General features: G+C 39.8%; 1 protein-coding gene and 1 long non-coding RNA gene across 2 annotated transcripts; one reads left to right on the plus strand and one right to left on the minus strand.

Annotated features, from left to right (window-relative positions):
- Positions 1–28052: 28052 nt before the first annotated feature.
- Positions 28053–28953, plus strand: LOC118436085. The gene is made up of 3 exons (XM_035853238.1): positions 28053–28243; positions 28357–28518; positions 28623–28953. The coding sequence occupies exons 1-3, from the start codon at positions 28076–28078 to the stop codon at positions 28788–28790; spliced, it is 498 nt and encodes a 165-aa protein (XP_035709131.1). The 5' UTR covers positions 28053–28075; the 3' UTR covers positions 28791–28953.
- Positions 28954–33816: 4863 nt separating this feature from the next.
- On the minus strand, positions 33817–34578 carry LOC118436065. Its single transcript, XR_004835171.1, has 2 exons — positions 34167–34578; positions 33817–34086 (listed from the first exon to the last, which is right to left on the minus strand). It is a non-coding gene; the product is annotated as an uncharacterized LOC118436065 (long non-coding RNA).
- Positions 34579–72089: the final 37511 nt, after the last annotated feature.

The raw sequence follows: 72089 nt of genomic DNA on the forward strand, positions 1-72089 counted from the left end.
GAAAGCTTCGAAACTGAATTGGCCAAAATGAACCCTGATCAAAAGGAGATCTACGATCTCATTCAGCAGTGTTTGGATGATCAAGGACGAGTCCAACTTAAGTTGTTCATTACTGGTGCTGGGGGAACTGGAAAGTCGTTTTTGATCTCTTTACTGACTAACCTCATTCCGATAAAGGAAGGCGGTCCTGGACTGGACGGCGTAGTGCTTGCTGCTCCAACAGGAGTTGCAGCTCTGAATATAAACGGTCAGACCCTCCATCGTACATTTCATCTGGCCGTAGAGGCAGGGTCTGTCCCACACTACGCCAAACTAGGAGCTCAAATGCTACAGCGTATGCGCGAAAAATTTAGGAACGTTGAGTGGATCATCCTTGATGAAGTTTCGATGATTTCCTACGAGGTGAGGCAAATGTATCATTAATTATATTTCGTATTAATGATGGTCCAGCGGTACCATGAATAGTAAGAATTACTATTTTTAATTAGGTATTCCGGCAGATTGATCATCGCCTGTGCGATTGTTTTGATTCTGAGATGCCGTTTGGAGGAAAGAACGTTATCTGCGTTGGGGATCTCTTCCAGTTGGAACCAGTGAATGGACACTGCATCTACGAAACGCCGCGTCTCTATCTAGGAGAAGCCAACATTTGGCATGCTTTTGAGTTTCGGGAATTAACGGTAAACATGCGTCAAGTGAATGATCCCCTCCTTCGAATATGTAACCATCTACGTGAAGCAAATCTCACAAGCGAAGACCTTGAGATCTTAAGAACCAGGGAGTTAAAGGATGCCAACCCTCTGGAGCCAAAGATGAAAGACATGCAAGAGAAGTTTAAGAATTCCATCCGTATCTATGCAACCCGTGCCCAAGTAGCAAGCTACAATCGCCTGCGGACTAGACAACTTCGCGATGACAAAAGTATAAATGTCTACACCATTCGGGCAAGGGACACCTTCAACTCTGGACCAAATGTTGGATGCCAAGCACCTCTATCCCGTAGTTCTAGAGACAGCAATAAATGCGGAGGATTTCCTGCTTCCATCCAACTAGCTGCTGGATCTAGAATTATGGTGATCCGAAATTCCACGACAACGCGATACCTGGTCAATGGGTCAATGGGGACCGTTGTTGGGTTCACCTGGAATATGCTTGCAAGAGAACAACACCGTTCTGGTGACCTACCCGCCACCGTACAAGTAAAGTTTGACGACCCAAGGATCTGCGGAAATTCAGATGGTATCTTCGATCTCCAACCTGAAGACGTCGTGTACAACAACGGACGCGGGGGTGAAGAAATACGGCGTCGAATGCTACCGATAGTGCTTTGCTGGGCAGTCACGGTTCATAAGGTACAGGGGATAACAGTGGACACTGCCGTAATATATCTTGGACCGGAGCTCTTTGCTCACGGACAAGCTTATGTTGCCCTTAGTCGTGTCCGAACACTCGATGGTGTAGCTATTTTACAGCAAGACGATACCAAGTTGTGCCAAGAACTAAATCAAAAGCTGGTAGCGGAAATGAGAAGGCTTAGGGATAAACTTCTTTAATATTGTTTACTTTAAATATATAATCAAAACAACAATTGCCAAAATGTATTTAGCTAATCTGAAATAAATAGCTTGAGCGAAGTGAACAATGAGGTAGATAAAAATTGGTAAATAATTTAGCGGTAAAACCGCAGGAAAACCTATTTTTTCATTTCCTGTTCCATGTCTAATTTCATTTCATTCAGTTTCACAGTATCAAAATTGAGAGGAAATGCGAGAAACAAGATTTTTTTTCAAATATCGGTACTACCCAAATTGGGTACTACCGATATTTGATGGTGGGGAAAAATAGGCGCAAATATTGACTCCGGAAACTACATTCTTAATTTTGTATTTTAACTAATTGCAATTGTGATGCTTCATGCAAAACTTTTCACTGGTTAAACATTTTTATTATGGCCTAACCTATTCTAATCTAACTTGACCTATATTCCTCAATCTCGACAAGTATGAATTATATGGTGCGATCCCGCCTCTAGTTGAATTTAAAGATTGTAGGACATTTGACATATCACTTAGACATTGAAAATTAAGGCCTGCACATTGAGTAACCGATCGACCATGACAATGGATATTGGGATGTTGATGAATTTCAGAGGTTAGGGGGGTTGATGAGATGGACCAAATGAGCCAATACATTTGCCAAAATTTGCGCCTATTTTTCCCCACCATCAAATATCGGTAGTACCCAATTTGGGTAGTACCGATATTTGAAAAAAAATCTTGTTTCTCGCATTTCCTCTCAATTTTGATACTGTGAAACTGAATGAAATGAAATTAGACATGGAACAGGAAATGAAAAAATAGGTTTTCCTGCGGTTTTACCGCTAAATTATATTGGCCTGGTGGGAGTCAGGCAACATTTATTTTTATATTACAATTAGCAGTGAACTACGCACTTCTGATAATCTAATAGCTTTTTTGCTGTGATTATCATTATCCAGGTGCACGAAGTGAGGTTTGCTTGAAATAGAAGACAAACGTATGTACGTATCTACGTACTGTCGCCAATGTTCTTGGAATCCTCATGTCCAATATCCCTGCTCGTGTATGCAAGTGCACGTGGCAGAAATTGATCAGGAAAGTTTTCCATTTGCCAGCACGATATTCCAGGTTTTTCTCACTCCCTGAATTTTTTTCTTATGTATGCATGCATATGGAAATAGCAAGAAATACTTGGCAAGAGTCCTCAATTAATAGTTAATTATTTCGATACTGGGGTTGAATAATGCATTTCATGTACTTACGATGATTAATTTCCTTATTTATTTCCGCGTTGATCTTTTCTAGAAAGCATGTGCCTGTCCTTGCATGTCCTTTCGGGTAAAATCAGTCGTGATTTCTATGCCCTTCTTGAAGGAAAAAAAACCGCTCGAGGTAAATAGTCCTTGTGATATCAAGGAGTTTGCAACCGCCCATTAAATCTTGGCTGAAAAGAGTAAAGTCATGTTTTGATCTGTGGGTGCTTTGAGGAAAACGACCACAAACAGAGAGGCTGACATTGATTTTTGGTGTAATTATCATTCAATCGGTACTCAGAGTGAAAGGGATGGCTGCTACATAGCTCTATATGTATGGACGTATGTAAGCAGTGGAAATTCTCCCTGTTCGAATAAGTACTCACATCGCATGATTACGTATATCTTTGGCTACTTGCTGGGTCCCCTAATTATACATTCCAACCATTATTCATCATGCACTACCAACTTTCAATCAGTGACTTGCCCATCCGCAAGCAGCAGCCGTCACACACACAAAATGGAATGACGACGACAAGAAAACCGCAACAAGCAACGTCGTAATGGGAAGGGAAAATTCACAACAAATCTGTTTTTGTGAATGTCACCCAGCGAGCCACACAACCCTCTGGCTTCACCTAAGTCAACCCTGTTTTTTAATGTTACCGCACTAGAAAACAAGTACACAAAGTCGTAAGGACACGAAATTGATGTAACAATTTGGAGTCATTGGGTTAAAAACCAGTGTTGACTAGGGTCTCATCCCATACATCCATAGGTTGCCACAGTCGTTGCTTAGATTCACATCCCCACCACGACCATGAGCATAATAGGAGAGTGCTTATGTTTGTTGGGTCTAAAACTTCCATGGTCAATGGCCAAGCCAGTGGAGCAGGAGTAACGAGCGAAAGTCATGACGGCAACATCCATAAAATGGCATGACATGATAATAACCCACCTTTTATCTGCCTTCGCAGTGCCTTCAGACTTCCCATTACTTACCAATAATCCCATTATCAAAGAGACAATTCGGAGCTAATCCGGTAATTTCATGACCACATTACTTTTCTCTTTTTTGTGTCGTGATAGAAATGAGTCCTCCTCCTCCTCCCCCACCTTCGGACCCTGCTTTCACGAGCTGGACCACCACCAGAAGTAGCACAAGAGTAGATGAACTCTTGTAGTGGATGACATGACGAGCGACCCCACGAGTCTCTGCCCTACCACTCACGTTCCCTATCTCGCTTCCTTGTCCCCATTGTGCTGTCAGAAGAACGGAGGAGGAAAGAATAAGTACGCACCGACAAGAAGACTACCGCTATTCGACGCATTGTATTGCGCCAACATCATCACACTCTCCAACGCTAACAAGTTTTATGATGACAAGCGGATTACCTTTTCTCCATGATGATTATTAATTCTTCGTAGTCTGTCAATTGTGGAGTTACGACAAGAAGATTGCTTAAACAAGTGGAGATATAAATAATATTTTTCTGGAGGAGCTCATAATAAGGATAAACTTGAGACCGAGATACTCAGAATTTTGGTAGCAATTTAATTGTTTCAGATAGAATTATTACTACTTCAAAAAAGCTTATGTATTATATGATACGTACATAAAATACTATATTGCAATAAAATTGTGAAATCGTATTTCAATTCGTTTGTAGATTTTATTTTTATTATGATGTTACTGCATTTGATTATTTTTACTTATGGTTGGCAGGGAGGTTATCAAAGAGGGTGTAAAAATACATGTAGGAAGGAGCCTTGTTTTATGGCATTTATGAATTCTCCATGTAGTGTGAAGTATCAGTGCTAGACTCACTTTCTTTAACCACTTCCTTGTTTGTGAAATCGATGCCATTCTTGGGCATCGATATAAAGGGCAAAATGTTTGGACAACTACTTAGGGAAGTTCATCCACCATCTCAGAGCAGTAGATTTAGAATTGCGATGCTAGTCATCCTTGTTGTTGATCAGTTTCTGCAGCAGTTGGAAACTCTGCTTTGACATTGGACATTGAACTGCTCAACTTGTTCACACACGTTCACTCCAGTTTGTGTCACTTCGTTAAACAACAAGGAAGCAGAAGAGCGAGGCCCTGGCAATGGGCAGAAGCAGCACACGAGCCAAATAAATGGGAGGAGAAAGCAACACCAATTTGTTGGACGGGAAGTTAAAGGAGCGGAGGAGGAGGCAGAGATGCGTGGATTGATGTTGAAATATACCTGTCCATCGAATCTGACTCGGTATAACTGGCCGTTTTCGTGGTTCTGAAGGGAGGAAGGCACTGCCCGATCATTAAAAAGTATCAGCTTCTTGTCTTGTGAATTCATGTGAAAACGCTTTTCAATTCCGCTCAGTTTATCAATATCCGGACTTCTACTTTTATGTCCATAGTTCATGCAGAGAAATAATGACCATTGGCTTATACTGCATACTTCAAAAGCATCGTATGTATCGAGCTATATAAATATTTTGCGGAAACGTTGTTCTCTACGCACGTTATCCACGTTTGATATCCGTCTCCTCATTTCGACTGAAACCGATATCCACTAACTGGCTGCTGGCACACGGGTATCATACACCAAGGAAATTACATTGATGCAAATGAAGGAGAATAAAAGGTCCAAGGGTCGCAATTCGTATTCTTTCTTGTTCGTCATGATCCATATTCCATTTCCACTTCTAAACCTCATCATCATCCTCTCTCCCTTCCCTCTTCCCCTGAATGAGGAGAGATGGAAAAAAGCGAAAGTGCTGCTAATTGTGAGCTGGGACAAAGTAAAGTGCGTGAGAATTGAACATAGCAGACATCAAATCCTATTCTGCAGTCGTAGCGGTAGGAAAGTACATACTCAGAGTAGCAGCAGCCAATTACCTTGGCTTTGTCTTGGCGTTCTTTTCTTCGCTCCGCTACTGTCTTGGGAATTGGACCAAATTACTGAGTGATTTCCTAACGAGCCAGTGTTCTCATGGATCTGGTGGGAAATGATGTGGGACTTTGTGAGACGTATATACCTCCGTACGTACAAGTCAGTCAGTCATATTATCAATTGTTCTTCTAAGTCGAACAAAGTGTAGACAAGTTGAATCCGTGTTTTTGACCGTCCTGAGAGGGAGAGGAGGAGAAGGAAAAATGACGATGTGGAAGGGAAACCCTGTCATTCGAGGACTAAATTAGTAGATCAAATTCAGTCAGATGCAGTGTCACCAGCGCCGTCGAGACCGCGATAGTTTCGTTGAATTTGGTCTGGTCAGGGCTCCAACTTTGCTGGTCATTCTCTCATCTCATCTCCTTTAGACTGGCTTGCAGCCTGGGATTTGCTGAAGAAGATGTGAACAAATGAGACGAAATCGGCTCTGTCCAGGCTACTCTGCTTCTCCTCCCAACTCTTGGGGCAGCTTGATTTTAGACAGAAAATGAAACTAATTACAAGTCTCATCACATCCATCGTTCCGTCCTCGTCCACTCCCACTAACAGGGGTTCATGCACGAACGGTATTAAGTGGCTCCTGCAATTCCCTTTTCATCTTTTAATCGTGTTCTTTAGAAAATGTCCAAATTTAAACAGGGTGGAATGAGAAATTGTCAAATATGTACGTTTCTGAATTTATTTAGGAAACTTGGGTCCAATTAATAAATAAAATAACCATTAAAATAGTTTTCTTATTTAAAATAATAATCATGAATTTTTTGGAATTTATACATACATATTCCCGAAAATTTGACATATATTTATCTCGTCTGGCCAAAAATGGAGTATCACTTCTGGTGGATGACTTATTCCCTCGTCATATATTTATATTCTTGTATGTATCATTAAATTTGGTCCTAATCCCATTGTCTCCTTTTCATTCCGACGTCAACCCTCCATTAACTTGCGGGTTTTCAGCTTGAGTTGTGTGGTCAACGTGGGAAATGCTACAACACGATGAGGGACAAGACAACAGCACAATTGCATTAATACTCTTCGTATACTTGTGGGAGGAATGGAATCAAGAAGACGGTTAAACCGACCTGGAAACTTTTCCTTTATTCCATCTTCTCCTTCTGTGCTTTTACTTGATCCGACAACTCAATTCTCTCCAAAGATAGCACATCATGCCCTAATTTATGGCGTGTCGCATGTTGATCAAATCAACGAAGAGAGAGCAATTCCCTCCCTCCCGAAAAAAAGAGGGCAAAATACAGTAGGCGGAAGCGGAGGAGGAGGATCGCATGGTTACAATGAGGATGACGAGGAAGGAAGAAACAGTATGATTTAATTATTCAAATTAATGTATTTTTGATACAAGACAAGACGTCCTTCCCTTGTCTATAGGCAAACACGTCAATAGACAACCCGATTGCGTCAATGGGTTTCGTAGACACATAATGAAGGAATTTCACCACTGGATTCCTTACTCTTGCTGTAATTCTTTCTCCACGGTGGTCCATGAATGGGCTGACCCACAGCTATTCCATCCATACCGCCACCGTCAGCAGACTACTTGACTGTCAATCGCCATTGTCAATTGACTTGGTCTTGGTCGTCCTCCTTGAACATACGACGACGACGACGACGGCGACAAGACGAGGACGAGAGATGCGTCGTCTCATGAATAGCTAATGCCTCCACTTTAACTTCATTCATTCATTCACTATTCCGGCAGCAGCGGAGTCTTTCGCAAAATATAGATTAGCATTGTCAGTGTCCACATTACAGGAGAAATCCAGCGTTTTCTTTTTTAGCTGATCCGCTTATACGTATCTACATACGTACGTACGTACGATCTATAACAGAAGACGGGAGCTTGTCCTTCTAGAAATTTAGGTCAATCCTACATTTTGTAGGGCTAGGGTGGAATGTTATTTTAAGCGTAATGTCACCACGCTTTTCCTCCATCGGAGAAATAGGCTGCCAAATTTAGGATAATTCTATTTCAGAAGCTACTCCTTACTCTGGCCGTAGCTTTGCTTAGCCCGAACCAGAATTCCTTACTTATTGCAAATATTATACAAATATTTAGCATGTAGTTTATGTAGTTTTCTCCAAATTCTCGCACTAATATTAGTGCAACTTGCCCCTCTTATTTGCCACTAATTCTTTCTATCAAATTTCTTCCAAATTTATCAGTCCGTTAGTCAAGATGGACCAAAATACAAACCGAACGAGGACATAAGCCCTGATTCGGGGTAAAATGTATTGCATTTTTTCAGATGTCGACGACAAGACATAGCTTAACTTTGAACGAGGAAAATTTGTCCAGGGCAGAGGTAGGCAATCTCCTTTCAAGGTTGATGGACTTTCACTAATCCTGCTAGAGAACAAGATCAATCTTTTTTTCGAGGTTATTGTCCAAAATCTCAGCAGTTCCCGAGAATATTATAATGTCTCCGAATATGGCGATTTCATTGGGAAATGTACTGTAATGAAAATGCGGGTAAATCGGAGAAAATGATTTAGTTCAGTTTCCTCCACAAATGGCACGTGGAGTGGAAGAGGAGGAGGAGGAGAAAACAGTCGCCGTCGTAGGATGATAAATTCAATTCGATAAATTCTATTGACGGAAGACACTGCTCTTCCTGATCAATTTTAATCACGGACTGATGAAAATCAAAACAAAACGCGAGCCCTGCTCGTGCCTCTCGCTCTGTCCGAAATGACAAATGCTCCTCCAAGTGCCAAAATAAAAGCTTCCTTCCTGTCCCAACCCAACTCGGCCCCTTTTCATCTCTCACTCTCTAAAGTGGGATAACTTAAGGGGTAAAATTATTGTTAATTTTATTCAGAATTGAATAAGCTCTCGTTGGTCGAACCCATGGTTGGTAGGTACGAAATGGATGGAATAATGAGAATTAAAAGAGAATAAATAGAATCTGCATGAAATCAAGTAGTCAAATCAAAAACACTTTCTCAACTGTCCCCGCCCAGCCGAATGTGCATATTTAGTTGCATCTACTAAACTAAATATGTACCACTTGAAAGCTATGTGTATTTCATAACATAGTTAAATAAGCATTATTAAACGGCCCCCGCATTTTCGAACCATTTATGAGAAGCTGGCCAGAAGAGGATCACGTAAAAAAAGTGACGCTCCCTCTCATTGCACGTGGCTGAACGGACCGATTAATTAAACGAAATTGATGAACAACATCTGCTCACTCCTTGTTAAGTGAGGTGATTATTTCAGATCTGGTGGCAGCCGTGGTAGTGGCATTATTGGTGAAATGTATTAAACTAAAGAGTACATATCGATTGTTTCTACTACTACTGGTTCAAAACTTGATCAAAATCCATGAAGATCCCGACATTGTGAAACTGGGTATTTTTATCCTGAATAATATTCTTCCCCCTCACAAACACCCGAACCATTTGGTATGCATTTAACTCGACAGCTTTCTTTCTTACCCTTTCACAATCTTGCCACTTAAGAGAATTCGAAATGAGAAGTCGAATTAGACATAAACTCACTCGCTCACTCAGCAGTTTGCTCCCGAGTGGTGGCAAATATTCCATCCATTCTCATCTCATGAACAATTAAGACCTTCGTTTGTTCGACATAAACCAATGAGCAGGGTTTGTAACGGCAAAAGTCGATCCACTTATTTTGGAGTAAAGGTGGCGTGGCCTGACACTAACGAGGAGTAAAGTAGTTTAGTCGAAACATGTGTGGATTTCAACGCTTCTTCTCGTGGACATTGACAGCAGAGAAGCATTTTTAGTCGTGTAGTTGTACATATTCTCTGGATTCCAGATTCAAAGCAGAAGAGACGACTGATGCTGATTGTTAGGGATGATGTGACGAAGGGAGTGTGTAATATGCGAGATGTACCCGTCTCATCTTCTTTTTTGGGAAGATAGACTTGAGAAATTATTAGATTGCCCTCCGCCTTATAGAGAGCTATGTAACTATGTATAGTAGGCAATGTCCATGTCGGGCTATTTTTTCAGGCAGGCAGACAGTGTATTATATTCACCCCGTATCCATACATATATTCCTTTATCAGGAATTCCCTCATGTGTAAATTCCTACTTTCATCCTTTACACTCCACTACTCAGACTGCTGCTGTTATTATTAACCTGGACGTGGTACGGGGAAAACAATAAAGATCCGGGCATGACATAAATGGCACGAGGAAATGTGTTTCGTCATGTAATAAAAGTTCCTCTTCCCTTAATAAAATAAAAACACCTGAATATTTGACTTGTGACGAAGAGGAGTATCAGTTAAAATAATGGAAGTTTGGTCTGCCGACCTCACTTGCATGTGCTCATACGTATTCTATTTATTCCATTCTACGTGAACACACATACATCCAGAGCCAAGCAGTCGGTTGGAAGTCAGGGGCAAGCCAACTAAGAAAGAAAGAATCAGTCCATTGTAGGCATGATTATTTAATGAGACCCTGTTCTAAATTATTTATTTGCATCCTTACCCCTCAAGAACGAGGGGCAAACCTCTTGGATAAGAGGCGTGCGAGTTACTGCTGCTGCTGCTGGGAACTAAATATGTGTACTGCTCGAATTCATCGACCCTCGCTCTCCTCTCGCCGTTTAGCTTTCTACTACCTTTTGATTGTTTGGTTGATATTCGCAATTTTGCAACCCCCCCTCAAACTAATCAAGTTCGTTGAACTCTATCCATCCATCCATCCACCCTTCTGCTGTCGGATAAAGTTTGGAAGGAAGCGTCATGCCACTCACGGAAAGTAAGGGTGGACAATTCCGGCGGTTTCACTTATTCGCAGAAGAAGAAGGGTGAGTGAGTGAGTGGGTACGTATGCACTACAAATTCTGCAAAAATTAAAAGTGCAGATTTTTGTTGGTTGCTCACAGGAAGGCGAAAAAATGGCACGAGATAAAATGCACTGCGCAGTTTTATGTATGTATCATTCATCATCATAAGGACAGCCTAGCCTTACATCAAAACCGCTTACAGTAAATGACACGCTACTAAAAACTTGTGTACACTTTATTCGCAAATATAAAACCCGCTTATATTTTAGCATTTTAGATGTTGTGGGAAATTTGGTAAATATTACTGGAACGCAAGTATTTGAGGACATGTTGTTAAAAACAATCAAAATTATGCCCTCCTAAAATTGTGCAAATTATACGTACGCTACTCAAAGCCCCTTTATTCATAAAAACTTTACCATGCATATGTATCTAGGTATTTAGATATTTATGCACATATGTACATAAAACCATGTATGGAGTTAAAATGTTAGCAATGCAAATTTTCCAGAGTTTTGTACATACAATGATTTTAATTTACCAGGCAAAGATCCGCCTCATAAAGTTTTACTGGAACTCGATTTCAACATTTAATTCACTTTTAACTTACGCTCTGATGAGGTAGGTGAACTAATTTAGGCAAACATTACATATATCGAGCTCCAGCAAGTAAGCAGCTGCAGCGTTCCCACCATAATTAATTCCAAACCCTGATAACCGTAATTTCGTCTGGTTGTACATGCATCGTTGATGTAATTTTATTAATAAAGGTCTGTATGATAAACGGTTGTGTGCGATTACAAAATTCAAATTATGACAAATAAGTTTGATGGACAGTGCAGGAAGCATATTTGCAATCGAATTTATTTTACCAGGTGCTTTCCTCCAAAATCACGCGAGGTTACCTGCAATGTTTGCAAACAAGGAAACTTACTCGGTTACATATACGGCACGAGTAATCGAGCGTGCTTGGGGTTGCTCTACTTTCTCCGCTGCCGACTTTCACCTTTCTCGTCGTGAGAATGAATGCAAAATACAATATTGTCACCTTGCCTCCATTCCGCTCTGTGGTTGGGTGGGTGCAAGTTTAAGGAAAACTTATGTGCACAACTTGAGACGAAAATAACTGTACTGATTGTACTACTGGATTCGTTTAGTTTTTGGGCATGATGCGTGTTCATGTCCAATGTTTGAGAATGTATGGTGTACGTACGCCACACACAAACTGGGTTCAGTTTGCCCTAGGTTGATTAATGCTTTGTTTTCATTAAGATAACATCTCCACGGTCAATATCTAACTTTAGCTCGTGTCGTGTCCAGGAAATCCGAATTAAAAATCTTACTCCCACTTTCATTACAATGCCGTTAAGTAGGTCAAATGCATTCTGAACTGAAGGGTGGAAAACCTTGAATGTTAGTCTTGCAAATACAAATGATTATGGGAGGTAAAACTTTCATGGGTTTCTTTTGTGTGCTGAAAGTTATGAGCAAATGTTTGACATTTGCAATTTCCGTACAAATTTCATTTCTTTATGTTAACTTGAAGGGAATAAGGTGAACGTCATTTAATAATTTTATGTACACACTCATCCTCCTCCGACAGCTACGACGGTATGAGTACATAAATATATACAATGAGAAAATTAATAGGCAGCAGATGTGGGGAAAGTAATAAGAACTTTTGTTACACATAAATCTATAAAATATCTGGGAGCGATACATATATCGACCAGAAATTGTGGTACTTTTGTACGTATGCTTGTCCTCTCTCACTTTCTGGCTCTGAACATTCCATACGTATGATTTTGAGAGAAGGCTTTAAACAAACTGTTAATCATTACCCAAGAAAAAGCAGTTGGACACTTCCGGTCTCAGAATTTCCGAGAGGATTAAGAAAATTTGTCCCTTCTCCCACACCGTGGACGTCGAAAAAGGAGGAGGGTATCCAATACCAGTCAAAAGTTCAGAATTTGAATCATCAGCGAAATGCAGTTTTTTAACCATAATTATTCCCAGCTCCCTTCAAATGAGACGACGCATACATATTCGAAGTGAGATTCCATCCTGGAAATTCTGTCGGAAAAATATATTTTCCCACTTTCCCTCTGGATGCGGAGATAATAGGGCTAAAAATATTTTAGTTAAAACATTCAAGTAGTGTTTCTGTCAGAGAAGAATGACAACGGGAGTGGTCCTCTGACAACTGTGACATCCATCCTATTATCCCAGCCTCACCAGAAATCATGTTCTTGATGTGCTATTTATGTACTTATATCTCAACCAGTAGGATTTAGGTAGGAAAATAAAAGTACAAAATTAACCCCGCATCAACTTGTAATTATTATGTAACTGTAATTGCTTCGTAGTGTTGTGTTTGCGTAGATATACTGGATCCGAATGGACAGACGGATGATTACCGGTGGTGGTGACGTAGCCATCAACATTGCTTTTAGATACATAACATTACACGTGTGCATCCTTCCTTGTCACTCTTCACCTGTCCCTACCGCTATATTATGACAGGTTAAATTCACCATTTCGACCAATTAGATATTGAAATATTATGGGAAATGTTTTCGAGCAAAATATAGTCTATTATACATCACAAAACATGCGTTCGAGTTAATTGGAAAAAATCAGTCTGCTTCAAAGCCATCAACGAGAGAAAAAGAGGGGTAAAACAGGAAATTGAAGTTTCTTTGATCCGGTATCGTGTTTGTGTGTGGTGTGTGGGTTTGGGGGTTGGGGGTCATTTATCGTGTGATATTTATTCTTTGTAAAACACAACTCTCTCTTCTTTTACCCCAAAATTTGTAACCTTTTGATCCAGCTCGTTAAAATTATCTTCCTTCTCCTGAAAGCGAAAGCATGACTATCCCAACACATTTTTTCCTATCTCTTCGTCTTCACGTTGCGTGTCTCAAATTCACGTCTTCCTCTCAATTTTCCCCATTTTTAGGCTGCTGGAGTCATAAATTTCTAATCTAATTTGGAGAGCCGTTAGCAATGTAGAAAATTTGAGCGAGGAGAGAATACGGATTGCATGATTCTAAGATCAATCGAAAGTGTGGGAAAGAAAATTATTGGTTGCTTACTGCGTACATTACATACATGATCCTGTAGTTTTTTTTATGAAACTCTAGAAAATTTGTAACCGACTTACATCCTCATTTTTTTGCTTTCTTCTTTTCGTGGAGCTTAGTGGGCCGGAAATTGAGGCCAAGTCCACCTCCAAGGAGTCAAGGCCAGACGAACGTAGCTCCTCGTGTTGGCGTGGCAAGAGTGGGTGATCAAGGTTTGTTTAGATCATATTAGAGATAATGCGGCTGCAAATAACAATACTTTTTTCAGCAGGTTTGCACACACATTGTTCCAACTGTTACTTCCTGCTTTCTTAAAAGTCGTCGTACAAGCCGGTGGCAATGTGCAAGGAAGAAAGCGAAAGCCGCTCCGCCCTACTTCTACTACATGGATAATTGCATGCTGATAATGAGAAACGGCACCCAACAGCAGTTATTCCAGCGGAATGAGAAGATGACGACTTTGGAACATTGAAGCATGACAACTTGGCCTTGTGAGGAGCAGACATTGACTTGTCTGAGTTTTTCCTCAGCTTCATTAGCATACGCCATATGCACGAGAAGCGAAAGTGTCGAGCACATAATAATAATAATATTCTTTTAACGGGTCCAGTTGATTGTTATGTATGCAGGCAAGCAAAAAATAAAGTTAAACATGTGGAAAGCTTCAAATTTAGATCAACCAAGATTGGACTTGAACGGACTTGAACTGTAATTTTTTATACGCTTTTGCTCAAGATTTTTTTCACTCTTCTTGTCTCATTGACACCGAATGAGAGAGAAAGAGCGTCATGTATCCTTTCTTTCGGCACTACTTCCAAGTGACAGCGTGCCCCACAATGGATGTAATAATAGACATTTATAGCGTTCCCTCGCAACCTGATTAGAGACTGGGGGTGGTTGTGAAGAAGAAGTCGTCGACTCGTGCCAGGACTCTTCTGGAGCAAAGTGCTTATTAATAAGCAAGCAGAGGAGAATGCGTAAAAGTAAAAGTTCTCGTCGAGAAGACTTTCGGTTTTTGCCATTGGAAATGAAAAATGAAGAGCGAGGAGAGTGAGGCTGCTTGGTTGCAATGCGACTACTGGGGTAACGGGTAATTAAGCTCTCTGCTTGGTCCTTTGCCCTGCTCTGCATCTTTTGGCGTTCCTTATTTCACTTGTTGTTCGACCTCTGAGCTGGTAATGAAGCTGCAGTAGGAAGGACAAAGAAGTTGCTAAGATTGGCCTGCCCTGTTATTATAAAGAACATTACCATTTATCACGGGAAGTGTTATTGAAGGAAGACAAACTCCAAACTTGTCTAAAAGAGCGCTTTAATTACAGCTAAATTTCCCCCATAATTTTATTACGTAATTTTAGATGCAAAACTCCAACTTGCCTCGTATTCCATTGCCATTCCGAGATTAGTTGAATATACAAAAACGAGAAAACGGTTCCAGCAGCTGTTGCATTTTCCATTTGTTGCTTTATGAACTCTTTGTTTCTCTCTCTCTCCTTATTCTGAATCACGAAGCAAAGAAAGTACAAGGGGAGAGAGAGAGCTGAAAACAATGCGGCGTGTTGGTTCAAGTGTTTGTTCACCTATTTCTCGTATACCCTGATCTTCTCCCGTTATAATTTATTGAAAATTTATTTATAATTTTTAGCTTAATTCACTCAAAGGGGCTGCTGAGTTGGAATACATGGATACAGATACGTACACTACAAGTTCCGCATAATACCAATTACTTTACGAGCTTTGTGGAACCAAGGAAAGAAGCGACCGAGCATTACGAAGCAGCTGCGGTTTAGTTGAATTGAGATTTTTTTTGCCCTTTGGGAGATTCGAGCCTAATTTTTTCCAAATGTACTGCACACGCTTCTTATACCGCTCGAGGATGTTACGTACGTAGCTGTACTCGTACAGACTTTTACTAAAGACATACTCCTGAACTTTCTCAGAATCCTTGGGCAAATAACCTGGACGCGTTTTATTTAATGCCAAGGTAAAATTCAGAACCTTTCCCAGTCTGAGAAACAGGGTGACGATTTTTATTCGGTGTTTTTCTATTTTTTCCACCATAAGCTCGAATGTCGGGGCAACTTGAGACATTTGGCGCTATATGTGGAACATATAGTATGTTGTCACTCACTCTTATGGGAAATGTCGGAGGCTCGTACAAAAAAACGATTAGGTCTAGAGAGATGCCGTAAAGTGCATTTGATACAGCTCGTAGAGTTTTAAAATGACTTTTCTCTATTTTGTGTTATCTTGAACCGTTTTCAAGAAATTCAATAAAAACCGATTTTTCGGTTTCGAAATCGTAAATGCTTCACTGAATGAATTGGGTACATAGCACATGGTTGCATGCAACAGCAAATATGTTCACAATCGCTTTATCTACAATATTTACTCGAAAATTTTTTCGAAATAACGCTATGCCGAAGCGGTAAGTTCAAATTTTCGAAAAATTTTGCAATTTTGGCTACCAATTTCTCCACTGAGCTACAGCCAAGACGATACATTTTGGTGACCTAAACTAAATGGAATCGTATTGGGGAAGGGCCAGGCTAGTGCCCTCGACTGATTGACTTTTTCGAAATGAGCCATAGTTTTTGAGTTATGGCGCGATTTCTAAATTCAAAACTGAGCACTAATAATTAGCTTTAATGACCGAGAATACTAAGGGTATAATGTCTGGAAGAGATTTTTGGGTTAACAAATACATGCCGAATTTACAATCGCTGAATTAAGATTTTTAAATTGTCAAACTAAAATATTTCTGAAGCTGTACTGCAAACTTTTTACTAAATTTATAGTTATGGCAATGGCTATTCTCAATTGATGCATGTGCATAGCCAGATGGCTTCCTGAACTGTTAAAATCATATTTGGATGATCTTGACATCCAGGATTATTTATTGATTTATAATGCTAGAAAAGCTCTTTGCATACTGACACTGAAACTCGTCTCAGTGTGCCCCTATATTAGTATGGGAACTCGAACAGCAGATGACTGAGCTCCATTATTGTTTCACAAAAATAATTTTAACACCACCAAAAAAATAGATTTTTTAAACACTAATTTTACGAGAAATGCCGTATAAGGCGAGGAAACGACGAAAGTGGGAACAAATGAGGTGGGCAAAACGTTCCTGTACGACAACAACGACACCTGATGTGCCTGCGGGGAGCGAAATATCAAATATTGATAATACCCATGACGAGGTAAGTCAGATTGTCGAACGGACGGGGGGAGGAACAATTGATCAGCAGCCAATACGCGCGCACAACATCCCGCATTCCTGGGAAGAAACCCCGCAGCAAATACTCTTCAGGGTCAATATTAATCAAGCTGCCGATTGGCAATGCCGGATTTGTGATCGTATCTGGTATAAGAAGGGTATCCGGTGAGTATTTTCAATATGGTGATAAGTATAGTAGATATTTTAATTATAAAAATAATAAAATTATTTTAACAGATCACTAATTGTGACACAAACCATTCACGACCTCCTAGCTGCTGTCGAGAACAAATACGATGAGACCGTGAAATCGCAACTACTTCCTGAGGTCTTGGATGTCATTGACTGCTGCCTTCGTTGTCATGACAACTTAAAAAAAGGGAGGGTTCCTGCGGTGGCGCTGGTAAACAATATGTTCGTCCCACCTTCGCCCAATATCATTAAGAAGCTTTCAGAAGTAGAGTCGAGAGTGTTGAGTCGAGCGAAGGCGTTTTTGAAAATTTTCAAATTGGGACGAGGACGTGGTCAATCTGCATTACGCGGCCAAGTTATCCATTTCGCACAAAGTGTAGAGGAAGTCCAGGATCAGCTGCGACTTGGACCGGACAATAATTACAGTACAGTTATTGTTAGTGAGTCTGTGGAAAACTTTCCCCACTCGTCGATATACACGATTCGTCCAACAGGTTCGCGTAGCAACATAGATATTTTAATATGTACATGGCTAATTCATCTCAGAATATTAATTTCGTTATTGTTTCCTCCAGTACTCCGAGAGGCTTTAGAATGGTTGCTGATCCACAACGTCGGATACTCGAATATCACCATTGAGCAGTTCAATTTGAATGGAATCCGTATTCAGGATTTAATAATTCAAGAAAATACTACTCCAAGTCCAGTAATAAATGACAGGCAGCGTGGACATCGGGTGCATTATGGATACATTGCAGTAAAGGGGAAAATATGGATGTCCTCTATGCAGCTGAGCTTTTGCCAAACTGCTGCCATATTTGGAATATCAGCCGGGAAGCAATGCACTGCAATTTCTGCAGTCGCTATGGCCTATGCGGCAGTCAAGCCACCGAGCGAGTGGACTGTCCAAGACGGAGACAGAATTTTGATGGAAGGAGATTTTTATTACAATCAATGTCGCCAGAATTTGGTTGCAGGTAGGATAAATAGTAAATATTATGAAAGTATATTTTGAATTTTAATAATATAATGCATAATATAATTTTCCCAGGGTCCCGTGTAATCATGGAAATGGAGCAACGTCCAATAATTCCAGAACATCTGGCGGTGGACGAGATTCTGGGTGAGGTCAGAAATTGCTACGGAAGAACGGTCCGTATTGAACTCATTCACGGCGGGACTGTCATTTACGGAGGACTCGACAAGTTTCCAAATGAAGCCCAACTGGTCACAATAAATTCCGTGGCTGATGCTGTATCCCAATTCCTTTATGGTCCGTCCGATTACGGACTTATCACGGCAGGCAAGTTTACATAGACATCGACTAATTAAATATGACTAATTAAGAAATTTGTGCAGGTTCTTATACGATGGGACTCATCAGGACTGAAGAACACATTTTCTACTTCGACAGTCACTCTAGGAGCCAGCAAGGCCATATATCTTTAGCTAAGTCTGCCAAGGCAGTTATCCTTAGGCTTGATCGTCATCACCCAGGAAGTCTCAACCATGTCAGATCCATTGTAAATAAAAATTGTGTTGGAGGTCCAGATTCAGCCATAATAACAATAACACCCCTCAACCTCACCATCCTCGACCAAGAAGAAGAAAATATTGCACCGCTCCATCATCAAGAAAATTTGCTTCCAGAAACTGTAGCTTTTGGTGAAGAAGCCGTTGAAGACTGTCTCCTACATCCAGTGGACTACATAGAGCCACAGCTAGAAAAATTCAATCTCAATCGAACTGCAGCTCCACCAGTCAGATTAACTTCGGAGAATCATTTAGAAGAGAAATGCTTCATCACATGTTTCCCACATGGACAATTCGGGTTGGATGAAAATAGAGACGCCCGCCTTCGTCCAACCACACATGCATACTTTCAGACTAGGGTAATGTCGGGAGATGCTCGGTTTCACCGCAACGATTACCTATTTTACGCACTTTCAAGATCTGAAGAGTCAATTATCCGATCCAAAATCAATATTTGCGGAAACATGATGTACCAGGATCCGGCGAATGAGAATGCCCCTGCGGCGGAAAATTTGCATCTCTACATGAGCGCAATTCGTGGCTCTAGATCGTATTGGAAAAAGTATACAGGTGATATAATGGCAATGATAACGAGACTAGGTCCGCCTACATTTTTTCTCACGGTATCCTACGATGACATGGGCTCAGAAGATGTTCTGAATGCAATGTGGAAGGCGTCTCATCCCAAAAATGATCCTCCTCCGGATAACATTCAAGACTTACCATTTGAAATCCGTCGTGAGTTATTAAATTCAAATCCAGTCGCCGCAGCTCGTCACTTCAATCTCAGGACGGGTGAATTACTAAAACTATTGAACCATGACCAAACAATATTTGGGAAACCAGTCGTCGACTATACATTCCGTGTAGAGTTCCAAGACCGTGGAAGTCCACACCTTCATTCACTTATCTGGATTCAGGACGCCCCGGAACTTTCCACTCCTGAAGGAATACAATTTATCGACCGAAATGTGTCATGTCGGATTCAGGGCAGTGGAATGGAGGACATTGTTCGACGATACCAGTCGCACAGAGACACGACGACGTGCTGTAAGAAAAGTTCAACGTGTGGATTTGGGTTTCCACGACCTCTTGCATCCCAAACCACCCTAGAGGAAACAAGTAAAGGTCCGGCCGTAATCCTACGGCGTTGTGAAGGGGAGGAGAGGGTAAATAATTACCACCCAACACTGCTAAGGATTCTTCGATGTAATATGGATATACAGGCAGTAATTGGTGTCGCTGGTGTCGCACTTTACATTGCCAAATACATCGGAAAGAATGAACCTGAAACTCTCCGTGATGACATACGACATACCCTTCAGACTCTCCGTGATAGCCGGCAACCAATTCGGGTTCAAATGGAAAAGGTGCGTAGTTATAATAATAATAAAAATTCCTGTAATAATCTTCCTCATTTAACTTTTCCTGCAGGTTTCTCGCCTTTTATTAAGTCGAAGGACAGTAGGATCTCAAGAAGCTGCCTATCGTATGGCAAATCTTCCTATGAGACATTCATCACGGTCGTTTGTGTACATTCCAACCTATCTTCCTGGAGACCGTATCAGACTATTAAAGAAAAACGCATACCTAGAAAGGGATGAAGTACAATTTGCAAGGTATGTACGGACAAGCGGATAAAAGTATATTAAGTATAATTTAAAGCTTTAGGTTTTAATTTATTGCCTATATCTAATTTCTAGTAATATAATCGACAAATATTGCAATCGCCCAGATGATCTACGAAATATATGCTTATTTGAGTTCGCCTCAAAGTACCAACCAGTACGAAATTATCAACAGGTAGATGACGATCTTGATGAAGGAGAGGAAGACGAACGAAATACCGTTGGAGTGACGCCACGATCTTTCTACCTTAAGGATAGGACTATGGGCCTCTGGAGGGAAAGAGAGAAATACGCCGTAATAAAGAGCCCACCCTTTCACAGTGATTCTGATGCGGATAATTTTATCTACAGTCACCTACTATTATACGTCCCATTTATAGAGGAGAATTTCATGGCTGGTGGGGAATCAGTTGCGGAAGCATACGAAAAGAATAAAGCAAATATGCGGTCAACTCTCGACTTCCCTCTCATTCGCCCTGATATGGAAAAAGATCTGGAAACTGCAGCTCTTCATGCAGCTGACCATGATTCAGACTCTCAAAGTGCACATATAATCAATGGTGGTGAAGAATACCAGTATCTACCTGACGTCTATGATGGAAGTAATGTACTTCCAGCCCAAGAAGAATACAGAATTGCCCTCATGGATGATGACTGCTTCATGGCTGAGAAGCTAAAAATGAACCAAGACCAAAAACTTATTTACGACATGATTGCAGGACATTTATGCGATCCAAGCAAAGGCCAGTTGCAGCTTTTCATTTCTGGAGCAGGTGGAACTGGAAAATCTTTCCTAATTTCCTTGATGACGAACCTGATTTGCAAGACAGAAGATGGACCTGGCCCTTTAGGAGTACTCCTGGCAGCCCCCACTGGAGTCGCTGCTCTAAATATAAACGGGCAAACCCTTCATCGTACTTTCCAACTTGCCGTGGAAACTGGTGCTGTTCCACGATACGCTCCTCTAGGTGCTATGATGTTACAGAGAATGCGGGATAAATTTCGAGATGTTGAATGGATCATCATGGATGAAGTTTCCATGATATCTTATGAGGTAAGTATTTATATCATAAATTACTTTATTAATTTCAAGAATTATAGCTATAGTTTATTAATAATAATTTTGTTCAGCTATTTCGTCAAGTAAGTCAACGTCTGGGAGAATGTTTCGACAACATGCTGCCGTTTGGTGGGAAGAACGTCATTGTTGTCGGAGATTTGTTCCAGCTCGAACCTGTTAATGGACACTGCATTTATGATCAACCACTACATTTTGCAGCCGAAGAACATCTTTGGAAAAATTTTGCCTTTAGAGAACTTACAGTTAACATGCGGCAAGGTCAAGACCCTCTCTTACATATCTGCAATAATTTGCGTGAAGGAAACATCACCACCACTAATCTCCACGAATTACGAATGAGGGAGTTCAATGAGGATAAATCGACTACAGCTATGAAGGAGAAATTCAAAGACGCGATAAGAATTTATCCCACCAGAAGTCAAACAGCTGCATATAATCGTCTGAAGACCAAACTATTCCGAAGTGACCCGAATACAAGAGTGTATACCATCAAGGCCAGAGATAGTTTCTCTTCTGGAAACAAAGCTGGATCTCGTGCTCCGATAGAATATAGCCACAGAGACAGTAATAAGTGTGGTGGCTTCGTGAGTAAGATTGACCTAGCCGTCGGGTCAAGAATAATGGTAGTCCGGAATTCGCCGACAAATCGCTATTTAGTGAACGGGTCGATGGGAACGATCGTTGGCTTCAAATGGGAGGAGCTCGCAAGAGATCAGCATCATCATGGCGATCTTCCTTCAAGCGTACTTGTGAAATTTGATGACTGGCGCATTGTAGGGTCCCAGGAAGGTATATATGAATTAAAGCCCACAGATGTTGTATACTCAGGAAGAGCAAAGGAAGAAATTCAAAGGAGGATGCTTCCTATTGTCCTTTGCTGGGCAGTAACAGTGCACAAGGTACAAGGAATCACCGTAGACAAGGCAGTGATCTATTTAGGAGCGGAGATCTTTGCCCACGGGCAAGCATACGTTGCCCTAAGTCGCGTAAGGACACTAGATGGAGTTGCTATATTGGAGCAGGATGACAATAAGTTAACTGCGAAGCCACCCGACAAACTTATTGAGGAGATGACTCGACTGCGCGCTTTATAGAAATATATGTTTCAAAATATTGTCATGTCTTGCAGTATTAATGATATGAATTTCTTGCATTAAATTTCGACGTCAAACCAAAACATTCTATTTTTATTTATCATATATCTAATGTTAAGATAAAAAGTATCAAATAAGTCTTGCGGTAAAACCGCTGAAAATCTATTTTTTCTTAGTTATAAATACTTCGAAATATTGTTCATAAAGGAGAGAAAAAGTATCAAACAAGACGTAAAAGACATTTAATTGAATATAGTACATTAGGGAAAAAATAGGGGTAACATAAATAATGAAAATAAAGCTGATATACATAAATATTGGAGTCACGAGTTTAGAACTACAATAAGTACACATTATTGCATAATTGGATTCAGCTTTGACGAGTTAGTGGATTTATAACCAGAAATTAAATTAAACATGTCATGAAATTTCGTAGATAACGTAATTTATAATATTTTTAGTAGTGTAGTATAAAGCAAATGGCCCCTATTTTTTCCCTAATGTACTATATTCAATTAAATGTCTTTTACGTCTTGTTTGATACTTTTTCTCTCCTTTATGAACAATATTTCGAAGTATTTATAACTAAGAAAAAATAGATTTTCAGCGGTTTTACCGCAAGACTTATGCTCCATGGAACCTCAAACTCTGAACAAGTACGAAAAATAAAATTAGAAATAGCCAAACATATTTAGCTCCTCGTTTATTTATCAGTGGCACCCAACTTGCCATTATCTTCTGTTAATTATAACGGTAAGGAATTACCGACATGCGTAAGTAAGACTGGGCAACCTCGTCACTTGGCAAGGGGAGTGGTGCGTACGGTTCTAGACAACATATGGCACACGCCTTTAGGTCGCTTGGTCCACTAGGGTAAGTAATATGATCACGTCAAATTTGAACATCGCATCTTCAACAGGCACATCATCATCGTGGGTTGCACAGGGCCTACGCACACTTGAGAAAGCCTTGCATCTGCACATTAATGTGTATCATCGCTCCCAGTAGTGGCTGGCTGATGGTATACTAATGCACCCTCATAAAAATGAGCATTAGACGACAGCAGCAAGTAAATTCACCCATCCACCCAGTACAACACAACCCATTAAGATGACTGCAAAGATTTCTTTTAATTAGTGTCTCTTAATACTCCACATAATCCTGTCCCATTTGGCACCATGCATTGGACCACCATAACCACGCTCGAATTTATGGAGTGAGTGGGAAAGTGATATAATCCAGGAGCTGCCTTATCGGGTATCAGATCAAACGTAATGACTTGTTTTGTCGAGCTTGTCGTCCACGTCGTCCTAATGGATTATATGTGCGTGGTGGTGGTGGGGCTCCATTGTCCACTTGGCAATTCATACATACAGTGAAAGAGCGTGTCTCATCTTCTCCTGAAACGGACTCCTTCTTCATGCCACCCACATTTTGGGGTGGTTGACATGACGAGGTGATGCATGATGATGTGCAAGGAGGAGGATTATGCCACCAATGATTGAGAGTAATATAGACCTCATCCCGTAATAAGCACTAAGCATCCCTTGGCACAATTGAGATAAGATGGGCAAACAATTTTAATGTCTCTTTTAGATTAAGCATATCAGCCGAGGAAATTGGGACGACCTACTTTCACCAGCAGTGCCGGAAAATGGTGGGAGGATGCAATTCCTCGAGAAGACACAGAGCTTAAATTTTGCATCAACTCATTACGATAAGTGTGCCTCAGAATGCAGTAAGTTTTGAGTGCAGAGGTGAGAGCAGGTAGTTTGTACATGGCTGTGACCAAGATCAAGATTTAAATATTTAGCGGTGACGAGAGTAAAATGTCCCGTTATCCAGGAGTTCTATGCTGTGTTTCGTTGTCTCGCCTCATACATAAGTTGTCACGCTTTGAATTTTTAACGGCCATATCGCCCTGGATGTATAGAAAAGAGACGAGAATAGAACTTAGAGGACCATGTTGCACGCCTACGCCTTCTCCTCGGGAAAGATTACATGGTCAAAATACTCCCACTAAAATGTTCCCACTTTGCATACTAGCATGCATAAAATGGTGGTGAAAGTTTGGTTTACGTATGCCAAGTGCGATTTGCAGGTAGGGGAAAGGAGTTGCAGATTGTGATTTTACTACAGCACACGTCTCTTCCTACGACGTGTGAGAATATTGATAAAAACGGAAAAAAAACTTTTCCCACCGACAGTTTTCACGAAAAAGAGTGTGTGTTGATCCAGTCAGCTCTGGAGAATTTTTTTATAAGACGACGACCGCATGACACGACGGCATAAACTGAAGGGCCTCCAGTGGCAGTAGTATTTCTCTCATGCCCGTCGCACACATAGTCCCTCTTTGACTCTCGAGCCTTGGTTTATTGCTGTTTTTTCAACCTCTGTCATCTCCAATTCCCTAAGATGTTCTCAGACTGTCTTTCTTCGTTAAGGTATGGACAAATGGGCAAAGGAGAAAAGTCTTCACTTCATTTCATTGAGGTTTTGTTGCGTCGGGCTTCTCCTTCGCGGAAAGAGAAAGATTTTCTAAATCTAGAAACCAGACTAAAGCAGGCTAAAGGTCTCTCATCTTCTCATCCCTCTCAATCATCGTCATCCTCCTCACCAACCCTGCTACCACCATCACCACCACCACCTACACCTTGGCTCAACATCCGCCCGAGTGAGAAGACTTGTACAACGCCAAGTCAACCGGAACAACATCACATTTTTCATGAAAACGGAAAATACACTGAGATTAGCATACCCACACCCAACCCAATCTCTCAAAGTGTCTTTCATGCTCTGGTCATTCAATTTTGGTATATTCACCGAAATGATGATGAAACACCAGGCAACGTCAACACTAATGTGTGCAACCCAGAAGTACATACCACACACACATGGTAAATATATGAGCACACTACTGTGGATGAAGTTCTAACCCTGCAGACTTATTACACCGCTTTGTAGCATTAATTTCACGACGTCACCGGTCAAAAAAATTTTTTCCTCCAAACTGGTCCAAAATAAAAGTCTAGCATGGGAATAGTATAGAAAAATTATTTTTAGCGTTCTATGACCCCTGGGTCATGAATTAAGGGCCCCTGAAGGGTCAAATAGCGTTCCCTGATAACCCCATGCAAATGGGGTATCAAATTAATCCCCTGGACCAGGGGAACCAGAAAAATATTTTTATAAATTTTTATGACCCTTGAGTCGTGAACTAGGAGCCCTTGAAGGGTTAAATATCATTCCCTCACAACTAAAGGCAAGTGGGGTATCAAATTAATCCCCTGGACAAGGGGAACCCAAAAAATATTTTTCTGGATTTTTTTGACCCTCAGGTCAAGAGTTAAGGGCCCCCGAAGGGTCAAAATAGTAACCATGGTAACCCCATGCAAGTGGGGTATCAAATTAATCCCCTGGCAAAGGGCAAGCATAAAAATATTTTCCTGAATTTTTTTGACCTATAGGTCAAGAGTTAAGGGTCCCTGAAGGGTCAACATAGTAACCATGGTAACTAAGGTGAATGGGGTATCAAATTAATCCCCTGGACCAGGGGAATCAGGAAAATATTTTTATGCTTGCCCTTTGCCAGGGGATTAATTTGATACCCCACTTGCATGGGGTTACCATGGTTACTATTTTGACCCTTCGGGGGCCCTTAACTCTTGACCTGAGGGTCAAAAAAATCCAGAAAAATATTTTTTGGGTTCCCCTTGTCCAGGGGATTAATTTGATACCCCACTTGCCTTTAGTTGTGAGGGAATGATATTTAACCCTTCAAGGGCTCCTAGTTCACGACTCAAGGGTCATAAAAATTTATAAAAATATTTTTCTGGTTCCCCTGGTCCAGGGGATTAATTTGATACCCCATTTGCATGGGGTTATCAGGGAACGCTATTTGACCCTTCAGGGGCCCTTAATTCATGACCCAGGGGTCATAGAACGCTAAAAATAATTTTTCTATACTATTCCCATGCTAGACTTTTATTTTGGACCAGTTTGGAGGAAAAAATTTTTTTGACCGGTGACGTCGTGAAATTAATGCTACAAAGCGGTGTAATAAGTCTGCAGGGTTAGAACTTCATCCACAGTACATGCACGCTTTTTGTGCTAATCTTTAGTTAATTGGCTGGGAGATGGGTTCTGTGTGTGTTTTTGTGTGTGGGTGTGGCATGGCAAGAAAAATGAGGCAGCGACGACGGGTCACGTCGACGTCTGAACGAGTAGTGAAAGGTCCCTACTCAAGTGTCTGACAGCAGCCGCAGCATATGACTTTCGACCCAAGAAATTTGTCTTTCATGTCCAAATTTAATGGTTTTTCCATCCTCCAATGGAAAAAAGCCTGTCAAAGAATCTCCGAGATGGATTATTGTCTCATAAAAGTCAGTGCATATTCTGAGTTGTGTGTTTGTATGTGGTACGCACTGTGCATGATGTGTGTCTTCATCTCTTTTTCTATTTGAATATCTAAATTATTTTTCCATTCGAGGAAACTTTCCCCTACAATATGTTTCCATTACTAGAGAAAATAAACCGTCACAACGAATGTAACCAAGGGGTGAAAGAAGTGTGTTATCCGTATTTCAATTCAAATTGATGCATGTATGCAATTTGACCTTTAAATGACATTTCATGACCTTTTGACCTTGATGGGTGTGACCTACAGTGCCCATCTTCGAACTCGTCCTCTCTATTGACGTTAGGAGTTTACGTTCAAAATTTCAAGTGTCTATGTCTTTTCGTTCAAAAGTTATCGGAGCTACGGACAGACAGACGGACGGACGGACGGACGGACGGACGGACGGACGGACGGACGGACGGACGGACGGACGGACAGACAGACGGACATAACGATCTTATAAAGGGCTTTCACCCCTTAATAAACCGATGACTGGAGGAGTATTTCCCAATTCCTTGGTCAATTTTTGCATTGGTAGAGGGAATTGATGCAATTTCGGATATTCTCATATTCTGATTGGCTTCCATCTCCTTAGGATTTCCCAAGATGTTGTCGATACTGCCCAATCAATGCAGCATTAATCTCTGCATGACATATTCCGACAGGAGTGCAACATTACTTTGCCATTTGCATAAACCTTCCTGCGCACAGAACAATAGCATTCTTTCGACGCGCGACAATAAGTTAAATATCAGAATTTATTAACTGGCAACTTCAGAACTTTCTCCAATATCACATTTGCATATTAATTCAGATTATTTTTATGATGAATTAAGAAGCTCTTGATTTTCAAAATATTTACCCGTCAAGTCGTCTACAGTTTTGAATTTTCAAAATGTTTAAGGTTTTACCCTTTTTTCAAAAACATTTTCGGAAATGTGGCATCCCAGCGTACATTAACCAACAATCCTTCTTCCCCACTGGACTGTTGGGACCCAGTTATGGCGACTCGCCTTCTCCCACCACCAGTGAACAAACTGAGACCGAAGTTTCGAAAAATTCTCCATGTTCGACATCATCTCGACAATTCAACTCGTCTTGTGCCACGTCCTCGGGAGAACAGGGGCAGCCGTCTCATCTTCAAACGATTGATAGTCTCATCGATAGTTTAAGACCGTTGGAGAAAATCACATTAGTGAGGACTCGGGTCGTGAGAAAAAGTGAGTACGCACTGACTTTACATATTGCACAACTAGATAATTTCAAGCTGTTTCAATGCCATTTTTGTAATATTCAGCCCTTGGATTTCTTCACGATTCGGGAATTATGGTGACAGAATTTGAATTGCTGAATGAGCAAGAAGAAAAAGTTTTCGATGTGGAAATCCAGCAAGGCGATCTCATGGAAGAATTTGGCATTAAAATATTTGGAAGTAATTCGGACATTGCGCTATGCAGTATGTATTTAGAGTCGGATATGGAAATTAAGGGTTTGGTAAGTATATAAATGAGATTATGATTAAAGGTTAGAGATTATGTATGATGGGTTAAAAATAATCTCAATGTGCATAAAGTGACAAATTAATGATAAATTGCTCTTTATCCAAGGTGCTCAAGATAACCCTGCCTCCTGGGAATATGATCGGGTCTGTAATGGAGATGAAGGGCATGAGCAAGATAACGTTCATTAAGAACGAGAAGAATGAAATGGTATACCAAGTGTTTACTCATCGTGGGTTGGGTGGATTTGGTTGGACAACTTCTGCCAAGGTATACATGTCTGCGTACGTACGTATTATGTATACGTAGCAGCACAATTAATGACTTGCTATTCTTCCATGGCATCACTTTCTTACCAACTTTCTCTCCTTTAGATTCTTAATCCCGAAGGCAATGAAAAGTTGGGAGATTTGCAAATTAACAAACAACAAGGGCCCGATTTACTATCAATTACAGTCAATCTTCCAAAAACAAAGGAAGTCAACATTCTCAACAAAGCTCTTGTTTTAGGCTCCGTCCTCGTCCTGATAAAAGATTACTGAGATAACAGATTACTTTGAGATATTTAGGCCCGTATTAAGTATCACGATGTTGTTATTGTCATGCAAAAGATGATACCTTAAATGCGTACTTACAGATATTTTCTTGTTTATACGGTGTGGCACATTTTCGTAGAACTGGAAATTTCACTCCTTCCTGAACATGATGATGTATCAGTTTTCCATACTGGGAATAAATCAAAGTTAAAGTCTCCCCTGTGTTCGGTCGGTTTCATTGTGAAGTTTGACGAGGATAAAATTACTCATGCAAATTGATGACTGACATAAGCCTTGATGGATGAATGGAACTAGGTACTAGAAGCGGAAGTGGATTTTTTAACCCTTCCAGGGCCAAGTTTCTACCACAACCAACGGCACGGTCAGGCTGAAAAAGAAAGCAGTGTGGGTAAAGCAATTCACTTTATCCGCAAGGAACATACATACACATGAATTTTGCGTTTTGTGAAATTTTAAGCAAAAAGCAGTGATTGATTTGTAACAACACTCAATAAATTGGAGGGTATCATACACACGTCGCAACTAGGGAAATATCTCGATAGTAGACTTCCCGTTTCTATTTTCTGTAAATATTCATCGTCATGGGCTGTGTGTCCACATCGTCCACATTGCAACGCCTCCATCAGTTCTGGAAGCTAAGCCGAAAAGTTTGCGTCTGGACGGCCTGCATTGGGAGAGTGAGAGAGTATGTCTCGTCTTGGAGGATGACAACCGGAACTGACATCGGACATCTGATCTCTTCCAGCCCACCGAGTCCGGTTCCACTCTGATCATCAACACACACACACATTTGCTCGTAATTCTTGGCCTTCCTTTCTTCCATTCCACCCTCCATCATCCACCCAGCCAGTCAGCCAGCCAGCCAGCCACCACTAACTCACCAGTTCAAAAGTCCTTCGTCTAGTAACGTTCGTGCGTTATGTAATTGGAAATATCGAAACTGTTCCGTTCCGCCTTTAAAATCTGGATTATGCTGAATTCTAGAGATGACGTACTACACGTTTTGTTTTTTGTTTGCATGAATGAATAACAACGATGCCAAAGCCAGCGTTAAATTAATTAGTTTTCTTTGTGTAATTGTAACCCAGTCGTGGTGATATTTAGTCAGCGAGTGTTGGTATTGCAGCGTTTGGTGGTTGTTCAACCCCTTTGAAATTTGACCTCACAACCAACAACTCATCCCCTGGCTCACCATTGGGAAAACTGACTGTGTATTGGACCACCGCAAAAAAAGATGAAACGCCAATCGACCAACCTGTGTGTATTCCATGATTAATGGCTGAGTGGGCTGTTGGTCACTTAATTTAACAATATGCCCGCAAACAAAGTAACGTGTTTTCGGTGAATTGATACCTACGCGAAACGTGATATCGAAATCCAAATCCCAGACCACGTACAGATTTCCCACTCGATCCCCATGAACGACGATTTGGATGGATGTTTTTGTTGTTTAGACTTTTTCAGTGTGGAAACTGGTTCATGAATGGTTCATGTAAACCACATGTTTATAGCGTTAAATTTAAGCTTATCTGCTTAGAATTCATCCTAAATTGAATTTTCATTCATAACTTGAAAGTACATATTTTCAAAACAATCCAATAATGAAAGAGTTAAGGGTTAAAGTATGTGCAAGTGAATAAACATAATATTCTTTCATGTGTTATTTTAAAGTGGTAGTTAAGCTTTTGGTCCCATTGGAATTGCTGACAAAGTAATTTGATCCATTTTAAAATTCGTAGTTTTCAGAAACATGTTGTGCTCTTGGTAGCAAAAAAAATCCAAGATTTTGTGACCAAAGTGTACACATGAGCTGCCACAAGTGCTAAGAGTAAAAGTAGTAGCAGCCAGATGTGGGGGGAGAAATACATGTCTTCATATCCATACATACACAAGTTTTTAGAGAGCTAACAACTCTGCTGCACGTGCGTATATAGACTTGCAGGACAATGATTCAAACTTTCAGGAAGTGAGATGTGTTTATACTTTGTAAATAACTAATTGTATTTAGCAGCCATCCATGTTTTTGGGTCGTCCAGCAAAAGAAGATTATTAAACAAAATGCCACTTTCAGTTTGCATATTCGTACGAATTTAGACAGAAAAGAAATATAGAAAACTGTGAAGATGTCTGTAATAAACAATCTTTCAAAAAAAATGTAGTATTAATTTGGCACATGTTGAATTAAGTCAATCATCATCCTCGCCCTCCTTTTTCTACGTACGCACGTACAAAGTTTCGGTCAAGGTAGTTCATATTTTTTGCTCGATCACGTACTGTTTCTCCATTTTTCTCACTCGCACTCAAAAAGTCCTGGATTGTAAAGAGGGTCGTTTTCATACTACTGGGAAAGGGTTCACTCGAGTTAATTGCATCCTCACTTTTACAGTAAGGCTGAAGACCTTGAAACCGCTTTCCTATTTATTCCACTCACCAGTTGGACCGACTCACCTTCATTTTTATACACTTTGGTCCATGTCCTTTCTCTCGAATGAAAAGAACTTGGGACAAGGTGATTGTTTTGTTTGTTGAACTTTCAGCTGGTCTGTGATCATGTTTTACAATGAATTTGATCTCATTTGAGGACAATGGACAAAATCAAACAAGTTGAATCTTGGAGACCCTTCTTCTCTTCCTTAACAGAATAAAAGAATATATTTTTTTTTGCTTTTTGAGAATGTCTATTGGGTAGTTTTCTTGTGCATCTTTCGCCCTCGGGACAGCACAATATAATAATTTTGGAGCAGGAACGAAAAGAACAGGGCAATGGGGTTGCATTTCATAAGTATGTAGCGTCGACGACGAGTGATGCACGTTCTATGCACACCTGGCAGTTGGCACACTGGAGAAGAAGGGCCCAGCAGTACCACCACCACAACAACAACCAGCGTCTACTTGATCCTTTAGATTTGTTGACCAGGGAGAAGAAGAATCCACAAAATAAGTAGTTTAACTTAACCTACTTTAGAGCTACAAGAAACTGGTTTCCCCGTCTGCACGCGACACACGAAATGTACCCTTCACCATCTTGTCCCTTTTTCTTGGGTGGTTGTGATCTTTATTTTTCTATTATGTCATAAAATTTTCGCTGCCATGAAAAGTCAGGGTTTCGAGAATGTGAGGGGAGATGGTAGAGAATTGAAATTATGGCAGTATGGCAGTACACACATACACAATTTCACTGTTTCCGACCCCCTAAATATTTTCTCTTCTTGTATTTTCCCCTCAACCAGAGAGAGATGTGCATCTGTGCAGATGTTTACTTGATTTTGAGAGGAGCAAGTTCCACATTATCCAAGATTTTGGTTTTCTCAGAGACTCCGTCCGTAGCAAACGGCAAACCACACATTTTGTACAAATTTACGAGTTTTCTTTACGACCGTAAAGTTCCCACCTAATTAATATTCCATTAACCTTTTGTCATTAGGCATTCAGCACAAAGATGAGGTCAGGAATGTTTCCTAACTAACCACCCAACTTTGCAAGAAAGAGTTGCTTTGCAGGATATGCACCTGAAATATTGCTCCGTATTTTAATTGTGTCCACACTTCATGGGGACCAGCAGCAGTACCTCAACCAGCATCCATTTTACACGAGCTGCAACAATGAATGTGGTAGCAAAAAATAAATAAATCCTGCAGCCAAAGATGCACCAAGGCTTAATGGCCTGCTGAAGGATCTTCCGTTACTTACTTATTTTATCTGTGGCAACAAGTCCCTCAAAACAGCAGATGTTTTTGTACAGCAAGATTCGATCTTTAAACCTTTCCTTGGAAATAAATGGAGCGCAAGCAGGGCTCGAGTCTCTGGATGATGATGATGAGGAGAGAAATCAACAAAAAGTTGAACCCTCCTCTTAATTCTAATCGCATTGCATAGCAGCAGCTAACGAGATAGAGCAGAAGAGAGTGACCGAATTTACTTATAATAAACTTCTCCAGTTTTGGCTTGCTCCTGATTTTTTGTTCTCGTTCCCCATTGTTTAGCCGTTTTACACTTTTTGTCAAGTTTTCTTTGATTTCGGGTGGTAAACTCCCTTTTGGAAGTCGAAGCAGTACGCTATGTACGGAAACACATGCAATTGATCTCATCCCCTTTCTTGTTCCCTGTCTCCTGCTACAAAGCAAGATTTTGACGCAAAGCCACAACCGACGACGACCCATTACACATCTCGAGCACAATGGCAGAAAGATGAGGTTGCAGGCTAAGGCCCTCCGTATATGTATATTTAAGACTTGGTTTATTAGACAGGTTGGTTGGTTGGTTGGTGCGTGGCCTGGCACGGGCCATCTGTTCTCCTCCTGGAGAGAGATGTGCACTACTTTAGCAGGACTGACCCCTTGGATCCGATGCACATCAAAGTAAATTATTATTACACATGCGTTCGTACAGTTTCAACTAGTGAACCATTAAAAGCGCTCGAGTCGTCGTCGTAGCGTTGGGCGCTGTACAATCCGCGTCGTGTTTTTCACTAGATTTACTTCGTAACAGTTGAGCTCCAATTTGATAAATGTTTCCAAATTGCTATATTCAGGAATAATGAATGCGTCAAAGAAAATAGGACAAGTAATCTAAGCTGAGTCAAGTTGATTTCAATAAGTTATTGCTAAAGTAATTAAAATTTCCTCTACACTTGCATGCATACATTTAAAATCTCATCTTTCTCTAATGTGGTTGGTCCAGAACCACCTTGCCTGCTCACTAGACACGCCAGATCATGTATTTTTATTTTGAAGCGTCGTAATTTTTCATTTAAATCTGAATAGAAGGAAAAGGAACGGGGGGAAAGACGCGACATATGGAGAACGGAATGCTCAACGTGAAACATGCAAGGCTACATTTTGAGCTGTATATCTCAGACTAATGATCCTGTTACTTTTTACGAGATATATTTTTATACGAGGTCTCGAACATTATCTAAAAATCAAAGATTTCTTACCTCCGAGTCAACTAGAGTTGGGGATGATGCGTGACGAAACGGTTTGATTAGAAATAGAAAACTATTTAGAATTTCTGGGATAAATAGATTTTTATTTTTGTATATACTCGAATAGAACAGTAGTTTGGTAATAATAAGTACCCTGAAACTTTAGGGTTTCTAATTTTGAGATGGATCTCCAGAAAGGGTGGTTTGTGTACGGATTACTTTTGGTTCACCCTTTGACAGCCATATTGTTCCAATTCATCCTGAATAGTGTAGGAGATGCTCCCTGCAGGGTTTGGATAATGCAGGCCAGGTGGAAAGCGGGTTGACCACCATTACGAAATTATATTAATTTCACAACTGTGGAACAAATAAAGCACATCTCATCATCTCATCCACCTTAAAAACACTTGACAAATAATAGAAATTCAGACAAGTACTTGCAATGCAATAGTGTCAGGTGATACATGATTTCCCATATATGTGGACAAACTTCTGGCAATACATACACACTTTTGGATATTTTACACATATATTTATGTACTGTGGTTTAAAATTGCTTAATGAACATTATAACCCACGGACAATGGGTTGAGATTAAAAACACTCTTTAATTGACCGTGACGCTAAATAGATTCGAAAACAGGCCTATTTCGGTACGACTGAAGGAAGATAGTGATAAAGAAATGTACTTCATTTCCTGTTGTAAATCAAGAACAGAACATATGCACAGATAAATACAAACCAGCATGGCAGTCGTCTGTGGAACTGAGACGCTACGTACGTACGTAGGATCAGTGACACCCATTTAATTCTAATGTTGTAGTAGTCATGTAAAGTATGACCGATTATTGTCTTTACATTGCATTTGAGTCATCTTTCTTTGGTATCCATGAGATGATGCAACCCTTTCGGATCAGATATTGGTGATAGAAAGAGCAACTCACGTGCTTCATGTAACCCGATCAACAAGTACGAGCGAGACGGGATGAGATGAGTCACTTCCACTTGACTTGTGAAGAAACAGGAGACCGTGTCAAAGGCAGAGCCCTGCCGTTTGTGTGTGGTGTAATTGTCTCGTGTATAATAAGCATACCCCGGACAAATATTTTTTTATCCTACCCTACTCGTGTTGAGCTCAACATGAGTAGGGTAGGATAAAAAAATATTTGTCCGGGGTATGATAATAAGTGGCTAATCATCCGTGCCATCGGTCCACACCTGTCTTCATTTTTACCCATTTCACTTTCGGTTCAAGTACACATCTGCTGGTGGCAAGACGACGAGTCACCTGCTTTTCCTCCTCTGCTCTCAGATCAACTAGGAAGTTTTTTCCTCCTCTCTCTCACTGCTTCTTCTTTTCTTTAAAGCCAACTTGTGCCATGTCACAAGGCAAAACATCATCAAAAGAAAAAGAGAAAGAGTTTAATACGAGTTTTGTACACAAGAAGTCCAGCAGCAGCAGCAGCCCAGCCTTGTCTCGTTCGTCTCGAGGTCCATGTCTCAAAAAGCATGTCTGGCTCTGTGTTGCATGAGAAATAGATATGTGTGTGATGTAAGTGGGTCATCTTCAATTTGGCTCGAGACGATGGCACGTAATTAGTACGGGATTATCTGCAATATGTTGTCCGTTGTGTTATGACGGGACGACGGGTGCAATTTTATACCCTTGGAATTATTAGGACAGCTCGTATGTAATACGTGAAATACAATAATCTCCTGTCTCCTCCACCGCCTCCGTCTGCTGATGCAGTAATCGTTTATTGTAGGAAAACATTTAGGTATCTATCTACCTCTCCTCCTCAGCTGCAGAAAGACACTGGTAATCGTATCAATGTCCAGCTTTTTTCATACCTAAAAAGTTAGAAAAATTGAATTCCAAAAATCGAAACATGCCACAACAATTAACTTATCATGCATGCACCCACATGGGATACATAATCGTATGATTATCGTGTACTGTTATACGTACTGATCAACTTTTGATTATCCTCATAAGTTGGGCAGTAATCTGAGCATCTGTCGTTAAAAACACCAGCCGTCCGGCTCAATATCCTTGACTGTCTGCTTTTTGTTCAAATAGGTGCATACATTTTCGCCTACCACGACTGTGTACATATTCTAATTTGCACATTGAACAGGCGGATGCCTAACCTATCCATAGTTTTCCACTAAAGATAATATTGTATAATGGAAATATAATAATAATGGAGTTATGAAATTACCAAATTTTGAGATACATAACGAATTAAATTATTCCTACCTGTCTCTCACATCGCACAGTCTAGCCTCCTAAGCAAGGTGCATCTAGTTTGCGTTGGTTACTGCATTATTACACGTGCCTTGCTAAATGACAATTTCATCTCAAGTTCAGGCAGCCACTACAAAGCAGGTTGTTCTAAATAATGCTTCCCACGCGTAAGCAAACTCGCTGTGTAAAGAATTGATTAGGTTTGAGACTAAATTTCGAGATCTTATTCAGTTTGGACAGTCGATAAGGCGAAATGGTTTATTATGCAGTGAACAAGGAAGGGCTGCAAGTCAGAGCTCGTGCCTTCTCACATAAGTAGTAATTTTAGCAGTTAGTGCAGTAACCGTAAATTTAATTAGCGACCTGTCCCATTGTGAAATTATTCCAAAACGTAATGAACAGAATACATGTTAATTAAGGTTTGAATGAATGCAAAATTTATCAGCTAATTTAACATTTAGCAGGTTTCGAGCACAAAGGAACTTGTATTCATCACCTGAGAATTAGCTCATTAATAAATACGTTTGGATAAGTTGCTTACCATTTTCAACGTGCTAAAAATCGTCATGTTCTGCAAGATTAGGCAGGTTATGGGACCTCGAATGATTAGGGCATGAAATTGAATTATGGCTTCTCTCAAAGCGATATTTGACTCATATTTTGAGGGTGGAAAATCTAGTGCTTTTCTTCCAAAGGAATTTAATAAGGATGCTGCTGCTGTTGACACGAAATTAACAAATCTTACTAACATGCGATGAAAACAGATTTAAATTGGATAAGGAACGATGGGTGAAATATTTGGTAGTAAAAGTTGGTGCAGGTTATGAAATTGTGTTATGATTTGACTCGATGTAATGAAAAATGCTGTGGGCAAAATGTTACAGGATTTAAAAACGTGTATGGTTATCATATTTAAATTTACAGTGAAGGCGGAAGATCAACTTTGTAAAAAAAAACGGTGAGGATCCTAACGAAATTATAAGGATGGTCGTAACACAACCTATTCTACATTGCCGTACATATTTCATCAAGGTTACGATAAAAATAGTAAAATTCTTGATTCACCTGTTTCAACACAACATCTCGCATGACTCGATTCCGATTTAATTTCATCTCTGGAAGCAGTTCTCCGAGCTATTTAAAGAAAGGTAAAAACATACGTAGGCTGAATATGTAGAAGGCCAGACGTTCGAATTTTGAAATACACATTCCAACCATCACAGATATAATCAGCGAGATAAAAAATAAAAAGTGAGCCCTTCCTCAATATCTCGTGCTTAAAGAGATTTGACATTTGACCTCTGCCCCAATTGGCCCAATCCAATCTGTACCACGATAATTATAGAGTTGAATATGAGATTATTTAGAATGCATAAATAGCTATATTTCCGACATGAAAAATCACTTATGGGTATACACACATTTTTCCTTCTTTCCTAGACGAAAATAAATTCCAATAGTGTGAATTGCTGCTGTGTGAGTAACGCCAATATTAAATATTTATGCACAACTTAACGTATTTTTGTGAACAATAAGGAAAATTATAACTTTTGTTAATACGATTGAAACCCCAAATTTATTGCAAATTAAAAAATGGTCACCCCACTCTCACCCAATGAATCCTTCCCTTGTATCCCGGCTTAGGATTAGAACTAGAATTTTCCTTTCATGAAGACACCTCCCGAGATAGGAGGACAATTATGATACGGACGTTTTTATAAGCGCACTCTGTACCCGTCCTTATAAGTAAAAAGAGATATTTATTTCTCGTCATAGCCTAAGTAAGTACACATCGGGTGGAAAATCGCTTAACCCATGTAAAAATATTGTAATGAATTAAATTACAATCGACTGAATATAAATCAGATTTGGGAAAGTCTCTTCCACGGTGTGAGCATTGAAGGTCGGCGGGTCCGTGGGGAAGAAAATCTACATCGTCAGTATTTATAATAACAATGAGGAAGATTTAGGCATAATGTGACATATGACGATTTTTCTAAAAAAAATTCTGAATGATTCATGACCTATTGTTGGAAGGAGCTTTTCTTAAATAACCAACAACATACTTGGTCAAGGAATAAACGATCGATATAGGAACTGAACTAAAAAAAAATGGGATAAGGAGATAGCAAGGACCACCATGAAATATCATTTTTCTCTCAAATGTAAATTCTGAGTGCAAGGTTAGTGCTTATGATGATCCAATAATGCTGCTTCTTCATTCCGATGCGCGAGGGCGAAAGGAACTTGAAGGAAGTTTTACATGAAAAACTTGAGCATCAAATTTTGATCCTTGCTTCATCCTTCAAGCTCCATTCTCGCCCACTCACCCAGTAAAGGGCGAATCTCAAAGTTTGGCCAAATCTGAACAAATCTTGTCTTAATATTCTGCCAACACCGAATCTGTCTCTACTTTTATACTGATACGCGGCCCAAATTTCCATGTAACTGCTCACTCACCCTGCCAAACGAGACTATAGACTTGAACGAGCTAATATATCTGGATGACTTATTAACTGAAATATTAATTGGAACATTCATTTACAGTCGAGTTTTTTCCTACTTTTAGTTGATCTCGGTTTTATTAATTCTACGCGAAAGGCAATGCGTCACTTTGGATTATTATTGAACTTTGTGTTATTACGTGAACCCATTTGACGGCTGTTTTTTGGTCGAAAGAATCCTAAATTTTCAGATCTAGTTTCTTCCGTCTGGTTCGATAAAGAAAGCAAAGCAGCTTCCAACTTGTGTTTTTTTTTCTTCCATATTTTCTGTCCACTCAGAAATAAAAGGATCCAAAAAGTTCTATATATTCGGTGGAGCGTTGCATAGTGCGGCCAAATCCATTCAAACCTTTCCCAATACAATTTCGAATGTGCATTTCTTTCCATCAAACAGCATTTAATCTCTTCCTGGTGAGACTGGCTGGAAAAACGGTTACTTATTCTGTGGAAAGGATGCAATTCTCACTTCTTTTTGGGAAGAACTGACTCGATTCGACCTAATTTTTTGCTATTTTATAAGAGTCGTCGTTGAATCACCCCATTTCGATTTAGTCGATTCCTTGATCTATTATTAGTGTTTACTTACTTTACCTGGGTGTGGAAGACATGAACGCGTAAAAGAATGTCCCTCGTGACTGATGTTGGCAACAGGTCAACAATACAAGCAAACGTTTATTTACCACGCCACCAAATAAATCCAAATGAAACCAGTCCAATCCGAAAATTTCCAGGTGACAAACCAAAGTTAAATCCAAATCCGTTTGTAGGTTTGCACCTTGTCGAGATGAGGCAATTCACTTATGGGCTCAACAATAGGGTGTGTAATTCACCAGTAAGTAATGCCATGCATTTTGTGTCCGGGGTGCGGTGGTGAAGAAGAAGAAAAAGAAGCAGCAGCTGACACTTTTGGGAATTGGGGACTACCCAAAAACGCTACCCATTTGAAGGTTAAATGTCAAAGGGGTCCATCAAAAGAAACATTTGTAAAGAGAAATTTCGTCTTCCCCTCCGTGTTCCTTACCTTTCCTTTGAAAGAAGAAGGTGAGTGAGTGCAAAGTATGGATGCAGTGCGAGACTTCTTCTCCTCGCACAAAAGATTTGAAAAGAAAATGCATTCTGCTCCCTGAATTCCATTCTGTGACTCAATTTTAATTTCAATTCAAGGGTCCCAAGCAACAATACTTGCATTGCGTGATATTGCATCACACATGCCATTGCAGATTATGTGGCTGCTGCACCATCGGAGGAAAGGTGGTAGCATAAGTATTTATGCGTATGATGTGTTTGTTGTAATGATTTTTTTGAGAGTGCAATGCAGTCTAGACAGAAAAGAGATGAGACGAGAAAGCGTCGGTTTCTGACCTCTGTGACTGCAGTAGCTCGTGTTATGACAGAGGCCAAGGAATCGTAGAAGTATTACACAAAGACACAAGTTGTCCAGGTGTTTCTAAATCTTACCTTCGTCTCATGTCGCACTCTCCTTTTACCTGCCATGATATCTTGTAGGCACAGTCGTCGTGGTGGTTGACGGACTCCCAACAACGGTGAATAAACGTTTAAATTCATGGATGCAACCGACAGAATCAAGATCCGACGATAGGATATACATACATACGCAAGGATCTCGGTAAGTATGTTGGGAAGATTGAGATCGGGAAAGGGGCTGAGTTGAATATTAAGGGATCATCATTTCGGTTGAATAATACCCTCGATGAAAATTAACATCTGTCTTTCTCCGAGGTAAGAGAATAGCTGTTTCGTGTGCTCTTCTGTAAAATGTATTTCTTTAACTGGTGAAGGTAGAGCTTGGCATTATGTTCATAGAGAAAGTTTGACTTTTGAGAATTATTTTTGCTACTTTTGAGGCCGTATACTTTCCTTAATTCCATGCTCAATAACATTTGTTGCATTTATTTTCATGTGCCCACAAACATATAAATAAGCTGCTACTTAAGCTTATTGTTTCAAAACAACCTTTTACTTGAATTCAAGGACTGTCTGGAAGAGTCGCCCTCTTCCACCCACGCAAACACGTGCCTCTTAAAATCTCATCGTGAAAGGTTGCGGTAAAATAGAAACAAAGTAATGTAATTACTTGTGTCGCAAGGAGGAGCGTGCCACGTGTATCCATATTTTCCTTTCCTTATTGCATTCACTGAGGTATACACACAATGAATAGAATTATTATGAACTTCATCTCGTATATGGCATGGAAAGCCCAGGAGAATGTGTACGTATCTACCTACGTAATTGTGCTATTGAGATGTTTCAACCAATTATTGCATTCAAAGAGAGCCTCGATCGTAGGGAAGTTTGCATCAATTTGACAATACCTGACCGTGATGTATTACAAAGAGAAAGAGAAAATTCCGCCATTGCGTGCTGCCAGCTAAATAGGAAGACAAGCCCTCTCATTATCTGAGAACCGACCAAGTTGTAAATAATGTAAACATTTCGTTGAGACCAAAGCAAAATAAAGGACAATCCAAACCCTTGTTTCAGTTGCGATATTGTGGAGAATGTCTCATTCTCAATAACAACAAAGACATGTCCGGCCCATTACACAAAAGCCCCCAATTTATCATGCCCACTCAAATTATTCCGTTATCATATCATTTTGAAAAAGATGATATCTACTTTGTCAATAAAACAAGGAATTATTTAAAATGGAAATTTAATCAATTGTAGAATATTAGAATAATGAGAATGTTCTTCGATCCAAGGAAGAAATAATGGAAATAATACATGATATTCTTCCAAATAATATTATTAAATGGAATAAAATGTCCCAAAGGTTTGTGTGTCTCAAAGAACAATCCGTACGTACATACGTAAGCATATGTACACGAGCAAGTCTCATTTTGTGCGACTTCCCTCGATCCACTCTGATCTAGTGAGCCCAACATGTCCTTTCGTACATGGGCTCCTCCTAATTGAAGGTATTATTGAAAAGACAGGAAATTTCGAAAATTACAGAAATATTACGAAAGCGGTCGGGTTTAGTAAGAGTCGGTTTAAGAACGTCCTCCGTCCAGCCACATTCAGACATGCATGCTCATAAACGTCCCAACATAATGGCCGTCGTCGTGTGTACGAGTGTATGGAAAGCAAGTCTAAAAGTGCGTGAAGCAGAGAGGACCGAAACCAATAAAGGAAATTGAATTCGTCTGATTTGATTGTGATCAAATCATTCAACGTTTATTTCACTTATTTTATTATGATTAGCTTCAACCAGAATGGAATCATTTTCGTCTCACAATTTCAACTTGGTCTTCGTCCTCCGCGGCGCCTTCGTCGTCGTCTCTTCCTTCCTCCCGTGACAAAAGACATTCAGGAAGGATTAAGCAATTTTATATAATGTAATGTGACGTCGGGTGTATTGCCGACATTGACATGTGCCAAACTATTAATGATGATTATGATGATGAAACATATACCAAGCAGAAGAAGTGCATGATTGCGGCAAGACTTGAGTTTGAGACAGACACGCACTTCGCGTTTCGCAGGGTTTTACGTACAAGGAACTGGAAAGGAGAACATTTGAGGTTATCGAATTGCGGTCAAATGCCGAATTTTAATGATGAGTAAGAACACGTGGTGGGAGTAGTAGCCGTGGACTCCATTTGGATTAAATTATTACTTATCGAGCAGTTTCTTCATTTCATATTGTCTCTGCTTTCCCGTCCATTCGAGTAGACGACGCAACGGACTTGTTACGCAATGCCGTCGTGCCATATCATTCAGTTTTTTGGCTGCTGGGAGTGCTTCCTACTTCATCATCCGACATATCGGATTTCTCAGAATTTAATTTCGTGATTTCATGGCCTTCCTCGTATCTGATAAAGATGATGAACTACTCACAAAAGAAACAAAATAAATACATTTATTTTATTGATTTCTTAAATACACATCCACATTCGAGGAAGACAAAAAGATAAAACGAAAAGACGAAATCTATTTTATGAGCTAGAATTCAAGCACACATGCAGACTTGTAAATGTGAGGGTAGAAAAATGTGGTTCATTTGGTATTTACAGATAAGTATTTTTAATGGCATCCAGCAATGACTTGTGGGTTGTTAGCTATAGAGATCTAAAGTTGCTCAATTTGTAAAAATACATTATAATTAATTTTTTAAAAGCAATATGCTCAATCGTGGAATGTAATCAGAGCCTCAGCCTGAAATATTCTTGAAAAACAACGTTCCTATAAATGAATAAAAACTAGAACGCGTTAAAAATATAACCTTCGGAAAAATTAAAGATGACGAAATGAAATCATATCTTTATTGATTTTTAAATTTGTTGATCCTTTTCTTCATGTGTTATCAAAAGACGTGTAAATTTAGTAGTATGTCCCCAGAGGTAAACGTTTTGTAGCTTATGCTAACAGATTTATTTATGTTGGTTGTTTAAAGTTGGTTTCAGAAATGAGGCTCAGAGTTCATTAATTTATTTACGTGTTTCCCGAGGACTCATCAGAGTCATAGAGTCATATCGTTAATCTGTCAATGTCGACCAACGACGTCGTATATTTCTCTTACACCACGTCTTTTACCCATTCAAGAAAAACTTCAAATGTGAAGCGGAACCAAAGAAGACGCCGAAACAAACCAATCGTGGGTGTTTTACTTGATGTGCTCCACGGCAAAGAAAAACAAATAAAATGAATAGTCATATCATAAATGCCAACTAGTGCGAATTTACACAATTATGCGCAGTTTTGCGTAATTTATTCACCATCTTCTTCATCCTTGCATCTCCTCAGTTTGCCTAAGCTGCGTAAATGTTAGTTATTCCAAGTAATAAAGCACCATCCTTCCGCCTTGACATAAATGTTGTTATGCTGCATAACGTGTGCCACAATGTCATTCAAATTTAGAAAATATGTATGAAAGCCGAGCGGAAATGCTAATTGACAATGTATAAATACGAGCAAAACATGCAGCATGGCCAAACAACTTGGCTCAACGTAAATGTACGTACGTAGCAGGATAAGATCATTTCAAAATCTTAAAATACGATTACACGCTCCACGCATAATCTTTATATGCCAATCAACTCTGGCGAAAAATCGTATTTTTATGCACTTGTGTCTCACATACGTATGTATACCATTCCTTGGGAAAATCGTCTCAAACAGATATCCGTATCTGCACTGGGATGGCGGAATCGGCACGTAAAACATGGTGACAAGTAGTGAATCCGCATAAACTGGATACGGTTGTTTTGACTAATGAGATTCCCACTTGGTGTTGTCACCGGAATCATAGTTACTGCCTCCACCTAATTCAACGGTTATGTACAAAGTCATGTAGATGCGTATTTTAATCTCACTGTTGTCCCTCCTTATTTTAACGGCTATGCCACGCTACGTTTGACACACCGACGATGACACACAGTTTGTGACAGCCAACAATAAAAATGACGCGTGCATCGTATCTACGAAGTTTCCCATCCACAACAGAACAAGAACGTGCATGTGTTTTGTGATTTTTTGCTCCTGGGAAATTATATGCGTTGGGTGAACTCATGTAAACATAGATGCGCGTTTTAGCTAGACACTGACACTTTGTCCACTGACACTCTGACAAAATCAGTGGCACTGACACTGTGTCCACTGACACTCGGCCACAGTGAATGACACTGACACTGTGTCCACCGACACTCGGCCACAATGAGTGACACTGACACTTGTCCACCGACACTCGGCCACAGTGGCTGACACTGACACTGTGGACGACACCCAGTGTCTGACACCCATGTTATATGGACACTGTGTCCTATGACACTCGGACACAATTAGTGGCACTGACACTTTGTCCACTGGCACTGACACTGTGTCCACCGACACTCGGCCACAGTGGCTGACACTGACACTGTGTCCACCGACACTCAGCCACAGTGGCTGACACTGACACTGTGTCCACCGACACTCAGCCACAGTGGCTGACACTGACACTGTGTCCACCGACACTCAGCCACAGTGGCTGACACTGACACTTGTCCACCGACACTCGGCAAAAATGAGTGACACCGACACTGTGGACGGCACCGATTGTCCGCGCATCTATGCATGTAAATATGTATCAAACTTTTTGTCACATTTTTCTAATAAAATTGATTCCGACCAGTTGGAGGGAAATGGTGGAGCGAGAGGAAAGTAGGGCACAAACAGAGATGGGTCGGACAACAAATTGTCCACAAGGCTGTTGTGCCAATAATAAAGTTGTAAACTGGGCTGTAACATGGAATGGGAGAGAGAGATAGAAAGGTGCATTTATTGCTATTCGATAATAACGTCACTTGACTGACAATTGGGCCAAAGACACCCTTCGAGAATTGTGTTGGATTTGATAGTCAGTAAAATTTGCGGCAACTCCATTCCTCTAATAGACTCGGGTCGTAAACTTGAAGTGAAAATTGTCCTGCTATTGTTGCCGATTTCATTTAATCCACAAGAACGGTGGGACCATTGATCGTGCTCCAATTGGCTGATGCATCAGGTATTCCAACGCGGAGTCAATGTTTAGTGGATTTTTGGATTGATGTAGATTGTCAACTGTACTGGCTCAATTTATGACCTGATGACTTGATTTATTGTCAGGTGTACTCTAACTTAAATTTATAATACGAGTTTAAAACTGAGGATGTAATTGCTGGATGGTGATCTTGATGGGAGCTGGGAACGTATTGATTTTTTGGAGCTCATGGCGTTGCAATCAATTTTTGTTTTATTGCAGTACATCGTAAAATGTCTGAAACTCGGGGGACTTTAGGACATATTTTACGTTTTGTGTTGGAGTTACAAGTGGCAGGGTGACAAAGGGCTCATTCCTTATTTTTTTTTACTATGAACATAATTTCGAAGGTCCCATAATGTTTTATTTTTCCAAACTACATAATTCCAGCCAATTGCCTTTCCCCCATATAAAGTTTAATTGTACAAATTTGCTTTATACCAATTTACTAAACGAAGTACGAAAATTAAAATCATTTTAAAATCACAATTTTCAATTGTTGCTTGAAATGAACAACGTTTAAATGACTGCATCAGGAATTCTAAACTTTTAAAGACTACAAATGCATGAACCATTTTTAGAAGCAAATATCTTCCGTTCTAAACATGACACTTGGTACAGAAATTGAAAACCCGGAGGGGGATGAGCTCGGTGTAATGGGTCATTTGCCAACATTAGTTGACCGGAACGACCCACAGAAAACCGAACATTCCAAAGTTCAAACTCTATCATCATATCCCAAGTAAATTTGTACATATTTCTAGGAACGTAAGCTTTGGAGCACAACAATTATAAATGAATACATGGTCCAATTAAGTTTTAGTATTTACTCAATAGCATTTATAAGCTTTCTATTTCCTATTATTTATTTGCGGTGATCAGATCATATTCTAGTGTCGAAACTGAGTTCGTGAAAGTAGAGTAATCGTGAGAGCGGTGAAAGTGCAACAATGGCACGTACGTAGCAGGGCAGGGGTGAAATTGGTACACGAGTAAGTACACATGACCCACATCTCCAAAAAGTGTAAGGCCATCGTTAAATTGATTCGCTTATATTGTCAAATATTGTCATCAAGCTAGTGTTCAGTTCACAACAGAAAGTATGCGCATCACAATAAATTATGTGTCCTCCAAACTTGTTAAAAGTTTCCACGTTTCATGTTCCCCAATTCTGAGAAATTTGAGACTGCTGGAGACCTAAAATAAAAACGAAACTGAAAGAAATTAAAACGACCGTAAAGAATCCACCCACTTTTACGACGGTAACCATAATCGACGTGGCTACGGTGATCACTTGTGTTGGTATTTTAAAGCCATTTTTTACATTCTAAAGAATAATCTTAAAACATTTGAGAAAGCGATAATATTTTCAGATTTTCCAAACTTTCCTCCACTTTTGGTTGAACAAACCGACTCAAATTTCCTCACCGTAGTCGTATAATATCGTAGTCATAATAAACAAATGAGCCTCATTTAGAAAAACCCACATCGTTATCTTTACTACTTGAGTCGGTCTTCTTGTACGCCCTGCTGCCGTGGGGTCTATGCCGATGGTTGAATACTACGGCTGCTGCTGCTGCGAAGGAAATCTCTCAAATGTTTGAATCTCATCCAAACTAAAACCTCTGTGAACGACGAAACCAAACCGACGATAATCTACGAGTTTCTCAATTCTTCACCCAGCGGGAGTCCCTCAGGGGCACATTCGCTCATCCCGTCCCAAAACATCACAGAAGAAGATGATATGCAAGACGACAAAGACCAAAGGACCAAAATGGAGTGTAAAGCGCTCAGGAGGAATACATCTCAGAAATATATATAAACCCACAACCAAAAGCAACATCTCCTCCACCCACCAGCACCAGCACCACCACGAGCAGCAGCTTAGCCTTTCTAGAAATACTTTCGGATTTACGTGGGGAAAGTGACGACTGCAACCGAGCGGAATATGTGGACGCATTTTTCCCAATCCAGCATTGTCATATACATATATCACATAACACATTAAATTTGAGTCTGTTTGGGGGAGTTGTTTAAAGTGAAAAACTTGAAAAAAGTCATTACCATTTATTTCTGGTTTCGTCGTTGTCGTCGTCATCGTCATCGTCGCCTGAGAGGAGAAAAACGAGTTGGGGACGATAAGGGTGGATAGAGTGAGCGCAGAGTGTTAGTTTTGGGTAACAACCCATAAGTCTTGGGAAGTTAATATCAATTAGCCCTAGTGTCGTGTCCTATCTCCTATCCCTGATTTTCACGGCGGAAGACGGCACTCTTTCATTCCCAATGGGGTGAAGAAAAAAGAGTAAAAATCCAGGATTATTTATGTCTTTTCCAGTTCACCACCACCACCACCACCGTCACCATTAACGCGCTGTTCTTTCCTCATAAATCTTGCGATAGTTTCTTTCACACTAACCAAATTTCCTTCACTACATGGGTCATCTGATGATCATCATCGCAAAATGAGGGTGAGAGCGGAAGGAGTTGTCAGCAGACTCTCCGTTTGGGATGCTACTTGGATGTCTTACTAGGACTACGACGAGATGTTTTATCTCGCCACTTATACTTCCTTCGCTTCGCTCTTCTCCACTATTTGCGACCATCACTCACACCACGAGAGTGAAAAAGTACAACCTTGATCAGAAGTAAACCTGTACATTGAGAAAGACTCGGGAAAATTAGACCAAAATGCTCAAGCCCACAGAGTCACGATATCTCTCTTTAGCCACTGGAGAATTCGTATTGGCAATATTTATAGCATATTTATCCATCCTCATGTTTAAAAATTTTAGTTTTCCTGAATATGATATCGAGGTCGTCCTTATCATCTCAATACTTTGAGTTGATGCACAAAAATATGCCATTTCCTAATTGTTTGGCTGGTCCTTACCAGAAATTATTGTGACGATGGACACTCTAGAAATAGTACATCAAAGCCTGTGAAAAACTATTCTACTTACGTATGCCATCACTCGTATGTGTGCATTCAACTATAATCTGATCCCGTTCCATAAAATTATAGCAAACCTGCTGGCACTGCTGGAACCTGTGTGCGGAAAATGTATCAAGTATGCGGTGCTCGGCCGACATTTAAGTGCATTTCACTACATTAAACACAATTGTACTAACCCAACTTAAAAATAAGTAAGAGATTGTTCTGGGATTGTCCTTCAAAAAAGCGGAGAGAAATAGAAGGCTGCAAGGAGGACATTCCTCTTGCACAAAATCTCAACATTTCCTCCTCTCTTTAACACCAATCAATCTCTGCTGACGTTGATTGCACTGGGTGTGAATTATAATTCTACGAGGTGACGGTGGTGGTGAAAGAGTGGAGCGAGAGGAGGAAGAAATAAATGAATGAGTAATCAAACACAGCTAAACATTTGGAGAATGTTGATCGTAGAATTAACCCAACCAAAATAGTTTGGGTTAGCTCAAGTCAATAGTTAAACGGCTAATGAGCTAATTCCCAGTCAAGTTTCGTTCTTGCTGCTCAAGTGAAAATAAATCCGCTAGCAAATCAAAGAAAGTCTCATCACATGACATTTAATTGCCAATTAGCTTCGATTAACAGGCTTTGTTTTGTTCCGTCTCTCTCCTACCGTGGCAAAGTGGTGGTGGAGACGAGAGGCACACGTTCCTCTTCGCCTCACATTATTGTAACAAAGTCCTTGCTGCTGGATATTCGCTGTTGCCAAGAAATAACAAATCTGCTGAAAGAAGCGTATCTTGTGATAAAGCGAATACGTTATCGGGTATAGAAACGCGTTGGGTGTTTCATAGGGAAATTTACAACAAGGTTATGTATATAAGTGCTCATCTCTCGCTTCTTCTTCTTGATTCGGGGTAGGTGTGTGGAACAGGAATAGCTCGAAATGTTGAAATGGTCCCATTTCCACCGAGCACGTGCTGCACATCAGAACCAGACTCGAAAAACAATGGATGGAGGAGTTAAGTGGTAGATAGCTTTTACTTGCTTCCACCAAGAAATAATCTCCACTGCACAAATTTCCTCAAAGGCTGATGAATATCGGGATTTGTATTTCAGTATTTTCATTTGTACATTTTTAGGTGCATTCGTTACTAAATAAATACTTGTTCTAAGGAGTATGACAAGAAAAATGTCCAGCGTTTGCAATTCCTTCTTCACCCCGAGTGCTACTTTCAGCCATTCCGGATTCTTGCCTTTTCTAAACAGAAACTCGAGGCTTTTCATGTAGAAATGTGGAAAATGTATACGTTTTCGAGTCAAGAAGTCATCTCATACATCAGCGGAAAGTAATGTGTTCCTTACTTTTACTTTCGATATAAAAATTTGGTAGTATTGGAAATTGCATTGCTTCCCATCCGGCCACCAAAAGCTGTGTGATACGATACACTAGGCGCAAAAATTCCGGGGTTTGGTGACAGAAATGAATGCCTTACATCCCACTCATGCTACTCTTCGTCGTCCGTGTCGAGATAGAATTGCAAGCTCTCAACGAAATGTCTCATCGTGACAGGTGGTCCTACTTGCACATTTGCACTTTCTGCAATATCTCCCTACCAACATATGCCCTAAAATTGCAAAATTTGCACGACATTTTAACTCGCAAAGTTCTTGATAGTAATTAGCTTCGTAAATTAATTTCTAGCGCTTGACTTGGTGTCGCAATGGGTCTAAATTGACATGTCATCAACAAAGTTAGCAACCAGGTCACCATAAAATTTTAATTTATATGCCGGAAATGTCTCAACTAGGAAAATGTGATGTACGTATAACTTAAATATTCAGCATGACAGGATTTATGCAGTAAAAACAGAACTTTGTATACACGTAAATAATATATTCCGAGTCAAGAAAGCTGCTCTGCTCTCCCAGTCGGTCTACCCACAGAAAACTACTTTCTCCAGATGCAAAGTGTGTGTTATTTAATACACATTTTCATAAGTGCATCGCGATCAAATAATATTGAATTTGTTCAAACGCTTGTTTTCAAAACAGTTAAATGCAATCGTTTGGAAAATTCATGGAAGCGAGATTTAGTGGTTTCAACGCCCACTGAGGTCTGCACTACTTTCAAAAAGTAGCAGCAGCAGCAGCATCCACATCACCATTAGTGGTTATTGAAACAAGTGCCTGCTTAATGCAGTGGTAACTATAAGGCCACCCACGGATGCGAGAAAAGTTTGAAATGTCGAAAGAAAAAAATCTTGAAATTCGATTTGGTATTTAGAACTCGACCAAGCAAACGCCCATTCTTCTACTCAGCCCTCTGTGCGTGATTGACTCGTTCAATTTACCAACACATTTCTCATTATTTCACACAATCTAACTCACGAGGGAAAAAAAGCTCCACAACTTTGAATGTTTTATAAGTTTAAAAATATAAAAGTAGAAAAAATCCTGCATGATTTTTCACGTGGCGAGTTGACTAGCTCTCTCTCTCTCTCTGGTTGTTGCTTAACGGGGAAGAAGTAGCGAGTAAATGATCACTTCTCATTGTAAGCAGGAACATTGGGGGAACCGAAACAGATTGCTGGATGAGATTTATGAGTATGAATTACGCAATATTCCACTACTCGTACTATTTCTTGCCTCACTTTCCTCTCCATCTCCGACTTGCTTGGGTGTGCAAAAACTGATCCACTTTCCATACCACGACGACGACGACGATACGTTTACTTAGAGCTAGACTGCGGAAAAAGAAACATTATTATTTTGCTGGTCACTCTTTTTTGTTTGCACTGCGGTTGTATCCGTATAGCGAATGGTAGGTCAAGTTTCTACTTACCAGGAAGAAGGAAGGATGTCCAGCTTTTAGGCCGAATAAAGAAATGGCAAGCACATCATAATAATGTTCAGCCTCATGTAATAGCCACCACTTCTCATCCGGTGAGTATCCTCCTCCAGCAGAGAAAGAGAGAGTGCATCGTGCCTGCTACGGCTGTTGGTTCATTCAGACCGTAATTAAAGTCTGCTGGTGGTCCCTTCCGGGTGCAGCTCTGAGCTCGCCACCCCTTCACATCAATTCTCTAATAACAAGTTGCTGCCCTAAAAAGACGGATTACGGGCTCACTAACTCACTTAAAGTGGTGTTGAATTACATAAATTGTTTAAATACTTCAAAATCTTGACCACATAAAGGGCAAGAGAGGCTCAAAGGGGAAAGTACTGCATCACCGGTGATACACTCTCCCTCCATGTTCCTCCATCGTCATCTCAATGCTTTATGGCCGAGTGGCGGTCCAATATATCACGAAAATAATGATGGGAAAGCCAGCAATTATTCAGAGAAAGTCGACAATTCACTGGCTAAGCATGAGAAAACCGCAAATGAGCGAGGAAAGAGGGAATTTAGTGCGATGACATTTCGATACATGGAAAACCTCGATCAGGGAGACAATAAATTTTCAAGATGAGAGATTACGCACGGATTTAACTGCCTACGACGACTACCTTCGAGCATTCATACAGATTCTAAAATTCGTTTCTCTTCAATTGCTTCGAGCCTCGCTGTTTGTTTTTGGCTGCATGTGCATATGCATAACTTGGTAGCAGAGATTATGTTGACTTATACTCTGCTAGGTTTTTACAAGTCGAAATACATCATTTTTGATATTGTCTAGCAAAAATTGCAAGAATTACGCCGCCACTGTGTTTTGATGTATGTACTCGTCTTAGATATGTGCTATTGGTTGGTGAAAATCGGCCATGGACACGTGCCAGCATGTCGACAAAAAGATCTAGAAGAGTTGCGTTGGTTGTGTTAAGCTCAGAGTTCATGTCACATATTTCATCTGGAGATACACATTCATTATAAATTATTTGTGTACCACACCAACCCACCAACCAACCAACATCTGACTAGATACTTTGGAGTTCAAAGCCTGCTGGTCATGATTGCATGCAACACAAGGTTTCGGTTTTGCAGGGGAGTGCTGCTTGCGGAGATGTGAGGGAAGGGAGAAAGTTTAAAGTGAGATTCATGGTCGGATCAGATCAGTCTTCTTTCACTTTTGTTTAAACAATGAGATGGAGCAAGTAAAATAAAGATATACTTTCTGCAAACATATGGAGGTACGTATGTACGTATGCGAGATGCACTCCCACCACCACCACCACCACCCCCTCAACTCGGTATGAAACCTAAGCAATTCCTCCAACGTGGTTAATCATGATGCTGCTCCGGATCCACGAATATAAGTTCCCTTCCATCAAAAATTATATAGAAATGACAAAAGTGCGTGCACATCAAGTTCAAAATTGGCCAAAAGGATAAGTGCATTTATTTTTAAGACATTATTTTATTTAGGCTGTTTTATTTCGAAGATTATTCTTTGCCTCGAGTTGGAAAACATAAACCTCGTCGTAAATCCCTTGGTTGGACAAAGAGACCGTAGAAATAAAAGTCTTCCCTCCACTGAATAAACGCAAAAGGAGGAGAAAGACCATGGAGCAATATACTTAACTAGCGTATAAGCCCGCCTCCCGCCGGGCGCGAGTTGATTTTATTTTCAAAATTCCACAAACGAAATCTTTTGTAGATATTTATTAACTGAAACTATTTGATGCCAACGGAAGTGAAAGAAATTTGTCCGTTGCGCAAGCAGCATATCGGCAATCGTCGCTATGATTCGTCATATCGTCGATATAATAGTGGGCCGCGGCCGTGTACTACTCATTAACTATGAGATGAGATTGGGCTGGGCTGAGGAGGGCCGGGCCGTGTACTCTCACTACTTAACTACCCCCAGATAACCATAATCCCTAAATAACCACCACCCCCGGATAAATAACCCACAGAGAGTACCACACGTTCTGTAATTTAATTTAAAATTAATTTTGGACATATTTTGCAAAAAAACCTCACTAATGTTAGTAAGCTTTCCCGCCATAATGAAAATTGAAGCTTTAACGATCCTAGCTAGTCCATTTCTATTTATCGGGAATTATCAGGCCCATTTTGCTGCGATTCCAAGTCAAAAACTTGGATTTTGGACATTGACCCGGGCGGCCCGCCTGGCCACCTGAAATCTTGTACCACCAATGCTCAGACGTTATGGGATTTGATCCCGGTGGCTCGTCGTGGCTGAGGGCGACTCGCCCACCAAGACCACCAATGCTCATCCGTAATGGGGTTTACTCGTGTGGCTGGTCTCGTCCGTAATGGGGTTTAGTCTCGTGGCTGGTCGTGGCTGAGGGCGACCCGCCCACCAACACCACCAATGCTCATATGTCATGGGGTTTACTCGTGTGGCTCGTCTTGGCTGAGGGCGGGTCGCCCACCGAGATCACAATGCTCAGATGTTATGGGATTTGATCCCGGTGGCTCGGCCCGGCCCGGGCGGCCCGCCTGGCCACCTGAAGTCTTGTACCACCAATGATAGTGGAATTTGACACCTTGGCCCTAACACCATCAGATAACCTACCACAGATAACCACCCACCCTCTGATAACCACCATCCCTAGATAACCACCCACCCTCAGATAACCACCATCCCTAGATAATCACCCCCCTCAGATAACCACCACCCCCAGATAACCACCCACCCCTAGATAACCACCCACCCTAAGATAACCACCATCCCTAGATAAGCACCCACCTTCAGATATCCTCCACCCCCAGATAACCACCACCGCCAGATAACTACCCCAATAACCGCCACCCCCAGATGACCACCCACCCCAAGATAACCACCACTCCAACAAAGAGTACCATACGTTATGACATTTATTGTTTTGAATTTAATTTATTTTGAATTTTCGCGCCATTCGAAACTTAACTTTCCTTGCTTTCACTTCCGTCACGGACAAACTTCCGTCACAGACAAATTTACTTTCACTTCCGTCACGGACAAACTTCCGTCACAGACAAATTTACTTTCACTTCCGTTGCCAACAGACATTCTCGCTTATAATATAGATAATTCGAGGAAGGAGCACAAGACGAAGGAAGAGTGGATTGCATTCAGCGACCGATTTTTCAATATTATTATGCATTAAAAAGGATATACGTATGTACTCATAACTTAAGGCAACTGGCTTCATCCCGATCTCAATGTACTCCTCGGAATTTATTTGCAGACACAGAATAGAGTAATAACTTGTCTTTTGGCGTGCGTTTCCTCGAATTCGCCATATATTTCTGGTCTGAAATGATTCTAAGTGTGGCTGGAATATGTATGCTCAGTCAGTGTCCCAAACAAATTTAGTGGAGGCAGAAGGGAAAATAAAATATCAAATAGTTGTGGTGGAAAATCTCCCTCTTTGAATTTGCCATCATTTATGAGAGTCCTCCCATCCATACATAGTTGACAAAAATATTGCATCTATTAATTCCTTTAGAGTTTGTCTCATAAATTTTGATGTGTCAAAGTGAATCTAATGAAAGAAGGAATTTTCATCCGCTTAAGCACAATTAATATCAGTTACGATTTGAAGCACAAATCTGCTCCTCTTCTTCTTTTATTCTCCCAATGTATAAATCATTCGCCAACTGAGTGTCTAATTTCCCTATTTCCAGCTTCATTTATATAATAATAACAACAGCGAGGCATGTAGGGCACTCAAGACTGATGAATTGAATTGAAGATCAGACTGAGACGATTTTCATGGAACTATTTTCATGAAGCACCGCAGTATGTATGCACTTGAGGATGGTTTCCGACATCCATACTTGACTCAAGATTATACACTTGTCTCATAATTGTGAAAAAATACAGACAACGTCAAGTATTCCACAAATTGTATGATATTAATTCATGTGGATTTTATTTGAATAAACAGATCGATACTTTAATTAGCCACTTTGCAAACAATTGTTCCAGGGCAATAACCATGGCAGGGGACTTATTACGGTAGCAAAAGTCACGAAATGACTAAATGTACATACTTAAAACCGCCATTCAACCCTGACTAACTTGAATTCTGAAATCCATGCAAGTGGAAGCGATCCATCATCTATTACCAATTCCGAGAACCAACCGCCGTAAGTGAGGGGGACACGATGGAGAATAAAAATACCGAAAATTCCTCTGCTGCATTTCACCTCGAACAGAAAGCTATTCCGTCTCCTCCCATTCTTCTCACTCGGAGCAAACAATGGTTTACTGCATTTTTACAATTTTTCAATGAACTACGGATTCCATTGCCTTAAATGCTTTCCATTTATGAATGTATAAAGGTTGCGTCGTTGGGTGATATGTACGTTCAAGTTCAAAGGAATGGACGATGGTCAGCTACTGAGTTCGAACTATGAGCTCTTTTCTGCGGGATGAATGAGTTCTTTATAATAATGACCAAAAGACATCCGGAGACTGCATCCGTTGATGGAATCATGAATGAACCTGGATCATCCCAACCCGAAATGATCATAATAATGCACGATGAAATATAACCTTACACACAAACTCCCACCCTGCCTCCCTCCCTCACTTAGGTTATTGTGACCCAAAGTGTTGCCCTAAAAAGGAAACTGACCTCATCCACCAGGACGACCTTTTGATACCACTGTCTCTCTACACAGCCATTCAATCATCTCTTATTTAGAAAGGATAAAGCTGAATAGAAAAGAGATTTATTGAAGCACCGGATGTCAATATCTGTTACAATGCCATAGTTGCAGCTCGCCCAGCTCTGGTTGTTGCTTGCATGAGGCTGAGAATGGAACTCCTTTATTTAATTGCAGGAGGTAAGGGACGAGCGAGATGCTTATTTATTGTCCTTTGTTGGCTTGGTTTGCTACCAAGTATTCAACTTATTTGATGTTTTATTTGATGTCTAGTGAATCAGAGCTCTTCGAACTTGAGCTTCTTCTTCGGAGAGCTTGTTTGCCTATAGTGGCGTTGTCGTCGTCGTCGTCTTACGAGTACGACTTGGCTTCTACTCCCATTATTGACACGAAATTGAGGCTGTCAGCTTTCTTAGCACTGCTGTGTCCACTGTTGTTGCCCATTATTTATTGCCTGTTGCTTTTCTTCAAATGATTTGTTACTTTACACAACCACGCCATTCTTGGTGTGGGATGAATGGAGAGGGGACCAATAATTTCACGAAATTTAATTCAGGATTATTCTACTCTCATTGTAGTTGCTATTAAATTGGAATTTGGATTGTTGTGACCAACGTAATTTATGGTAATGTAAAGGTTGAGCTCAAGTCCCTCGCAGTTCACAGATTATCAATTATTTCAAGTAGGCTGATATATATGCCTACCACACGCAGGCAAGTGGATGTCGACGCTGTTGGGGGATCATCAGAAATCAGCAGCAGTTCAATGTGGTTTAATTTACTTGGTAGACAAATTGACGAACATCTCAAATTTAATTCGTGTGCAAAATGACTCAATAATAAGGCACCCGCTGCCTTTAATCTGGATAATAATCCTTAATAATAGCATATCTGCAGCGGATTTGGATACTCAGTCCGGCCTGTAAACAGAATACGCCAAAACTAGAACTAACCCATGCTTTTTGAGAAAGTTTATAATTGTACGGCTTAAAGAACGTTTAAGTTCAATTTGAGACAAAACCTGGGTCATATCTCCGGATGAAACGTGATCTATTTAGAAGTATACTTATGTATGAATTGAAACATGAAATGAACTGCTGTTGTTGTGATTTTAGTGTTATACTAACATTGTACACAGTTGAACATGTTTCCAGCGATAGAGCATTAAACCAACATGAGGCCAGACCCTTGTCAATCCTGAATGGATAATTGAAGCGAATATGTAGCACGGTAAAATTACGGTTCTTTCTTCTAAAAAATGAAAAGTGGCGTATTTAGTTGTTACAGCTTAATGCTCAAGACATTCCACTTAAAATAGTTGCAAGAAAAAATATCACATTGAGAACAAAATAATAAATATGATTTGAGAGTCTGCATGGTTTTTTCTACACGTGCACACGTTCATTATTTTTCCAGGTAAATATCTAAATACATAATTCCTAGCAACTGGAACTGAGACGAAGGAGCTGCTTGGACAACTACGACGTTTTTACTGTCTTGTTTCTGACCTCATTCTAAAAGACTTTTCAGATTGAATTGATCCCAAAAAGAATTTAATGTTCTTGCTCCCAGATTACTTTTGCCATCAAAACGAGAGGAAAATTAGAGCCGCTCAACAAATCAATAGAAGTGAGTCTCAGACAGTTTCAAAGATTCGAAGAAAACCCAAGCGTACAGAAACACACATCAACGTGAGGAGGAGATGTGAGAAAATAAACCCCTGTGAGCCTCAAGAGCTCGGCAACGTCTTAATAAATTTCTACTCATGTTCAACATATTTATTTGTGTTTTTGACAGTGCCGTTCAAGTAGCATTTTTATATGTAATTGATTACAATTGAGATGAATTGAGGGATGTACTATTTGATCGTCCAGCTAGAAGAGCTAATAAATTAAAGATTAATTTTCAGGCTAGTGACACAGACAGGTGGCGAATGGAAACGTAGATATTAAGGAAATCCAGTGCCATGACATAAGGGACGAGCTAATAAAACAATTCTTTTGTTCCTCTAATTTTATTACAAAGAACGACGAAAAGCAATATTGCCGGGAAAGAAGGCAGCATTACTTGTAATCTTTTCAGGTATATGGCAAAAATCTGAAAATCAATAACACTGATTTTATTAGAACTGGGTGCACAGAGAAAATAATATACCTTCAATTTAATACAAAAAGAGATATGCCCAGAAAATCTTGACATGTTTAGTTTACTTCAAAGAGATACATATGCACAGCCAGCAACTAGCTATCTGTATTCCTTTCCCACGTTTTTGGGCTTAGAAAAAGCTTAATTTTGACAAATAATCACTTTTCTGTATTTTTGTAAAAGACATGAACTAATAATAAGCTTCAAATTGCAAGACATTGAGGGTAGGGTACACATACCTCAGAATAATGCTAAACTACACATGTACCTGTCCTTCTAATGGTTAATACCCATTGTTGTAAAGGTGCAGGACTCACATAACTTTATATACGAATGTATGCACTGTAGAGGACATAACTTTCTCCAGAATTCTAATAATATAAATGTTAAGCACATTTCATCCTTAATAATACTGCTCAAATTCTCATCTCTACATAAGTAACTACATACGCCCGTTCGAAATGTGCCCGTTAACTTGACAATTTCATTTTCTAAGAAAGGTCCATGAATGCTGAACCAAACGATGAGCTTATATGTCACATAATTGCTAGTCCATTCCCAGAACAAAAGTGTATCTCTCTCTTTTTCCAGCATAAAAAAGGTTCAAGTAGCACTTAAGCATTGAGGAGATGACAATGACACTGAATTTAACAAAGGTCAGTTATTACACGGAAACCTTTCATGCGATTGTTTGACTTCATTGTGCAATTTTGTTTTTGCTTTGGCTACTTGGCTGCAGGCGAAAAAAATACCCCAAACACCCAAACAGTCTGCGGCTCGAGTTGCAATAAGGCCACGTTTGTTGTGCCATTTCACGGACTACTATACACCCCGCGTTTGAGAGTTTTACGACACTTTTTCATATTCGCGCAGTCACTGGCTTCTTTATTAAGTCGCATTTTTAAGTGCAGCCATCGTCTGCAGGGTTGTTTTGGTTGCTGGTTTTTGCAGAATTGTCCCTCGTGAATGAAATGCTATTGTCCTACTATCAGACGAGGAAGGGAATGAATGGACTTATTGGGAAATTTGCTTCGATTCTAGACTGGTGACCTACTCTGATTGTTCAAATTGTCTGGAGAGTGTCTGGCCATGTTCTTCCGAGTCAGTAACCATTTATATTTTATTTAAGGTAGTGATTCAAGGTCAATTTGTGCAATATTTTTTGCAACTTCATTGCAATAAGTAGCATGAAGTCATGTCATGTTTTCAAATTAATATATACGTACGTACATTTATTCACAATTAATTCAATATTGTGCATCACTATTACTTTATTGCTGTTACATTCCTCTAATTCGTATTCTACACACGTTTCAATGGGATGGAAAATTCCTTTTGTCAGCCATCATTTTGCCTCCATTCATCCGATTGTCCGTCGTGTTGCAGACTTGTCGATAACCACAATCCATACACAGAGAAATTACAATAATAGGAGAACAATACAACCCAACCGGAGAAGAAAAAAACGAATGGAGAATTTTTCGGATTAGACCAAAAGTGAGAGAATAATGGTGCAAATGAGGCATAAATTCGTCATAAACCCGAGTTTTTTTTACCCCTTTTCTCTTTATCTCATTACAATTCTTCAACCGGAATGGCTGTACGACCAACAAGCTGTTAACGGCTTCCCTCTTCAACCTTCTCTGAACTGAATCAATTGTTTTTTTCTAAACAATCCATGTATCCAAATGTGTAACAAACTATATTACATATTTAAATCAGGGGACAAATTTCATGTTTTTATACGTCACATACTGAAGTTTGACACACGGTAAAAAAAATTTGAGTAGGCTGGTCTATGTATTACACGTAAAAAAGAGTAACGTTTTCCTAAAGTGACGGTGTGATTTGAACCCATTTTATAGAATAAGCTGATAATAAAATAACAACATGACTCCGCTGATGTAGACTGTATAAATTTTCACGGAAAAACACCAAATGCCACGACTTCATGTACGTGCCCTGCCGAGTAAGTAAGTGAGTGTATACCCCATTTTACACACATATGTCACATTATTACGGCCATTGTTGGCGAATGAGACACCCTTCCGCCACTACTACTCCTTCCATTTCCACTGCTTTCAATTCAAATGTGGTCATATGGTGCAAGGAAGGAAGGGACGCCTGAAATTATTCAGTATTTAAATGTTTAATGGAGTGCAGTAGTGCACTGTTGCAGTTGCACTGTCGTCGGAAAAGATTAGTAAAAGTGCATCCGGACCGAATCGAATCTCCCAAATTTGAACTAGGAATGAATCCATTCAACTCTTCGATCAATGATTACACACAACGAATGAAGGAATGAATGTTATTTTGGAGTGAATGTTTACCAACATTTTTTATTTTTATGTGTCGGTGAGGGTGAAGCAGAGGAAGGGTTCTCTTGCTGCATCAAATCCATTGAGTCCGGACAATTGGGCCCTTCTCGAGATCTGCTGGGGCAACAGTCATGCATCAGAGCGAGTCCCAAGAGTGATCTTACCAGGAATCCCTCCTCTTATTGGAATACATTAGCTGTAAATTGAACATTGGAAAGTTTTGGAAATAAATGTGCAGAGACCTTGAGCCACGTCTGGAATTCAGACAGGGTTATTCTGCAAGGTTGTAATTTTTAAGTAGTGTGGATTTCTGGATGTACAAACACCTTCAGTAGTGCGACTATTTTATTGACAAATTATCCATTAATCGTCGCGACGTCCATTATTCACATAAATTTGTAACCCGAATTTGTCGACCAAAGTCGTTGCAGGCATAGGATAATTTTGGGCTGCATCACTTTTCAATTCAGAACATGCCACAACATCCTGCATACATGCAGGTAGTTATGTACATGCATTCAATAAAATCCCATCATGACATCTCTTTAAGCACGTCAAATGCAAATATGCACCATTCACGGAATACATTGGTATGCATTATAGCAACTGCATTCATTCCGCCGGATGTAATATATGTCATTCTAATATTATTTAGGAAAACCACCAGCATGAAGAATAATTTCATTTCCATAAATTTCCAACAAATTATAATACCACACGAAAAACAATCAATTAATGTAAAACTCAGTCAGTTAAATGCATTTTACATGTCACGGAACACACATAAAGCCATCGTTATTTTAGCAAGTTGCAGTTAGGTGATGCCCGGATCGCTTTTTCCACCGTGGTTGTTCTACCACGATTTGCACACTCGGCTGAGAGTTGAGTTAGCACTCAAAACTCACCACAACAGATTCAGCTCGACTCGTTCCACTCGATGCAACTGCACTTTTCTATGCCGCAGAAAATAGTTAAAAATTGATGCAGCTCTTTGCAATTTCCTTGCACTTGGGTGCAATCATGTAGCTCACACTCACACGTATATGACATTGCAGCATGTTTGATTTCGAGGGTTGGGATCATGACGAAAAGTGCAGTTTGCATCCACTCCGCCGTCGTATGTTACTGGCAGCAGTGGCACAAACTGCACTTTTGTAGGCAGATTTACTGCATCTTTCGTGCATTTACAGATCTACCCCGTTTTGGTTTGCATGTTGCTGTGAAAGGCGTTATATTTTGAGGGACATGTATTTTAATCATGCAACACATCTTTCAGGTTCTTTCATTTTGATGGAGAGCATCATCTTGAGACAAGTTTTGCTTGATGGTCTCAACAGATGAGATTTTATGACTTACAAGACAGGACAAATAACTCGAATTTTAATTCTATTTTAAACTTTATGACGGCTTCCAAGCAAAGCACACCGTTAATCGCGACTCTTCAACATACATGGAGATAAGTCTCGGAAAGAGATTGTAATTCGTGGTGAAGGGTATGATATTCACTCGTTTGAATGGCAGTAGTATATAGGACCACATTTCTTGGTGACATAAAGTTTTGTATCACTGGTAATATGTTAGTCAGCATGACAGACAAACCTTTTTCTTGTCTTGATACTGATGACTACAAAATTGTCTTTTGTCTTTCAAATTTAATTTGTCATAAAACAAGCATAAAGTAGAATTAAGAATTATTACACCGACGCCGAGAGTTTTCCCATTTGTAAAAAATTCAATGCTGACTGCATGCATAGGAATAACTGCAAATTACTGCTTTTTGAGCTTCTTTATGAACTTGGGGTAAAATATAGACGTAGTTTTGATGCATTTGGGCAGTTGTTACAGGATATGCTTAATTTTTACGGATTGCTTCATACCGAAGAGAGAAACTTCTTTAGTCCGTGCAAACTGACTGAATTCGAGCATTAAAAATGTAAGTTACAGGGGTTCGCGTTTTCTGCAAAAAAATTTACGACCTCTTAAAACTGCACAATTCTTCAAATTCTCAAATTTGTGTGGATATATAAGTGTGCACAGTTTTTTTTAAATACTTTTTACGAGTAAATCCTGTCCTTGTCTGAAATCTTTATGGTATTCAACCTTCAAAAAATCCAATCTTGTTAGATTAAAACATGATCATAAAATCTGTAATTATGACTTTTGCCTCTCGTTTTCAATACAAGTTTGTCGTCTCAGGCGGAGAAACAATTTTTTAACTTGATGATTTTAATACATCAAGAACGCTGCCTGTTAATGACAGCAATGCTTAAGACGAGCAATAAATCTGAAAATAGTTAACATTTTATACACGATTCTTAACTGGACACTACAACTGTCACATTTTATTTGAAAAGTATAATTGCAGCGAAAATTAGTGCTTTAATTGCCAAATATGGAATTTCATATCGATAATAACGACCCCAAAGTGTAGTATTTATCCACAGTTCCCTGTTTATTTACCTTAACACCAACTAACCAAACCACGCATGCATAAGCATGCAAATCATCATCCCGCATCTGTCCTCCTCCTTCTAGTTAACCGTTTGCCATGCACTTGTGTTGTTCCAAATTTCTGTGTGGACATGCACCACCACATTCATCGCAGGAATACAGAGGAATAAAATGTCTTCCAAGAAAAGTTTTTGGGGCTGAAAGGAGATCTTCTCATATAAATTCTGGTAGGAGAAGGTTAAAAATCTCGACGAGTTGAAAGATTTTCTTCTTCTCGTCACAAATTTCTTTATCGAGCGAGATAGTTTTACACACAGGAGAGTTTTGAATGGCAACATATTTTGCATGATAATTTGAGGAATGTTTGTTTAAATGTGTGAACGTTCCATGGCATGGAAGAAGAGGACGCGAAGAGGGGAAGGAAGAGTTCGTTGATCCTTCCGTTCATGAATTCACATCCACATTTGCAATCACAACAGTGTGGCGGTGGCCTAACAACTCTTCGAATTGCATGCACATAAAATACTTACATAGCTGCACCACTACCACCACCAGCATGATCATTCCCGTGTAAAGTAGAAGTATGTAAGTATACACGTCCCATTATAAATGCATCTTTTCCTATCCTTCAGAGCAATTCATCATTTACGATGTGCAGGGTTTTAGAGGAATTTCTATAAGTTCGAAACCTGTTTCATTGTGGCATGTTGATTCACCTGTCTCGTCTCTTCCCATCTACTACGCATCTACATTGTTGCGTTATGTTGTAGTAAAAGCATGTGATTTTAGTTCCCTCCATCAAGCCGAGAGCATGTCTCGGTAAAATATTAACTCTCTGCTACCAAACAACAATGTGGAATGGTAATAGTAGCTGTGTGGACTGAGTGAATGATGCGGCGCGGAGTATAATGTGGGGTTCGGCTTGGCGGATGCATCTTGAATTTTAATACTGCTCCCAACTTTGGGTCCTCCTCGAAGTCCAAGTCTTTGGTCTCCGTCGACGTCGCCGTCGTCGTCGTCGTCCTCGTGGAGGAATAGCCTCAGGAATTTCTCAAGGAAGAAAGGAAGAAAGAAAGAAGAAGGGGCCAAGTCGTCGTTATAAATTTGCAGAAAAGAAGCTATCGCATAACTATGTTTCCAACGTGGTCTTGATGTGGGCATGGTGGGAATGAGAAAGAAGAACGACTTCTTACTCCTTATGGGCATTGTGTGCATGTGTGTATGCATAATGTGTACGACAATGCAAAGTATGCATTTATTTTCCCTTCAAGTTTTGAAAAATCTGCTAAAAACGTGTGGGATTTTGCTGAATTGTTTATTCCGATACATTAGGATCGAGTTGGATTTGCATGTTTAATGGTTATTTTGGCGTCCGTCATAATCACGACGACAGTGTTGTCGATAATGCATCCATTTTCCTAATAAAAAGGAGAATGAGACGAAAAAGAGGCGAGGTGGAGGGGTAGTTGGAGCGAGGAGATTCCAGGTTTATGAAGCAATTACATGAATTGGCAGGTATACCTGGCTCTGGCTCTTCTTCTTGTGGCGGTTGGGATAATGTGCTCAGGTTGGTGGACCGCCTAGAAACAGCGAATGCATTATTATTACATCTCTTCTTCATCTTCTCTCTGGTATTTGGAATCATCATCCTTCCCCTTCCTCCACATTTCCATGCGAGGCAAGATTTATTTCTATTCCACCGCGCCGTAGTGGTGAATGAGCCACGTAAACGTTGCGAGAAGGGTGTGCAAGTGAGTAATAGTGATGAGTTTTTGTCGACCAAAATTTAAGACGTAGTAGTCGTAGTATTGTGTAAAGTAACAATCTGTGCACTTTTTTAGTGAGTGAGCAAATGCATATGAAAGATGAACTACCTTAAACCCTGCTCAAGTTCATTGTTCACTCCCTTTTGTCTCATTTCCATCTTTCATGGAGAATCAAAATGCCTCGTTTGGCTTTACTTTGGTGGACAGAAAACTGCAGCTGCTGCTAATAAGTCCGCTGTGAATCCCTCCATTGCTCAATTTATCTCTGAAAAAATTTTGGTTTACATAATTATGACGTTTGAATTTGATTGAGAATTTATATTTTTTAATAATTTTAATTTATGATACATTTTTGGAATTTTGGAATTTTGAAATTTGCAACGTTGATACTATTTTGGGCTGAAGGTAATTTGTTATTTGACTACTTGGATACGGGGGGCAGATTTGGCTTGGTAAATATAAACACACGTAATCACAACCTTGTCTGCATGTCTGGTATGTGACACGGAGCATAATAATAATAATAATGATGCCGCATAATAACAATGCTTATGCTATTCAGAATATGTTGTTACACAAGTGTTGCATTTAATGGTTTGTGTGCCTTCCATTCCAACAAAGTTGCATCTTTGCGACTCTCCGAAAGCATGGTGACTATATCTCTGGCTCTCCAAGACCATCATCTCCTCGCAACCACCACCACGATCATAATCATGAGTCATGAACCCTTAAAAAGTCGGTTCAGTATACTCGTCGCTACTACTACGCAATTGTCTCATGTGAGAGAACAAGCTCATCGTCGTCGTCGGCGTCCTCCTCCTCCTCGTGCATGCATGGGATGGGATGGTCGTTTTTTGTGAGCATTCTGGACCCAACCAACGTTACGTTGTTGTAGAATTGAGAGAAACCTTGAACGTAAACAATGCAATAACCTCTAGGACGACGAGTAGTATGTAGTGATTCAATAATACAACCACGCTGCTATTATCTCCCAACTCTTCAACATGAGAACGTCTTGGACCATGACATTCCCGCGCAATTTAGGAGATTATCTCCCTCTTCATTGTTCTCCACCTCATCCTGATGCTTTTCTTTGTTTGTTAATCCAATTCCGTCAAATAATATGCTTTACTCAAGCGCAAAATTTCTTTGAACGGCCTTTTCGCCAATCCCAATGTGAATGATACACGGTTGCTGTACTCTTGTGTCACGCTTTGATATCCATAACTTTCCCTGTAATAACATTTCGTATCAGAGAGAGGAGCATTATTGTTCGATTTTGAAAGGATTGTTCAAGAAATCGTAATGCTTCTCTGGTTTTCACCTGTTGTCTCCCCGTCTCCCAAAAACGCGTCTGAATTGAATAATGTAGGTAGACTAGAGGGAGGATTCTGCTTGGTTGAAAAAGTTCCCAGGTTTTGAGGAGGATCATGTTCAAAAAATCACGCCATCGTCTGAGCTAGTGCCGTTCATTGGTGTTTGGCGCAATTTTGTTTTGATTTGAAACGGCAACAAAACAAGAAAAGAACTGACTCGTGTGCGGAACGGGGAGAATAATAAAAAAGCAGTGATTTCAAAAAACTTTATGGTTTTATTGGTCTCATTTTGTTCAAATTAATTTATGTCAGCAAAACAACGCACTACTATTTATCGGATGATGGTCGCTAACTCAAGGACCCATTGTTACCGTCTTGTGTACGATTCCCAGTCGGAGATGCAGGCAGTGGGGATTGTGCTCTTTCTTTCCATCTTTGTGCTGATTGCGGCTTTCCCATCAATTCCGTAGCCACATTTGGTGATAAAGCCGAATTGTTGGTGTTGTTGGGCCTTTTGAAATCGTTCCGGACCCCTGTCTCACTTTAAATAAGCTCGTTGCGTAACTACTTTTGGGTGATTCTTATATAACTCGGATTAATAATGGTGCGACTGTGGTTCATTTTCTGAAAGCTTACTGCACATCGTTTGTTCTGCGAGAAAGGCATTTGATAGAAAGGCATGATAAATCGGCACTTACGTATGTGCATTATGTATATGTCCGTCCGTATACACTGCTGGTGACTGGCTGGCGCAGTCTCCACAAGAGCCGACCACTCCAAATTATTTATTAATTTTTTCCACAAAACCAGCGAAAAACATTATCAAATTTAATTTACCTCTCGTTATGTAACAGTTCACATGCGTAACCTCAATTTAATGAGATAGAGTTGGTCCCACATTAGTGGCTTGACTACCTTTAGTCGTAGATAGTAGCACTTATATAATAATAATAATAATATATTGCTCATAAATTGACAATTTTCTATGCTGCCATACCTGAGCGCAATCAAATCGGTTATAAAATTCCAAAATATGGACTTGTTAAATAACATTCTTTCTTTGTGCATGCGTGAAGAAATGACATTCCAAACATTACTGCCCAACAAGGTAGTGCTCTTACTTATATAAATTTGATAATATTATTAGAAATCCTTCCCCACAATTAGACGATCGTAAAAATATGTACTTGCACCAAAGTATCAATCACCTAAGTGGGCTAAAAATAATAATAAATCTGACATATTTAGCACAGCCATTATTATGCACTACATGTTAAGCTTTACTAGATCATAAACCCACTCTAAACTAGATATCGCAAAAAACAAAGCGTGCCATTCATGGTTTCATGTTATTTTTGCTATCTTTTAACTGCCAACTGGGAGTGAATTTCTAAATAGTGTTCACATTTCGTTTTAATTGGATGTTTGTTGAGTGGTAATTTCCATTCAGTTTTAAACAATTTTCTGGTAAATGATTCCGTTTATGCAATTCCTTCATGTTTGAATTGTGTAAATAGAGTTGAACTCTTAGTACGAGGAATTTGTTTATTTTAAAGTAAATAAACAAGAATATTGCATATCAATGTTGATGACCCGTAATAATAACTAGTTATCTATTTATTGTTCACGTATAAACATGGGTATCATGAATATCAGCCGAAACAGGTGAATGAATAGATTATTGATTAGAACGTTGCCTCCACTGCAAAATATTTCAAACGAGAAAAAATAGTCCGATTTTATCTATATTTATACAAATGTGTGCATTCAACTTGTCCAAAACTTGTTCCAATAATCGGCATGTATTAATTGTTCCTTCACCACCACCGGATTTTTATTACCTGTATTTATAATCGCTCAACTACTTACTTACTCGGAAGAAATAGAACGACCGAGACAAATGAATTTCCTCTCGTAACCAGTCATCCATCCATCCAAACCCTGATAAACTTCTAAACATATTCATTAGCAAATGAAGATAATAACAAAAACTTCTTGATTAGAATTTCATGAAAGGGGAAAAGTAGCAAATGTCCGCAACGATGTCTCAATTAATCAAAATAATTAGGAAGAAGAATAAATCTGTCTGAACTAATCAAAGTTTGAAATTAATCAGGAAAAGGATGAAGGTTGCAAAGTTTTTTTCCACAGTTCAGTCTGGGGAAATCAATCTCAATCTAGTCTTTAACTCGCGTATTTCAAGTTACTGCTGCTTTCTGTTGCTCCTACAATTACAGATATTTCCCATCCTCTTTTTCTACTGATCTGGTATCACAAGGAGATTAGATATCGCTCCTTCAATTCGACTGCATGATAATCACTTTTCTCGTTCAATTTGAACACTTCTGTTTCACTCTTGGCCTTTGAAAATTTTGTGAGGAATGAATGTTTAGCCACATTTTTTGAGAAGAAGAGAATTGGGCATAATTATTAATCTTCGGAGTCAACTACCTTCACTTGGCTCGGCATCACTTTCAAATCATGCCACAACAACACAACCATGTTCTAATCCTGGCTACTTAATATTCCTTGTTCGTCTGCGTGAAAAATTAGAAATTTGACCAACCTTGACTTTTAACCGTTCCTATCATCTTGTTGCATTGGATACACAGCGAGGCTGACGATCAACACCCACCACGACGGTCCGAGTCGTGAGCCCCTCCACACACACACATGTTGGGCAAATGACGAGAAGAATTTCAGCAATTTCGGACACTTTTGACTCATGAACACACATATTGGAATGCGACAAATAAGAGGGCGCGATGCGTAATCGTTTTAATAATTGTTGTAACTTTACATACAAATGCCTAGATTCCTGTGTGAAGCTTTTTTTCCTACGCCACTTACTGCGTACTCTTGATGACTATGAATTAATTAAAGCGTATGTGAGAGAGTAAATTTGCCAGATGGGGATTTGTGTAAGTATATTAAATTTTATTCAGTTACGGCAAACTTGGTGGATGTATGTATGTACGTAAAAGGAACGCGAAAAGGCTTAAAAGTCGTCTCAACTTTCTCCTCATGCACTTGCCTCATCTATATTAAAGTTGGTGGTTGTGCTATAATTTACCTATTCAAGTTCATCTCCGTGGTTTATTGGTCCATCCAGCGAATATTTTGTAATTAAATGCGACTGCTTGGAATTTCATTACATCAATGTGTTATGGAGAACATAAACGGACGGGTGTAGTGTAGTCGTATGTAAATACGGACATAGTATTTGTAGAAGTAGTAGTTTGTGGGTGCGTTGGCCTCCAAATTCCACAGATTCCAAATTCCATTTCCCCTTTTTTAGCTCCCTTGACGCCGATGAAGAAGACCTTCTTAATACGTAAGGAATATTTATGAGTTCCCGTGCACACGCATTTTTTGCCCCGTCGTGTTCCAGACGATGGAAAACGAATTAGGCTTCTGGAATAAAGGCGCGCAGGAAGCGTGTAATCTGTACAACATACAGTGACATGAAACAACAGCCTGTAAAATTGCATCTTCTTCTCCTCCTCCTCCTCCTCTTCATTTGACTCGCAAAACCAAAGGATTTCTTATTATTATTGCAAAGCTATCTAATCCTCGAGTAAACAGAGTGACGCACGTGAATACCACTCCTATTACGGCCAAACGGATAAAGATTCCCTCTTTATGACTACATATCTTCCTCCTGATTAACAAGAAATGCAAAGAATTGTATGACTAAACACTTAAATAACGGACTTCTTACTTACTCATACACATTTCTGACACCGGTGTGGAATCGCATTTTGCTCGCCTTTAATTACAGCCTACGTGCATACCTACAATGTCGCCATATGTAGATGAGCACATTTCTTAAATTTCATTCCTGGTAATTGTTTTGATAACTTGTCTGCAACAAGTCATAATATTGGAATGCTGCAAAAAGTCAGCTCAAGTTACGTGTTGCATGTACCTCGGTCTCCACACAATTGGTTTGGTGGATTGAGGTTGAGAGAGTACATGAATCAGAAATTGTTGATGATTCGCACATTGCTTATTTACTCGTCGCTTTCTTACTACTACGACGGATTGGATTAGATTCGAGTTCATTTCTCAGCAGCTAAATAAAAAAGCTAACGCTTTCTTTGGAATTTAAGTGTAGGTTGGTTTTCCGATGCATGATTGGGCAGCTCTCTGGGGTGAGTCAGCCTTTGTTTTGTTTCTATGAACTGTAGTTATGTCCTTGTTTGGAGTCTAGTTGCAGCTTGCACTTCAAATTTTATTGCCGTCCAAAGTAAAGGAGGCAACAAATAAAATATAATGGAATTACAAGGGAGATGCATTTCGCAACAACTGCATCTTTGTTGTTCGCCATAAAATGTTTGCAACTGAAAACCTTCTCCCATTAATTTTACAAAGGAGAGAAAGACATGTCCAATTATTAACATTATTATCTGTCCTTCCATCGCGAAAAAAAGTATATTTATTAAAGCTGCGAGTCTTATTAATTTTTATACTGCATTCTTTATCGGTCCTTGTATATAACATAACGACTAATAAATAGGGGGACGAATAATTGCGTGTTTTCTCTCATTTTGGAAATCACTCAACCTGACAATAAACCTGTCATTACAGAATTACATGACAATCGTCGTTTTCCTCGAGATAATAAATAGGTATGTAAGTAAGCTTATGCATACATATGCAAACCCACAAAGTTCACCATATTCCTGCCGGTCAAAAGCAACACTTTGTGGAATGCGGCCTACGCAACTTGATTTTTAATGAGGAAAGATGACGGGATCAACTGATGTCACACACTTGTGGTTTGCTTGGTGAGGAGGGATTAAGGATATTGCCTTTTAAGATGTGCTTACTACGTGTAAGTAGGAATAATAAATTTCCAAAGTTCCCAGCCAGGCGGCGACTACCTGCTGGCTGAGTCAGTGCATCGGAAAATTATCCTTATCATTTTTATTGCAATTGCATCACTTTAATGGCTCAATTGCGCAATGGGGAGAAGAGAAAAAAGAATTAAGGATGCAGCAGGTACCATTTTGTCGATTCAGATTTATCCACTTACACCAAAAGAAGATGAACCTTGTACCTACTCATTTTCATGCATTTGCTCGAGAGAGACCGAACTTGTTGCTGGTTAATCTACTTTACAAATGGAATGGTAGAATTTGCAAAATTTTACGACTCAATTGGAATTTTCTCACTAATAACTCCTCATCTTGTTAGGATTAGGGCTATCTGGTTTAAGCTCTTCTGTGAACCATTATTGCCATACATACATGCATACATCTACATTCTTGAGGACCAGTTACGTTAATGTGGAGATAATAATTTGACACATAATGAATATTTCACTCAGGGTTATGTAATTCTGTATAATGGTAATAAATGAAGTTGTAAGTATATTATTATAGATAATATAACAATCAGTCGCGCCGATATTATGTACAAAATCCTAATTTACAGTCATAAAAAATCAGTCGCTTGTTACAATTACTGGAATAGTTTAGTCTCAAATTACCATAGCAAACAGATTAGGATTATGTAAGCACTTCCTACATGTATGTATACATTCATATACGAGCGCAATACACATGGTATGACGGATGATAATAAGAATCAATTAATCATATTTATCTTTAAAACTTATGACTATCCCATTATTGATTTTCCTAATTATTATCGCATTGGGTTTTTCTGTGAACGTTGGACAGGCTACCTATCACAATTACATCCATACATACATTGGATAAGGTCAAAGCAATTACGGGCAGCCATACAAAAACATAACACAGTGCCAATTGATAAGCGGTTAATTCGTAGAAATCCCCATATTTTAAACAAAGTAATCCACCCATCCTTCATTCCGCGTATAACAGTCAAGTACTGCATTTCGTAGGTTTTGCCTTTGCCGGAATTCCATGTATTTAAACTGAAAAGTGTCGTCGTCGTTGGTTATCTTGGCCACAGGGAACGGAAGTCGTTTAGCCATTACCACCACTAACTGTAAGGAGCAATAAGTGCATGCGGTTGATCCACTGTCCCATGAATCCTCAACAAATGTACATTTTTACTGGATCATAAACACCAAAAATCATGAGACAGACACACATTGCGATAATCTAGGCATTTGCCTGTAAGGTTTCTCTCTCTGGGCATAATCAGGCTGGAACGGATGCTGTTGAAAGTCTGATAACCAGTTAAATATTGACGTAAATCGGTACGTGGAAAAATGAGATCATTCATATCAGGGTTTCATGAAGCTCCATGAGAAGTCATGAATGAGACGAACGACGGGAAAGCATCATGCAGGCAATCCACTTATAATGCAGGCAAGATTTTGTGCATAAGAAGAGAAGCAATAAAATTTTGCGCGAAATTATTGACACTTAATTTTTTATTTGTAAGATGGAATTTTCCACTGCAACTTTTACAGAGTTTTTTGTGAGGAAAAGTTCAAAGAGGGAGTGAGTATGAAATACACTGTGACACCCAGTAATGAATCATTCACCTTGTTTATTGCCCACAAATGCCAATAAAATCCACAACCCTTACAACCACATCGTCGTCCTTATTCAGCACTAACCAGCAGTAATAATTCCAAAGTTAACATGAATGCATTTCAGT

Source organism: Folsomia candida, unplaced genomic scaffold (assembly GCF_002217175.1).
Source record: "Folsomia candida strain VU population unplaced genomic scaffold, ASM221717v1 Fcan01_Sc006, whole genome shotgun sequence".
NCBI classification, from domain to species: Eukaryota; Metazoa; Arthropoda; class Collembola; order Entomobryomorpha; family Isotomidae; genus Folsomia; species Folsomia candida.

Bases quoted from the DNA above. Each gene is read 5' to 3' on its own strand.
- LOC118436085 (XM_035853238.1), top strand. From the start codon at position 28,076: ATGGTGACAGAATTTGAATTGCTGAATGAGCAAGAAGAAAAAGTTTTC. The intron at 28,244-28,356 runs GTAAGTATATAA...TCTTTATCCAAG, and splicing joins ATATGGAAATTAAGGGTTTG to GTGCTCAAGATAACCCTGCC. The intron at 28,519-28,622 runs GTATACATGTCT...TCTCTCCTTTAG, and splicing joins GTTGGACAACTTCTGCCAAG to ATTCTTAATCCCGAAGGCAA.